The sequence below is a fragment of the Arachis hypogaea genome, chromosome 18, assembly GCF_003086295.3.
Source record: "Arachis hypogaea cultivar Tifrunner chromosome 18, arahy.Tifrunner.gnm2.J5K5, whole genome shotgun sequence".
Classification (NCBI taxonomy): Eukaryota; Viridiplantae; Streptophyta; class Magnoliopsida; order Fabales; family Fabaceae; genus Arachis; species Arachis hypogaea.
This window is the reverse complement of record NC_092053.1, coordinates 89229551-89301639: the sequence shown is the minus strand read 5'-3', so window position 1 is coordinate 89301639 and position 72089 is coordinate 89229551. Positions and strand designations below refer to the sequence as shown.

General features: G+C 38.2%; 1 protein-coding gene and 2 non-coding genes across 3 annotated transcripts; 2 read left to right on the top strand and 1 right to left on the bottom strand.

Moving 5' to 3' along the window:
• Window positions 1-16202: 16202 nt before the first annotated feature.
• On the top strand, window positions 16203-16310 carry LOC112773898 (small nucleolar RNA R71). The gene has a single exon (XR_003188422.1). It is a non-coding gene; the product is annotated as a small nucleolar RNA R71 (small nucleolar RNA).
• Window positions 16311-24337: 8027 nt separating this feature from the next.
• On the top strand, window positions 24338-25033 carry LOC140181394 (uncharacterized). Its single transcript, XM_072224948.1, has one exon. The coding sequence runs from the start codon at window positions 24338-24340 to the stop codon at window positions 25031-25033; it is 696 nt and encodes a 231-aa protein (XP_072081049.1).
• Window positions 25034-51149: 26116 nt separating this feature from the next.
• Window positions 51150-51257, bottom strand: LOC112773930 (small nucleolar RNA R71). Its single transcript, XR_003188450.1, has one exon. It is a non-coding gene; the product is annotated as a small nucleolar RNA R71 (small nucleolar RNA).
• Window positions 51258-72089: the final 20832 nt, after the last annotated feature.

Below are 72089 nucleotides of genomic sequence, written 5' to 3'. Positions count from 1 at the left end.
CAATTCATGAATGCCAGGGCAAGCTTTCTTATTCTTTTTTATTTCCCGGTTCATAATTTGCATTTTTGATGTTTGATTCTAATTTTTGCTATTTCTATATCTATTTGAATCATCATCCACCTATTTTCCTTATTTGGATATGAGTTACTTATAGCTTCTAACTGTGAATACTTGTTACTTGGAATATTTTCATTATGCCACTTACTTTAACCCACTTTTTGCTAACTCCCTAATGTTAACTTCCTAAACTCTTTTTCAATTCTAACCAACCTAACCTTTCAAAACTTCTCTTCTGATTTTCTTTCACTTTCTTTTAACATACTAACCATGGCATGATGTTAATTTTTCTATTTAACATGAATTCAATTACATTTTGGATTGTGATTTCTTCTTTTCGAACTTTTAACTCCTATCCAATCCTTAATGCACATTTACTTAGCTCATATTCATTACTCTCCTGCTCCTTTGCCACTATGTGCTTCTTTTGCTAATTGCCTCCTTGTTTTCCTGTTTTTATTATATCTTTGAATTCTGTTTTTCATGATGTTGGACTCCCACAGAAAAGGGAAAGGAAAGGCAACAACTGGCAAACGGAAAAGAGGAGAAGCCTCTATGTCTATCATAGATCTCATGCATGATGCCTCCTTGCAGGAGAAAAATTTTACCCCGCAGGAGAAGGCCGACCAGCTAATCCCTGCTACTGATCCAATAAAGTTTGCAAACCGATACTGTAAGCTGAGGTATCCAGTGTTTGCAGCCTCCAGGAACCTATACCTGGAGAGAACTTTGAAGATCCCAGAAGAACTCCAGCAATACACCTCTGACCAGATCAAACAAAGAGGCTGGTTCTTTTTGGAGAGAAACCTGACTGAGGTCAATGCATCTTGGGTTAAGGAATTCTACTGCAATTACTTCAAAACCTTCCTAGATGCAGTGAACCTTAGAGGAAAGTAGATTCTGATCACTGAAGAGGCCATTGAAGACGTTCTGAAGCTTTTGCCTAAAACTGATTAGCTGGATGGTTATCAGAAAAGTGAGGAAGATATGCGCTTCATGAAATTTGATTGGGATGCAGTCAAGGCCCGGATAGCCCTTGACCCGACCGTTCCTTGGATTATGGGTCAGAACACTACCATGCCAAAGGGAATCAAGCGGATTTACCTGAATGATGAGGCTCGGCTATGGCATCAGATACTTAGCAACTTTGTTATGCCGAGTACTCACGAGACTAAGATACCAGCCGCTATGATCACCCTCTTTTGGTGTGTGATGGAGGGTAAGGACCTGTACCTGCCACGCTTTATCCAGTACCACATGGCCAGGGTCCACGTCTGAGGCACTCTTCCCTTTCCCTATTTGGTTACACAGCTAGGTCGTCGAGCTGACGTGCCTTGGGAGGATGCTGATGAAAAGCCACCTGCTGCAGAATGCAAGAAGATTATCCCTCACAGCAGGAACTTTCTGGCTTTGGGCTACTGGTGAACGAAATTGTGATCCCGGGTAATGGCTCCAAAAATTTGGTGCTCTAATCTTAATTCAGAATTTGTCACAACTTCGACACAACTAACCAGCAAGTGCACTGGGTCGTCCAAGTAATAAAACCTTACGTGAGTAAGGGTCGATCCCACGGAGATTGTCGGTATGAAGCAAGCTATGGTCATCCTGTAAATCTCAGTCAGGCTAATATCAAATGGTTATGGAGTTTTTGAATAATAATAATAAATAAACAGAAAATAAAGATAGAAATACATGTAATTCATTGGTGAAAATTTCAGAATAGCGTATAGAGATGCTTTCGTTTCTCTGAACCTCTGCTTTCCTGCTGTCTTCATCCAATCATTCCTACTCCTTTCCATGGCAAGCTTTATATAGGGCATCACCGTTGTCAATGGCTACATCCCATCCTCTCTGTGAAAAAGGTCCAAATGCTCTGTCACGGCACGGCTAATCATCTAGAGGTTCTCGATCATACTGAAATAGGATTCACCCTCCTTTTGCGTCTGTCACTACGCCCAGCACTCGCGAGTTTGAAGTTCGTCACAGTCATCCCTTCCTAGATCCTACTCGGAATACCACAAACAAGGTTTAGACTTTCCGGATCTCAGGAATGGCCATCCATGGGTTCTAACTTATACCACGAAGATTCTAATATCTCGGACTCAGTCCCCTGTATTAGATATCTAAGAGATATTCATTCTAGCTTGTTTGCATGTAGAACGGAAGTGTTTGTCAGGCACGCGTTCATAAGTGAGAATGATGATGAGCGTCACATAATCATCACATTCATCATATTCTTGGGTGCGAATGGATATCTTAGAAGCGGAATAAGTTGAATTGAATAGAAAAACAGTAGTACTTTGCATTAAATCATGAGGAACAGCAGAGCTCCACACCTTAATCTATGGAGTGCAGAAACTCTACCGTTGAAAATACATAAGTGATAATGGAGTTCATTGGTCTCGGCCCTAGAGGGGAACCGGAGTCACCAAGATGATCCGAAGATGTAAATACAATAGTAAAAAGTCCTATTTATACTAAAACTAGTTACTAGGGTTTACAGAAGTAAGTAATTGATGCATAAATCCACTTTCGGGGCCCACTTGGTGTGTGCTTAGGCTGAGCTTGAAGTTTACACGTGTAGAGGCTTCTTTTGGAGTTGAACGCCAAGTTGTAACGTATTTTTGGCGTTCAACTCTGGTTCGTGATGTGCTTCTGGCGTTTAACTCCAGACTGCAGCGTAGAACTGGCGTTCAACGCCCTTTTGCGTCGTCTAAACGTGGGCAAAGTATGGACTATTATATATTGCTGGAAAGTCCTGGATGTCTACTTTCCAACGCCGTTAAGAGCGCGCCTTTTGGAGTTCTGTAGCTCTAGAAAATCCACTTTGAGTGCAGGGAGGTCAGAATCCAACAGCATCAGCAGTCCTTCTTCAACCTCTGAATCTGATTTTTGCTCAAGTCCCTCAATTTCAGCCAGAAAATACCTGAAATCACAGAAAAATATACAAACTCATAGTAAAGTCCAGAAATGTGAATTTAACCTAAAAACTAATAAAAATATCCCTAAAAGTAACTAGATCCTACTAAAAACATACTAAAAACAATGCCAAAAAGCGTATAAATTATCCGCTCATCACAACACTAAACTTAAATTGTTGCTTGTCCCCAAGCAACTGAAAATCAAATAGGATAAAAAGAATAGAATATACTATAAATTCCAAAATATCAATGAAACATAGCCCCAATCAGATGAGCGGGACTTGTAGCTTTTTGCCTCTTGAATAGTTTTGGCATCTCACTTTATCCATTGAGGTTTAGAATGATTGGCATCTATAGGAACTCAGAGTTCAGATAGTGTTATTGATTCTTGATAAACCCATATTTCATGAGTTCTTTTGTGCTTAATTAGAGTGATTTATTCAACTCTTCGCCTACTTATTCACATTAATTGCATGGTTTTACTTTCCCTTCCTTATTATGTCATGTTGTGAAAAACATGTTTTCTAAGCTTTAAAAATTAATTATTTTAATTACCTTTATTTCCATTTGATGCCGTGATTAGTGTGCTGAGTAGTTTCAGATTTTCTAAGGCAGAATGACTTAAAGGATGAAAAAGGAAACATACTAGAATGGAAGGAGGAAGCAAAACGGAGCTTTAAAGAAACTGGTATCCACGCGATCGCATGGATGACGCGATCACGTGCCAAGCACAAATCAGCAGCGACGCGGCCGCATGACTGACGCGACCGCGCGCCTTAAGCAGAATATACATGACGCGGTCGCATGACTGACGTGACCGCGTGGCAAGGAAAACTCCGTCCAAGATGCCACAGTTTATGCTAAGGAGGATACCGTACAATCTCCAAGGCAAGTCGTTTACGAAGAATCAGACGGAATAATCCAAGAAGAAAATTTCCTTGATGATGATAGTCACAAGTCTAGTTCTCCTAGTGATGAACTTGCGTCCGCAAGTGAATTCTCTGAGATCGAAGAATCTTCCCCAAGTAAATATGAAGATGATGCGGAGGTAGATTTCTCTCAACTTCCAATCTATGACTCAAGTGATGAGGAAGACATAGAAGACTTTGACCAGGATACAGATACAATTGAAGATCTTTGCAAAGAAGTGGAAGAATTCACAGAAGAGCACAAGGAAACGGAACTCGCAGAACCGCCAAAAACACCTATCCCAAGGCCATTACCACCCAATACAAGCTTCAAGTGGGTACAATCCTTAACTTATAATTTTACTTATTCACTTGAATATGGTTTGCTTGAAACAGATGGCCAGCTTAGAGCTCTCTGCGGCTTTAAGAGTAAGAGGGAAATGGCTCGTATTCAGAGCTGGTGCACCAGGTTCAATAAGGTTCCATGCTTTGCCTCGAAGTACACAGATTGGTATCGTGCTCAATTGCATGGATCACAGAGAACGTTTGGTTGCCACAGTGAGATTCTACTTTTTAACCCGTCCGAATGGAAACTTACAAATCAAAACAGAGGCGGATCTAAAAACACAGCTTGGGATCATGAATTATGTTCTGACATTCGTCATCTCGGGAGGCTGGATATCTGTTTAAAGCTGCGCAGGAGCTTTACATGCCTAGTTTGGGACCCCGGAGGCTATTGGCATTCCAAGCACTGGTGGAGATTTTTGGACGAATTTAAACACAAGCCACCATAACAGGATACTCTTCCAATGTCCAACTTAAGGACTTTAACTAAAAGTGCTAGGTGGGAGACAACCCACCATGGTATGGTCGCTTCTTTTTCAATTTATTTCTTGTTAATTGCTTTCATTTTTCCTTTTTTCTTTTTAATTTATTAAACCTGGAATCATGCATAAGCATCCATGATAGTCATTGCATTCTGCACTTTTCATGTATATAAAAAAAAGGGTTGCATGACGCGACCGCATGCCCCATGCGATCGCGTCATATCGCGAAAAACACCACCCATGCGACCGCATGTCCCACGCGGCCGCGTGATATATATATCGGCGTAAGGATCCAACGAACAGAAAGTTGGGCTGGAATCGTGCGGCCCTTGTGCGTTTCGCACAAATTGGCCCACACGATCGCATGCCCCATGCGATCGCGTCACTTGCACAATATCAATCCCACGCGACCGCGTGAGCGACGCGATCGCGTCGCTTGGATTGCACATCACCCCAAAAGGAGACAGAGAGTTGCGCTGAAACGGCGCTGGAGTCGTGCGTTTAGCACGAATTCCAGCGACGTGATCGCGCAACCCATGCGATCGTGTCACCCTTCTTCCCCCTATCATGCGATTGCGCACTCCACGCGATCGCGTCACTCCCATTCTCGTCCTAGCCACGCGACCGCGTGCCCCATGCGGCCGCGTGGATTCGAAATTATAACCCCCCCAGCCCGCGAACCCTATCAGACGCGCAGCCCTCACCCCCAACCCTTTTCCCCTTCTCTGCCTCCTCTCCCTCTAACCACCACCCACCACCTTCCAGCCGCCACCGCACCATCACCCAGACGCCGCCGCCGACCCGCCACTGCCGCCGTACCACCCCCTCCCCTTCTCTCTTCTTCCTTCTTCCTCTCCCTTCCCCTCTCCGCCACTGTCACCGCGAGCCCCGCCCACCACCGCGCCGCCCATCCACCGCGCCCTACCCCTTCAGCCAACAACCCCAACCACAACCTCCCACCCCTATCCTCTCCCTCCAACCACCACCCACCACCTAAACCCTTTTTCTGACACCAACCCCCTCCGCCGCCACCACCGCGTCACCGTACACCGCCGACCCACCACCGCCGCCGCAGCCACCTTCTTCCCTGTTCCACCCCTTCCGCTTACCATGTTCCGCAACACGTAACCATTTTTTTTATCTGTTCGTCGCTTTTCTGTATTTTTTATTCCGTTTATGTTCATAATTAGGATAGTTAGAGTTGCATGTTGTAGTGGATTTTTAGGTTGTTAGGTAGCTTAGGCTGTGGTTAGTGGATCTAGGTTTGTTTACTTACACTGTTCTTACTTCTGTTTTACCCTATGTGCAAATCTGTTGCTGCTATAATCATGATTCATATGCTGCTTTCTTGTATGTTGCTGATGTTTACATTGAGTTTTTATGTTTATTTTATATCTATGTACATGCGGCTTGATTTTTTTAATTTATATGAACTGATTAAATTGCTGTTTATTTTCCGGGACAATCCAATTTTAGCCGGAATGCTGCCCAAATTTTTTTAAATTATTTTCATTCATGTTTTGGTTTGGCATTTCTGAAATCTGTTTTACTTTGCTTTACCCAAACCTTTACATGCATGCTATGGCAGATTTTCTCATCCTTTTTGATTTCCTGGTTCATAAACTGCTTGTTCAATTATGAGTACTTCTATTCTTACCTGTGAATCCTTGTTACATGGAATTTTTCTATGCCACTTACCTTACTAACTCACTGTTTTTAATTTACTAATTTCTTTTTCAAATCCTAACCATACTAACTCTTTTGGTCTCTTTTCTAATTATTTTCACTTTCCTCTAACTTTCTAACCATGGCATATTGCTTATTTTCTTTCCATCTAACATTCATTCAATCACAATTCAATTACTCATTTTCCTTATTCTATTTCTCCCTTACCGCTTTGAGTTTCTTTTGTTTAAATTGCCTATTTGCTTTCTTGTTTTATCCATTTTCTGGTTTTCTGTTTTTCAGGATGTCTGCCTCACAAAGGAAAGGCAAAGGCAAGGCTACTAGCAAGCGCAAGAGAGGAGATTCCTCCCAGTCCATCATTGCTCTAATGCACGATTCATCATGCGGGAGAAGAACTTCACACCGCAGGAGAAAGCTAACCAGCTGCTTCCTGCAAATCATACTCTAAAATTTGCAAACCGGTACTGTGAACTGAAGTACCCGGCTTTTGCAAACTCCAGAAACCTATACCTGGAACGTACCTTGAAGATTGCAGAGGCCCTCCAGCAATACACTACTGAGCAAATCAAGCAAAGGGGCTGGTTCTTTCTGGAGAGACCACTGACAGAGGTCAATGCATCTTGGGTCAGGGAATTCTATTGCAACTACTACCTTACTACCCTTGATGCAGTGAACCTGAGGAGAAAGCAAATTCTGGTCACAGAGGAAGCCATAGAGACCATTCTCCAGCTCCCAGCCAAGTCCGATCAGCCAGATGGTTTTGCACAGGCTGAGGAGGACATGGGCCAGATGCAGTTTGACTGGGATGCCGTAAAGGCACGGATAGCTCTCGACCCTGCTGTTCCTTGGGAGATGGGTCAGAACACCACTATGCCTAGAGGGATCAAGCGAGTGTACTTGAACGATGAGGCTCGGCTATGGCATCAGATCTTGAGTAATTTTGTGATGCCGAGTACCCACGAGACGGAGATCCCGGCTACCATGATCACCCTCCTTTGGTGTGTGCTGGAGGGTAAGGACATATACTTACCTCGTTTTATCCGGCATTATATGGCCAGGGCCCACGTACGCGGCACCCTCCCCTTTCCTTACCTGGTTATACGGCTAGGCCGTCAGGCAGATGTGCCATGGGAGGATGCCGATGAGAGACCACCAACAGCGGACTACAGGAAGATCATCCTGCACAGCAGGAACTTCCTTGCTTTGGGCTACAGACCACCACCTGTCACTGCTACTGATGAGACAGCCCCTACGTCTGCTGGACCCTCTTCATCCACAGCTGCCCCAGCTACCCCTGCTGCTACCACTGCACCTCCACCCGCCTCTGAGCCGGTATATCGCCTCGTGCACCATCTATTCCGCCAGCTTGATCAGATGGAGCGCCGTAACAGGTGCCGGTATGAGAGATTAGAGCGCCGCCGCAGGCGACGCTATTCCCATCTGAAGCTGATGATCAGACAGGGCACTGACATCCCCTCCGAGCCCGACACCCCTTCAAAGCCATCAGAGGATGAGCACGAGGAGGAGGATGCGCACGAGGAGGAGCCTCATTCCCAGGTGGAGACTCATCAGCAGGCAGCCACAGAGCAGGCTGCCCCGCATCAGGAGGTTATGCCCCAGATAGAGGCTGCAGATCCGGAGATCCCGCTCCAGTCCGTCCCACCTCCACAGCAGCCAGACCCTCAGCCCACCACCACCACGGAGACCCCAGCTACCATCCCTACCATTGATGACACTCCTTCACACCAGGCTTGATTGAGCATCGAGGACGATGCTTCATTTTAAGTGTGGGCAGGTCGCCATCTCTGGCGTTTATTTTGGTGAACCACTACATACTTTTTCTTTTATTTTGGATATTTTTTCTGTATTTTCCTCTTTTTCTTTTACTGTTATTTTCTGAGTACTTATACATTGTTACTTGTGTATTTTACTCTATTTTCTGCATTTTGCATTTTTTGTTCATATTTTAGTTATTTAGTTTAGTTTAGTTATTTAGTTTAGTTTGCAACTCTGATTTATTAGTGGATTAATTAGTATAGTTTATCCTTTTTAGCATAAGATAGTATAGTTTAAATAGAAAAATATAAAAAAGAAGTAAACTAGAAACTTTAACAGAATCAAAATAACCCACACCTTGTATATATAGCATTACATGTTAGTTGACAACATTTCATCAAGGAGGAACATTAAAACTTTAAAAGCTACCCTAAATAATTTTTTTCAAGAGAATAATGGAAATTTTTAACTAAACCTGCATACAATATATGAATGATATATGATGCTTGAGTTAGAGAACACACAGCCTGTGAGTCTTGAGCTTAAATTGTATGGTTGCATTCAAACCATAATTTCATTTCTGTGTGTCACATTTCTTTTTATTCTGATGTTCTTTACTTTGCTTTAATTTATATGTCCAATTATAGAATATAGAATAGATACATACCAAGAGAATGATTGAGGCCATCACTTGATTTTAGCTCACTCACCCCAAATCAGCCTACCTTTTACATCACCCTTGTTAACCCCCTTGAGCCTTTTAAAACCCCTTTATTCTATTTAGCCAAATTACCAGCCTTAAGCAGAAAAACAAAGGAAAATCCCAAGTGAATCCTTAGTTAGCTTAAGATAGAAAATTATGAATAGAGTTAAATGTGTGAGACCTTTTGGGAACATGGGTAATAGAAAAAAAAGGGTAGAAAAAGTAAAAAGGAATAAAATAAAATTTGGGAAGCATGCTCATAAGAAAATCTAAGTGATTTAATTATCATGTGCAAAAAAAAAGTTATTTTTCAACATCTAAATAAAAGGGAATACAAAAAGGAAATTCCCCAATAAAAACAATGCACATGGAATAGAAAAAAAATAAAAAGTGAAACATGAGCATGTAACAATAAGTGGGAAATTATGGAAAATTAGGTAAAGAAATTTTGTTTTACTAAATGTGTATGTTAGGTGAGATCTTAGTCTAATTAGGGATTCGCTTATTAGCTCACTTAACCTATACATAAATCCTTACCTTTACCTTGGCCCCATTACAACCTTAATTAAGACCTCGTGACTTTTTGGTATGACTATATTCTATAATTGTTGATTGGTTAGATAAAAAACAAAGTTGTAGAAACTAAGAATAAAAAGAAAAATAGAGTGAATAAACCCAATAAACACTGAGTGACTAGAGAGTAAACACAAAATCCAGTGAGGGTTCAATAACTCATCAACATATATCTGTGCTTAAAAATTTACTAATTGTTTGCAAGTTTGTACAGTGTTTTCCTTCCCATCTCATTTGCTAAAGTGCTTTATTATTTAAGGGTTGGCTATATATATATATACACAACTCCTTGAGAATGTGAATTAACTTAGCTACATGTAAGCTTTATATATGAGTAGATGAATTAGAATTGCATGACTCATTAGGAAGATGCATTTAGCATAGGTTGTATTTCATAACATTCCATCACTTTAACCTTAATTATTTACCTTGGATTTAGCATGAGGACATGCTAGTGTTTAAGTGTGGGGAGGTTGATAAACCCATATTTCATGAGTTCTTTTGTGCTTAATTAGAGTGATTTATTCAACTCTTCGCCTACTTATTCACATTAATTGCATGGTTTTACTTTCCCTTCCTTATTATGTCATGTTGTGAAAAACATGTTTTCTAAGCTTTAAAAATTAATTATTTTAATTACCTTTATTTCCATTCGATGACGTGATTAGTGTGTTGAGTAGTTTCAGATTTTCTAAGGCAGAATGACTTAAAGGATGAAAAAGGAAACATACTAGAATGGAAGGAGGAAGCAAAACGGAGCTTTAAAGAAACTGGTATCCACGCGATCGCATGGATGACGCGATCGCGTGCCAAGCACAAATCAGCAGCGACGTGGCCGCATGACTGACGCGACCGCGCGCCTTAAGCAGATTATACATGACGCGGTCGCATGACTGACGCGACCGCGTGACAAGGAAAAGCTCTGAATGACACGACCGCGTGACCCACACGGACGCGTGACAGAGGCCACGCACCAGAAATTATAGAATACGCCCCCAGCGAATTCTGAAGCTCTTTTTGGCCCAGATCCAAGTACAAACAGCATAGACCAGAGGTTATAAAGTGTGGGAATGCTTCCATTCAAAGGGAGCTCGCATATTTTCACCTTTCAATGATTTAGATTTAGTTGAGAGGGAGATCTTCTCTCTCTCTCTTTTAGGATTTAGGATTTCTTCTTGTTTTGAGAGTAACTCTGGATCCAGGTTTAATGTTCTTTTAGTATTACTTCTATTTATTTATTCCAATTTTTGAATTAATTATTATTATAAATTGATCTAAGAATTATTCCATGTTACAGATTTCTAATTGAATTAATGATAATTTGAGGTATTTTCAGTTTATGATTATTCTCTTTGATTTAAGTTGCCATTGCTTCCCATCTAAGGACACTTTTATTATTTCAGCAATTTACTTTTTCCCCTTTTGGTTTTGGTTAAGAATTCAGTAACTCAACAGTTATTAAACTCAACATAATTGATAATCGTTACCTTGCTAATTGAGTTGAACTTAATTAATCCCAACCTTTTCTTAGGAAATAATTAGGATTCAAAGGTCAATTTAATTAGTCCCTTAACTTTCCTTTGCTCTGGTAAAGGTTGACCAAGTGGAATTAAGATACAACTTTTATTATAGTTGAGAAGGATAACTAAGTTGGACTTCTAATTTCCCTTATCTTGCCAAAAGTTATTTTACAGTTATTATTTATTTTTACTTGCCATTTAATTCACTCGTCATTTAAATTACTTGCTTCTCACCTTCTAAACCCCGATTACAACCTTTATAGCCAATAATGAGAACATACTTCCTCGCAGTTCCTTAAGAAGACAACCCGAGGTTTGAATACTCGGTTAACAATTTTTAAAGGGGTTTGTTACTTGTGACACCAAACACGTTTGTACTAAGGGATTTTTGCCGGTTTAGAAACTATATCTACAACGCAACCGTTTCTATGAATTTCTTTACTGGTAGAAATCCCGACGTCAATTCTCCTAGTTCAGTATGTTGATTCTTGAACACAGCTACTTTATGAGTCTTGGCCGTGGCCCTAAGCACTTTGTTTTCCAGTATTACCACCGGATACATAAATGTCACAGACACATAATTGGGTGAACCTTTTCAGATTGTGACTCAGCTTTGCTAAAGTCCCTAATTAGAGGTGTCCAGGGTTCTTAAGCACACTCTGTTTTTGCTTTGGACCTTGACTTTAACCGCTCAGTCTCAAGTTTTCACTTGACACCTTCACGTCACAAGCACATGGTTAGGGACAGCTTGGTTTAGCCGCTTAGGCCAGGATTTTATTCCTTTAGGCCCTCCTATCCACTGATGCTCAAAGCCTTGGATCCTTTTTATTACCCTTGCCTTTTGGTTTTAAGGGCTACTGGCTTTTTGCTCTTGCCTTTTGGTTTTAAGAGCTTTTGGCTTTTTCTGCTTGCTTTTTCTCTCTTTTTTTTTCTTTTTTTTTTGCTATTTTTTTTCTGCAAGCTTCGTATTCACTACTTTTTCTTGCTTCAAGAATCATTTTTATGATTTTTCAGATTATCAAATAACATGTCTCCTTGTCAACATTCTTTCAAGAGCCAACATATTTAACTTCTTAAACATCAAATTCAAAAGACATATGCACTGTTCAAGCATTCATTCAGAAAACAAAAAGTATTGTCACCACATCAAAATAATTAAACTAGTTTCAAGGATAAATTCGAAACCATGTACTTCTTGTTCTTTTGTTTTTAAAAACATTTTTCATTTAAGAGAGGTGATGGATTCATATTCACTACTTTAAGGCATAGACACTTAGACACTAATGATCATGTAATAAAGGCACAAACATAGATAAACAGTTAACATAAGAAAATGAAAAACAGAAAATTTAAGAACAAGGAATGAGTCCACCTTAGTGATGGTGGCGTTTTCTTCTTGAGGAACCAATGATGTCCTTGAGCTCTTCTATGTCTCTTCCTTGTCTTTGTTGCTCCTCCCTCATAGCTCTTTGATCTTCTCTAATTTCATGGAGGATGATTGAGTGCTCTTGATGTTCCACCCTTAGTTGTCCCATGTTGGAACTCAGTTCTCCTAGGGAGGTGTTGATTTGCTCCCAAAAGTTCTGTGGAGGAAAGTGTATCCCTTGAGGCATCTCAGGAATTTCTTGGTGATGAGCTTCTTCATGCGTCTCTTGAGATCCATGAATAGGCTCTCTTGTTTGCTCCATCCTTTTCTTAGTGATGGGCTTATCCTCATCAATGAGGATATTTCCCTCTATGTCAATCCCAGCCGAATTGCATAGATGGCAAATGAGGTGAGGAAAAGCTAACCTTACCATAGTAGAGGACTTGTCAACCACCTTGTAGAGTTCTTGAGGTATAATCTCATGAACCTCCACCTCTTCTCCAATCATGATGCTATGGATCATGATGGCCCGGTCTATAGTAACTTCAGACCGGTTGCTAGTGGGAATGATTGAGCGTTGAATGAACTCCAACCATCCTCTAGCTATAGGCTTAAGGTCCAGTCTTCTCAGTTGAACCGGTTTGCCTTTTGAGTCAATCTTCCATTGAGCTCCTTCCACACATATGTCCATGAGGACTTGGTCCAACCTTTGATCAAAGTTGACTCTCCTTGTGTAAGGGCGTGCGTTCTCTTCCATCATTGGCAAGTTGAACGCCAACCTCACATTTTCCGGACTAAAATCTAAGTATTTCCCCCGAACCATGGTGAGATAATTCTTTGGGTTCGGTTTCTTACTTTGATCATGGTTCCTAGTGATCCATGCATTAGCATAGAACTCTTGAACCATTAGAATTCCGACTTGTTGGATGGGGTTTGTTAGAACTTCCCAGCCTCTTCTTTGGATCTCATGTCGGATCTCTGGATACTCATTTTTCTTGAGTTTGAAAGGGACCTCGGGGATCACCTTCTTCTTGGCCACAACATCATAGAAGTGGTCTTGATGGGCTTTGGAGATGAATCTTTCCATCTCCCATGACTCGGAGGTGGAAGCTTTTGTCTTCCCTTTCCCTTTTCTAGAGGATTCTCCGGTCTTAGGTGCCATCAATGGTAATGGAAAAACAAAAAGCTTATGCTTTTACCACACCAAACTTAGAATATTGCTCGCCCTCGAGCAAGAGAAGAAAGAAAAGAAGAAGAAGAAGAAGATATAGAAGAGAGGGAGAGAGGTTTGTGTTTCAGCCAAGAAGGGGATGAGAGGGTTGTGTTGTGTGAAAATGAAGAAGAATGGAGAGGTTTATATAGTGGAGGGAGAGGGGTTAAGGTTCGGCCATATGGGGTGGGTTTGGGTGGGAAAGTGATTTTGAATTTTGAAGGTAGGTGGGGTTTATGAGGTTGGTTTATGGGGAAGAGTGGATGGATGTGAGTGGTGAAGGGGTAGTAGGGAAGTGAGCTTGAGGTGATTGGTGAAGGGGTAATGGGGAAGGGTGTTTATTGGGAAGAGAGGATGAATGAGAAGAGGGAAGAGTATGAGTGGAGGTAGGTGGGGATCCTGTGGGGTCCATAGATGCTGAGATGATCCTGTAGGGTCCACAGATCTTGAGGTGTCAAGGATTTGCATCCCTGCACCAATTAGGCATGTAAAACGCCTTTGCATGCAATTTTGGCGTTTAAACGCTGAATTGATGCTTGTTCTGAGCGTTCAACGCCCAGATGCAGCATGTTTCTGGCGTTGAATGCCAGTTCTATGCTTGTTTCTGGCGTTCAGCGCCAGCTTTCCTAAGTGTGCATTCCTGGCGTCTGAACACTAGGATGTTGCTTGTTTCTGGCATTCAACGCTAGATCCATGCTCTGTTCTGGCATTGAACGCCATCCAGATACTCCTTACTGGCGTTTAAACGCCAGTAAGTCCTTCCTCCAGGGTGTGATTTTTCTTCTGCTATTTTTGATTCTGTTTTTAATTATGGATTTATTTTGTGTCTCCACATGATCATGAACCTAATAAAACATGAAAGAATAATAAAAATAAAAATAAAATTAGATAAATAAAAATTGGGTTGCCTCCCAACAAGCGCTTTTTTAATGTCAATAGCTTGACAGTGGCTCTCATGGAGCCACACAGGTGATCAGGTCAATTTGATAGACTTCCAACACCAAACTTAGAGTTTGGATATGGGAGTTCAACACTAAACTTAGAGTTTGGCTGAGGCCTCCCAACACCAAACTTAGAGTTTGATTGTGGGGGCTTTGTTTGACTCTGTACTGAGAGAAGCTTTTCATGCTTCCTCTCCATGGTTACAGAAGGAGATTCTTGAGTTTTGAACACAAGGTTGTCCTCATTTAGTTGAAGGATCAATTCTCCTCTGTCTACATCAATCACAGCTTTTGTTGTGGCTAGGAAGGGTCTTCCAATGATGATGGATTCATCCTCATCCTTCCCAGTGTCTAGGATTATGAAATCAGCAGGGATGTAAAGGCCTTCAACCTTTACTAACACGTCCTCTACTTGTCCATAAGCCTCTTTTCTTGAGTTGTCTGCCATCTCTAATAAGATTCTGGCAGCCTGCACCTCAAAGATTCCCAGTTTCTCCATTACAGAGAGTGGCATGAGGTTTATCCCTGACCCAAGGTCACATAGAGCCTTCTCAAAGGTCATGGTGCCTATGGTGCAAGGTATTAGGAACTTTCCAGGATCCTATTTCTTCTGAGGCAATCTCAGTTGATCCAATGCATTTAGTTCATTGGTGAACAGGGGAGGTTCATCTCCCCAAGTCTCTTTACCAAATAAATTGGCATTCAGCTTCATGATTGCACCAAGGAACTTGGCAACTTGCTCTTCAGTAACATCTTCATTCTCTTCAGAAGAGGAATACTCATCAGAGCTCATGAATGGCATAAAGAGGTTTAATGGAATCTCTATGGTCTCTAGCTGAGCCTCAGAGTCCTTTGGTTCCTCAAAGGGAAACTCTTTGTTGATCACTGGACGTCCCAAGAGGTCTTCTTCCTTGGGATTCGTGTCCTCCTCTTCTCTTGTGGGTTCGGCCGTGATGGTCAATTCAATGGCCTTGCACTCTCCTTTTGGATTTTCTTCTGTATTGCTTGGGAGAGCACTAGGAGGGGTATCAGTGATCTTCTTACTCAGCTGGCCCACTTGTGCCTCCAAATTTCTAATGGAGGACCTTGTTTCATTCATGAAACTCAGAGTGGCCTTAGATAGATCAGAGACTAAGTTTGCTAAATTAGAGGTATTTTGTTCAGAGTTCTCTGTCTGTTGCTGAGTGGATGATGGAAAAGGCTTGCTATTACTAAACCTATTTCTTCTACCATTATTAAAGCCTTGTTGAGGCTTTTGTTGATCCTTCCATGAGAGATTTGGGTGATTTCTCCATGAGGGATTATAGGTGTTTCCATAGGGTTCACCCATGTAATTCACCTCTGCTATTGCAGGGTTCTCAGGATCATAAGCTTCTTCTTCAGAAGATGCCTCTTGAGTACTGTTGGATGCAGCTTGCATTCCATTCAGACTCTGAAAAATCATATTGACTTGCTGAGTCAATATTTTATTCTGAGCCAATATGGCATTCAGAGTATAAATTTCAAGAACTCCCTTCTTCTGAGGCATCCCATTACTCACAGGATTCCTCTCAGAAGTGTACATGAACTGGTTATTAGCAACCATGTCAATGAGTTCTTGAGCTTCTGCAGGCGTTTTCTTTAGGTGAATGGATCCACCTGCAGAAGTATCCAATAAAATCTTAGCTAATTCAGACAGACCATCATAGAATATATCCAGGATGGTCCATTCTGAAAGCATGTCAGAAGGACACTTTTTGGTCAGTTGCTTATATCTCTCCCAAGCTTCATAGAGGGATTCACCTTCTTTCTGTCTGAAGGTTTGAACATCCACTCTAAGCTTTCTCAGCTTTTTAGGAGGAAAGAACTTGGCTAAGAAAGCTGTGACCAGCTTATCCTAAGAGTTCAGGCTATCCTTGGGTTGAGAGTCCAACCACACTCTAGCTCTGTCTCTTACAGCAAATGGGAAAAGCATGAGCCTGTAGACTTTAGGATCTACTCCATTAGTCTTAACAGTATCACATATATGCAAGAATTCAGTTAAGAACTGAAAAGGATCTTCAGATGGAAGTCCATGAAACTTGCAGTTCTGCTGCATCAGAGAAAGTAATTGAGGTTTCAGCTCAAAATTGTTTGCTCCAATGGCAGGAATGGAGACGCTTCTTTCATGTAAATTGGAATTAGGTGCAGTAAAGTCACCAAGCATCCTCCTTGCATTATTATTATTTTCGGCTGCCATCTCCTCTTCCTGTTCAAAAATTCCTGTAAGGTTGTCTCTGGATTGTTGTATTTTAGCTTCTCTTAGTTTCCTTTTCAGAGTCCTTTCAGGTTCTAGATCTGCTTCAACAAGAATATTCTTGTCCTTGCTCCTGCTCATGTGAAAAAGAAGAGGACTAAAGATACCGGGGATCCTCTTTACCACAGTATAGAGGTTCCCTTGTGTGAGTAGAAGAAGAAAAGAATGTAATGTAAAGAAGAGAAGAGGAGAAACTCGAACACAGAGAGGGAGGTGGTGTTCGAATTTTTGGATGGGAGAGAAGTGTTAGTAAATGAATAAATAAATAGAAGGAGATGAGAGAGAGAATTTCGAATTTTAATTAAAATAAAAATTAAAATTGAAAGTTAGATTTCAAAAATCAAAGTTGAAATTAAATTAAAATTAAAACAATTAGTTAATTAAAAAGAATTTTTTGAAAAAGAGGGAGGTATTTTCGAAAATTAGAGATGGATAGTTAGTTAGGTAGTTTTGAAAGAGATAAGAAACAAACAAAAAGTTAATTAGTTAATTGAAACAAATTTTGAAAATCAATTTTGAAAAGATAAGAAGATAAGAAGTTAGAAAGGATATTTTAAAATCAAATTTTTGAAAAAGATATGATTTAAAAAGATATGATAGAAAGATATGATTAAAATTAGTTTTGAAAAAGATTTAAATTTTAAAATCAAAATTAATGACTTGACTCACAAGTAATCACAAGATATGATTCTAGAACTTAAAGTTTGAATCTTTCTTAACAAGTAAGTAACAAACTTGAAATTTTTGAATCAAAACATTAATTGTTGATGATATTTTCGAAAATATATTATAAACTTAAGAAAAAGATTTTTGAAAAATATTTTTAAAATTTTTGAAAATAAATAAGAAAAATGAAAAAGATATGATTTTTGAAAAAGATTTTGAAAAAGATAAGATTTTTAAATTGAAAATTTGATTTGACTCATAAGAAACAACTAGATTTTAAAAATTTTTGAAAAAGTCAATCCAAATTTTCGAAATTTATGAGTGAAAAAGGGAAAGATATTTTTTTGATTTTTGAATTTTTAATGTAGAAAGAGAAAAACATGAAAAAGACTCAATGCATGAGAATTTTTAGATCAAAACATGTGATGCATGCAAGAACACTATGAATGTCAAGATGAACACCAAGAACACTTTGAATGTCAAGATGAACATCAAGAACTTATTTTTTTGAAAAAGTTTCAAGAAAAGAAAACATGCAAGACATCAAACTTAGAGATTTTTCATGCATAGACACTATGAATGCAAGAATGCATATGAAAAACAAGAAAAGACACAAAACACGAAAATATGAAGATCAAACAAGAAGACTGGCCAAGAACAACTTGAAGATCATGAAGAACACTATGAATGCATGAATTTTCGAAAAATGCATAGAAAATTTTTTAGAAAAAAATGCAATTGACACCAAACTTAAGAATTGACTCAAGACTTAAACAAGAAACACAAAATATTTTTTATTTTTATGATTTTATAAATTTTTTTTTGTATTTTCTTTTAAAAGTTTTTTTTGAAAAACATATAGGAAAAAGAAAATAAGAAATTCAAAATTTTTAATAAGAATCCCAGGAATCTTTCAATGTTGGCCTAAAGCTCCAATCCAAGGGTTGGGCATGGCTTAATAGCCAGCCAGCTTTAGGATATAAATCAGGCATGCAACAGCTGATATTCCAATTAACTTGCCTCTATGCTGATGGTTGGAAGCCACAGTCCAAAAGAATTAGACATGGCTTTACAGCCAGCCAGGCTTCAACATGCTTCATGAAACACTAGAATTCATTCTTAAAAATTCTGAAGAAAAATATATGTTATTTTAAATTTTTTTTTCGGATATTAATTGGAAAAAACGAAAAAGAAGAAAATATTTTTGAAAAATTTTTGAAAACTTTTTGAAAAATAAAATAAGAAGAAAATTACCCAATCTGAGCAACACGATGAACCGTCAGTTGTCCAAACTCGAACAATCCTCGACAACGGCGCCAAAAACTTGGTGCACGAAATTGTGATCCTTGGTAATGGCTCCAAAAACTTGGTGCTCTAATCTTAATTCAGAATTTGTCACAACTTTGATACAACTAACCAGCAAGTGAACTGGGTCATCCAAGTAATAAAACCTTACGTGAGTAAGGGTCGATCCCACGGAGATTGTCGGTATGAAGCAAGCTATGGTCATCCTGTAAATCTCAATCAGGCTGATATCAAATGGTTATGGAGTTTTTGAATAATAATAATAAATAAATAGAAAATAAAGATAGAAATACTTATGTAATTCATTGGTGAGAATTTCAGAATAGCGTATAGAGATGCTTTCGTTCCTCTGAACCTCTGCTTTCCTGCTGTCTTCATCCAATCATTCCTACTCCTTTCCATGGCAAGATTTATATAGGGCATCATCGTTGTCAATGGCTACATCCCATTCTCTCTGTGAAAAAGGTCCAAATGCTCTGTCACGGCACGGCTAATCATCTGGAGGTTCTCGATCATACTAGAATAGGATTCACCCTCCTTTTACGTCTGTCACTACGCCCAGCACTCGCGAGTTTGAAGTTCGTCATAGCATCCCTTCCCAGATCCTACTCGGAATACCACAGACAAGGTTTAGACTTTCTGGATCTCAGGAATGGCCATCCATGGGTTCTAACTTATACCACGAAGATTCTAATATCTCGGACTCGGTCCCCTGTATTAGATATCTAAGAGATATTCATTCTAGCTTGTTTGCATGTAGAACAGAAGTGTTTGTAAGGCACGCGTTCATAAGTGAGAATGATGATGAGCGTTACATAATCATCACATTCATCATGTTCTTGGGTGCGAATGGATATCTTAGAAGCGGAATAAGTTGAATTGAATAGAAAAACAGTAGTACTTTGTATTAAATCATGAGGAACAGCAGAGCTCCACACCTTAATCTATGGAGTGCAGAAACTCTACCATTGAAAATACATAAGTGATAATGGAGTTCATTGGTCTCGGCCCCAGAGGGGAACCGGAGTCACCAAGATGATCCGAAGATGTAAATACAATAGTAAAAAGTCCTATTTATACTAAAACTAGTTACTAGGGTTTATAGAAGTAAGTAATTGATGCATAAATCCACTTCCGGGGCCCACTTGGTGTGTGCTTGGGCTGAGCTTGAAGTTTACACGTGCAGAGGCTTCTTTTGGAGTTGAACGCCAAGATGTAACGTGTTTTTGGCATTCAACTCTGGTTTGTGACGTGTTTCTGGCGTTTAACTCCAGACTGCAGCGTAGAACTGGCGTTCAACGCCCTTTTGTGTCGTCTAAACTTGGGCAAAGTATGGACTATTATATATTGCTGTAAAGCCCTGGATGTCTACTTTCCAACGCCGTTAAGAGTGCACCATTGGGAGTACTGTAGCTCCAAAAAATCCACTTTGAGTACAGGGAGGTCAGAATCCAACAGCATCAGCAATCCTTCTTCAACCTCTGAATCTGATTTTTGCTCAAATCCCTCAATTTCAGCCAGAAAATACCTGAAATCATAGAAAAACACACAAACTCATAGTAAAGTCTAGAAATGTGAATTTAACATAAAAACTAATAAAAACATCCCTAAAAGTAACTAGATCCTACTAAAAACATACTAAAAACAATGCCAAAAAGCGTATAAATTATCCGCTCATCAGCTACAGACCTCCTTTCCTCACTGCTACTGCTGACACAGCCACACCATCTGCTGGCCCCTCTTCTTCCACAGCTACCCCTGCCACTACCACTGCACCTCCACCTGCCCCAGAGCCCATCTATCATCTAGTGCACCGCCTGTTTCGACAGCTTGACCAGATGGAGCGTCGCAACAAGCGACGCTATGAGCACCTGAAGCTGATGATACGCTCCGGCGACATTCCCTCCAGGCCTGACACACCATCTTAGGCATCTGAGGAGGAGGCGAATGATCACGAGGCAGAGACCCATCCACAGAGCGAGGCAGAGCAGGCAAACACCCAGTAGGCAGCATCACACCAGGAGGCTTCGCCTCAGATTCAGGCTGTAGACCCCGAGATCCCTATCCAGTCAGCACCTCCTCTGCAGCAGGCTGATCCTCCGATCGCCACCACAGAGACCCCAGCTACCCGTCCTTCCAGTGATGACACCCCTTCACACCCTGCTTGAGTGAGCATCGGGGACGATGCTACATTTTAAGTGTAGGGAGGTCGCCATCTCTGGCGTTCTTTTTTTTTGGTGAACCACTACATATTCTTTTTATTTATTTTGCTACTTTTCTGTATTTTTCTTTTTCTTTTTATTTTTATTTTCTCAGTACTTATACATATTGCTATTTTTATGTATTTATTCTATGTTGCACTTTAGTTCATATTTTAGTCATTTAGTTTAGTAGCAATTCTAACTTATTAAGTTATAGAAATTGTGGATTAATTAGTATAGTTTACCCTTTTTAGCATAAGATAGCTTAGTTTAAATTGAAAAATATAAAAAAGAAGTAAACTAGGGACTTGAACATAATAGAAACAATCCACACAACTTGTATATATAGCATTACATGTTAGTTAGTTAACAACATTTCATCAAGGAGAAACACTAGAACTTTAAAGCCATTCAATATAAGTTTTACATTGAGAATAATGGGAATTTTTAACTAAACCTGCATGACATACATAAGTGATAAATGATTTTTGAGCTAGAGAACACAGCCTGTGAGTTTTGAGCTTAATTGTATGGTTACATTCAAACCATAATTTTTATTCCTGTGTGTTCCACCCTTCTTTTGTATTCTGGTGTTCTTTACTTTGTTTTAATCTATATATCCGATTATAGAATAGAAACACATACCAAGAGAGTGATTGAGGCCATTATTTGATTTTAGCTTACTTATCCCAAAATAGCCTACCTTTTACATCACCCTTGTTAGCCCCCTTGAGCCTTTAAATCCCTTTTATTCTATAAGCCACAATACTAGCCTTAAGCAGAAAAACAAAATAAAAATCTCAAGTTGAATCCTTGGTTAGCTTAAGATAGAAATTGTGTATGGTTTACATGTGGGAAACCTATTGGGAACATGGATGATAAAAACAAAAGGGTAGAAAAGTTGAAAAGAATAAAATAATTCAAAATAAAAGTTTTGGGAAGCATGCTCATATGAAATCAAAATAATTGAATTACCATGTGCATTAAAAAAAAGTGTTATGAATAAAGGGGACACAAAAAAAAAAGAATTCCCCAAATGTGAAATAAAGCAATGCACATGGGGTAAAAATAATAAATATTGAAACATGAGCATGTAACATCAAAAGTGGAAAAATATGGAAAAATTGGGTAAAGAAGTTTTGCTTTACAAAATATGTATGTTAGGTGAGATCTTAGACTAATCAAGGATTCGCTTAATTAGCTCACTTAGCTTTATACATATACCTTTACCTTTACCTTGGCCCCATTACAACCTTAATTAAAGACCTCATGATTTTTGGTATGTCTATATTCTATAATTGTTGATTGGTTGGATGAAGAACAAAGTTATAGAAAGTAAGGATAAAAAGAAGAATAGAGTGATTAACCCAATAAACACTGAGTGACTAGAGAGTAAACACAAAATCCAGTGAGGGTTCAATAGCTCATTAACATACATCTCTGCTTGAATTATTAATTGTCTTGTAAGTTTATAAAATGTTTTTCTCTCCCATCTCAACTGTATAAGTGCTTTATCATTATTTAAGGTTTGGCTATATATATATGACTCCTTGAGAATGTGAATTAATTCAACTACATGCAAGCTTTATATACAAGTGAATAAAAACTAGAATTGCATGATGCATCATTCATTTAGGTAGTTGCATTTAGATTAGATTGCATTGCATGACATTCAACCACTTCAACCTAACATTACTCTTGGTCTTAGCATGAGGACATGCTATTGTTTAAGTGTGGGGAGGTTGATAAACCCATATTTTATGATATATTTTGTGCTTAATCTGAGTGATTTATTCAATCCTTCACCCACTTATTCATATTATTTGCATGGTTTTACTTTCCCTTACTTATTATGTGATGTATGTGAAAAACATGTTTCCTATGCTTTAAAATTAATTATTTTAATTACCTTTATTTCCATTCGATGTTGTGATTAGTGTGTTGAGTAGTTTTAGATCTTCTAAGGCAGAAATGACTCAAAGGATGGAAAGGAAACATACAAAAATGGAAGGAAAGCATAAAACGGAGTTTGTGAAGAAACTGGCATCCATGCGATCGCATGGACGACGCGGCCACATGCCAGTGCGAAGAGAGCGCGACGCGAACGCGTGACTGACGCTACGGCGTGCCTTGAGCAGAACATATATGACGCGGTCGCATGACTGACACGACCGCGTGACAAGAAAAACTCCGAATGACGCGACCGCGTGACCCACGCGGACGCGTGACAGAGGCCACGCACCAGAAATTGCAGAAAATGCTCCCAGCAAATTCTGAAGCCCTTTTTGGCCCAATTCCAAGTCCAGAAGGCATAGACCAGAGGTTATGAAGTGGGAGAATGCATCCATTCAGAGAGTGGCCACTTTAGTTAGTTTTCATGATTTAGATTTAGTTTTGAGAGGGAGATTCTCTCCTCTCTCTTAGGATTAGGATTTAGGATTTCTCTTAGTTTTAGGAGTAACTCTCAATCCCAGGTTTCAATGTTCTTTTACTTTATATTTATCTCTTACTTTCAGATACTTTAATGCTTATATTAGTTATGTTGCCTATTTGACTTATGCTACATTCATGTTACAGATTACATCTTTGAATTAATGTTATTTGAGGTATTTCAGTTTAATATTGCTTTCTCTTATTTACATTATTGTTATTCCCATCTGAAGACATTTTTATTCCAGTAAATTTACTTTTCTCCTTTTGGTTTTGGTTAAGAAATTAGTAACTCAGGAGTTATCAAACTCAAACATGAATGATAATTGTTATCTTTGTTAATTGAATTGAACTTCAATAATCCCAATCTTTTCTTAGGAAATAAATAGGATTCGAAGATCAAATCAATTAATCCCTTTACCTTCCTTTATCTTAGTAAAGGTTAAAAAAGTAGAATTAAGATTCAATTCTCATCATCATTGATAAGGATAGCTAGGATAGGACCTCTAATTTCTCATACTTTGCCAAAAGTTTATTTACAGTCATTTGTTTATCTTACTTGCCATTTAAATTGCTTGTTCTTCATTTACTTTATTTGCTAATTAGACTATTCGCTCTTCATTCTCAAAACCCCAATTTATAATCTCCATAACCAATAATAAGAACATACTTCCCTGCAGTTCCTTGAGAAGATGACCCGAGGTTTGAATACTTCGGTTATCAATTTATTTAGGGGTTTGTTACTTGTGACAACCAAAACGTTTGCAAGAAAGGTTGATTGCTTGGTTTAGTAACTATACTTACAACGAGAGTTTACTATGACCTCTAAACCATCAATCTTCCGCTCTTTCACCCATCCGGACGGATGATGCTAATGTGGTCCTTTTCTTTGTGAAAAATAACATCATTTGTAGATTTGGGTCGCCACGAGCAATTGTGAGTGACCAAGATTCACATTTTTTCAATAAGAAAATGGAAGGGCTAATGAAGAAATACGACATCATGCATAAAGTAGCTATGGCCTACCACCTACAGACAAACGGCCAAGCCGAGGTTTCCAATCGGGAGATTAAACGCATATTGGAAAGGATTGTGAAGCCCAATAGGAAAGATTGGAGTGCTAAGCTCACCAATGCATTATGGGCCTACCGAACGGCATACAAAACGCCAATTGGCATGAGTCCCTTTCGGTTGGTGTATGGCAAAGCTTGCTACTTACCGGTGGAGATAGAGCACAAGGCATATTGGGCCATCAAGGAGTGCAATCCGAGTTTGGGTGGAGCCGGAGTTGGGAGGAAGCTACAACTAGCGGAGTTGGAATGTTTAAGGCTTAAAGCTTATGAGAATTCTAGACCTTACAAGGAGAAAATGAAAGCCGTGCATGATAAGAACATAAGAGGTAAAGAATTTAAAGCCGGTAATCTAGTCCTCCTTTACAATTCTAATTTGAGATTGTTGCCCGAAAAACTAAGGTCAAAATGGGAAGGCCCATATCAAGTGGAGAAAGCGGAACCCTATGGGGTTTACCATTTGCGCCATCCCTCAAGTCCGGATATCTTCAAGGTCAATGGGCACCGTCTCAAGTTGTATCATGGTGAGCAAATAAAAAGTAACAAGGAGATTGAGGTATTTCTTTTGGAAGATGCAGCTCTTGGCAAAGAGCAATGAGCTAGTGAAAGTCCAACTTAAGGACATTAAACAAAAGTGCTAGGTGGGAGACACCCCACCATGGTGAGATCTATCCTTTTTACCCTTTTGTATTTAATTCTTGAATTCTTCATTATTTTGTGATTGCTTAGCTATAGTTTTGTTTGATTAGATTTTATTGTGAGTACCTTATATAACTTGTTCATGAAGATTTGCATTGATTTTTCAATGGATGGATTGATTGTGTAGTAGAAGAACACCCCATCTTTGGGTTTTGCATTGAGTTTTGGGTGTTTTTGACCCCTTTGGCTTGTTTAACCACTAAATTCATGATAATTAGGCATCCTTCATGTCTCTAAAAAAAAGGGAGGGGGGCGCGTGTGCGCACTATGCGCGTACGTGCTTGTACGCATTCGCAGCTCCTGGGTCATTTTCCAGAGAGTTGTGCAAATTCTGAGCCATTTTTTCGAGAGTTATGCCCAAACTGGGCTAATATCATGCCAATGGCCTAACTCGACTCGTGCGTACGTGCACCTGGCGTGCACGCGCACCTCAGACAAAATGCATATCGGCGCGCCAGCACACCGTGCGCGTCCGCGTCGATCGTGAAAATTCATCTTCTGGTACTTTTTCCCGAGAGTTCAGCCAAAGTTGTGCCCAACTTATGCTGAGGGCACAACCCAACCACACACGCAAGCACACTTGGCGCTTGCGCGCACACCTGCACACCACCACTTCACGCGTCTGCACACTGTGCGCGTCCGCGCCCCTGCTAATTTTTGCCCATGCATGCGCACGCGTGCATGGCGCGCGCGCGCCGGTCTCGCGAACCAATTACACTAGAGCGCGCCCTTTTCTTTCAAGTTCTCTTCCCCCTTCTTACCATCACCCTTCTTCTTCACTTCTAACCCTCCTACCACTTCTACCACCTCTCTTCCGCCACCACCGGCGGCAACCACCACCTCCGGCGGTCCCACACCTCTCTTTCCCCTCTCTTCTCTCATACTCCTTACTACCTCCTCTCTCACCTACTACCCCATTTCTCCTTTTCTTCTCAAGGTACTTCTCATTTCTTTTCTTGTTTAGCTCTTTCTTTTCCTTCTTTCTTTCATTAGTTACATTCCCTTACTCTTCCTCTTAGTTAGTTTTCATTCATGTTTTCTTTGTTTATTAAACTTTCTTTCTTTTTATTTCTCTCTTATGGGTGTTAAAAGTAGGGATTACTCTTGCATTGATAAGTTGGATTGTCTTAATTGCTTTCCCTTGTAATATGTGGTATGCTATGATGATTGATGATGCTTTATGGGGTGTTACATTGTCACCCTTCTCTCATTTTTGTCATAAAAAGGGATGCACACCAAGTGTTTGATGGAAGACCCACATGACTTTTTGGAGTTCCTTTTGACTTAGTCCTTATATTTTAGTGTTCTTTCTCATTCACTTGCTCGTTCACATGTGCATTGAGCTTACTACTCTTCTTGCTTCATTTCCACATGCTCATCCCTTAACACTTAGTTCTTGTTATTGATGTTGAGGGTGTATGCTTCTCATGCTTATTGTTTGCATGCTTATACCACTCCTACATCTCATGCTAGTGATTAGCCACGATTTTCTTTGTTGCCTTAGTTACATGTTGCATCTGTCATGTATCTAAGTCACTTATTCTCTCATGCTTTATCACTTGCATGATTATTATTTCTTGGTGCTTCTTTAAGTTTAATTTTGTCACTTCTCCCTCTTTTCTAGGATGATTATCAAGAAAGACAAAGGAAAGACATCCAAGAAGGCACTTCTCCGGTCCACTAGCAAAGCACAACCAGCGCCTAGAGCCAAGCCCCTCCTCAATAAGACAAGGAGCGTTGCTAACATTGACGTTTTGGAAAAGGACAACCTGGCAAGGGACCCGACCAAGTTCCCCAGCCGCTATTGCAAACTTGCATACCCCTTGATCAAAGAAAGGAACTATCATGCGGAGCCTCTTCTAGCCCCTCCGGCCCATGTCATTCCACTTGTGATGCCCCGCATAGAGCGGCGGTAATGGGAGTTCCTATTGAGAAAGCCACGTGAAGCAAACTTGTCTTGGGTGATAGAATTTTACACCAATTACCACTCCTCTTCCCTTGCATCGATATTTGTGCGCCGAAGACAAGTTCCCGTCACAGAGGAGGCCATTCAAAGTGTGCTTAAGACCGGACCGTTAGCGGAAGGGATTGATGCATATCAAGAGATTTTGTCGGTACGATGCGAATATGAGTTTGATTGGGATGCCATCCTCAAGATCATTGGTATACCCGAATCATTCTGGATTTGAGGGAGGATGAGGCCCCGGCCCAAGGGCATCACCGCACGTTTTCTCACCAGAGAGGCTCAGGCATGGGCCCAAATTCTAGCCCATTATGTGCTCCCAAACACCCATGGCTCATCTATCACTGCCGAGTTAGCCTTGTTGGTTTGGTGTGTCCTCACAAAGAGACCGGTCCATATTTCCTGTCTCATTCGCCAAGCTATGGGCCGCATCCACGCTAAGGAAAACCTACTCTTTTCCGCTCTAGTGACCGACTTAGTTGCCGCAGCCGGTGTCCCCTGAGAGACTAAGGATCGGAGGGCCATGATTCCGATAGATGGCGATGTTGTTCCAAACGGGAGATACCTTTACCCTCCGGCAGATACCGATGATCCGAACTTAGCCATCCCATGAGCATTCCCACCACCTCAACCGCACCACCAAAATCATCCATGCAATGCATAGAGGACTTTCACAAGAAGCTTGATCGTTATGAGCGGCGCAACCAACGCCGATACACTTTTGTCAAGAAGCTTCTAAGTTGCTTAGCACCACCTATGGAAGAACCGGATATTTCTACATCCACCGACACCGAGAATGAAGATAGCGATAATGAAGAGGAGGATGGACACTCAGAAGCCGATCAACCACTGCGTCTCACTCAAGGCACGGAGAACCGTGCCAACTTCTAAGTGTGGGGAGGTCGGTCGGCCGACCGGTCTTCATAGGTAACACCCGAATAAATTTTGAATCTCTTTTGTTAATTAGGATAGATTGCATGATTAGGTTTTTTTTTTCACTTTTTAACATCCTTTGCATGTTAGTTTTTTTTAATAAGTCCACTTAGTTAGAGTAATGACTTATCTCCTAGGAAACAAGAATTTTAGGGCGACCCTGCCAATTTTGAAAAATTTTGAAAATTTTTTATGCTAAACTTGTTTGAAGAATGTAATTTGGAACATGGATTTTGAGCCAAAAACACAAGCAAGTGAGTTTTGAGCCTAATTGCATGGCTACATCTTCTAGCCACTTACTTTCCTTCTTGTGTGCATTGTTCTCTCTCTATGATTGTTATCCTTAATTTGTTTGACTCTATATGTCCATTGTTATATGTATGAATGTATGTACATGATTGAGACCATCAATTCACTTAGCTACTTACCCAAATGACCTTACCCTATAACCACCTTTGCAACCAATTTTGAGCCTACGCTTAAGCCACTTATTCTTAATTTTAGCACATCACAAGCCAAAAGCGGAAAACCATGAATGTCCGTATTTGAATCCTTGAATAGCTTAGGCTAGTGCGTGTGTGCCATTCAAGTATGGGAATACGGGGGGGGGGGGAGAGCATCGGTTGAGGTAAGAGCATGTTGTTGTTTTTGTTAAAAATATTGGAAAGCGGATACATGCTCATGTGTTGATTAAATACATAAACCTTATGCATTGATGTTCTTGTATATATTTTGAAAAAAAAATGAGGAAAACAAAAGAGAAAAAAATAATAATAGAAAAAAAAAGAGAAAAAAATATAGAAAGAAGAAAAAGAGAAGCAATAAAAGGGGACAAAAGGCCCCAAAGTAAGACCTAAAGGCAAATCAATGCATAGGTATAATGATCAAAAGTAAATGCATGAGTATGTGAAAGAGTGAGGAATGGGTAGTTAGGTTAGTACATAATTGTATAGGATGTTATATAGGTTAAGTGGAGAGCTTAAGTTAATCAAAGGATTCAATCTTTAGCCCACTTAGCCAAACATATAACCCTACCTTAACCCTAACCCCATTACAACCTAAGGAAAGACCTCATGATATATGTATGCATGCATAGAACAATTGTTGATTGTTAGAGGAAGAACAAATTTTGGAAGAGCATGAAATAGGAGAGAATTGAGTGATCAACCCTATACACCGAGCGAATAGAGTACAAACACTTCCGGTGAGGGATTCGAAGCTCGATTCCTTGTTCCCAGCTCTCGTGAGCGTTCTTCATGCAAGCTATACATGTTTCACGTTGGTAACTAAAATTGGTAGAGTTAATACATTGCCTACCATCTTGCCCTATGTGCATGTATATATGTGTTCTAGGAAGATTGAATTACCCTTGACCAAGTAGATAGTAGCATACACCCTAGTTGCATTCATGTAGGTAGATTGCATCCCATGAGTCCCACTCTCTTGTGATCCTTTGATCTTTTGCTTTCCTTTAGCATGAGGACATTCTATACTTTAAGTGTGTGAAGGTTGATAAACCCCATTTTTAGGGTTTATAATGTATAGATTTTAAGGGTTTTATCAATGATCTTCCACACCTATCCATATAAAACTGCATGATTTTGTGTTCCTTTCCCCACTTTGCCTCATAGATGAAAACATGCTTCTTTTGCATCAAAATTGATATATTGTAATCCTCCTCTATTACCATTCGATGCCGTGATCCATTTGTTAAGTGGTTTCAGAAGTTATAGGGCAAAAATGGCTGAGAGGAGTGAAGGAAGCATGCATGAATGGAAGGAGCATGGAATAAATCAAAGTGTTGAAACTTGGGCATGTGCGCGCACGCGCACTGTACGCGTACGCGTGGATGTGCACCCCCAGAGCCGGCTAGATGGAGCCGAGACGAGAAGCCGGCGCGCTTAAATGGCTGAGCCAAAATTCCTTGGACGCGCACGCGCACTGCACGCCTACGCGCAGGTCGCAAAAAACCCCAGGTGTACGTACGCGCCAATGGACGCACGTGATTTTTTAAGAAGAAAATGTGACCAGCGATTTCAAGGAGTCCCATGCCCTATTGTGGGACAGAATTTTGGAGGAAAAAGCTTAAGAAGACCAAGGATTAGGGGGGTTAGGACAATTAGTCATAATTCTAGATATTTTGGGTAGTTAGTTACATTTTGCTTTTAGAGAGAGAAACTCCAACTTCTCTCTAGGATTTCATTTCCTCTATTGCAATTCTCATTTGATTTCTTGGTGAGAACCATTGCTAATTCACTTTTACTATGATGCAAATTGTAGATCTACTCTTCTTCTACTCTCAATTAGTGTTCTTTTGATTCTATCTCTTGGATCTAGATTTGTGACTTTGTTATTTTGAATTTTGATTAATGAATTGAGAAATTTCACTCAATTGCTTGATTGTTGATGATTGCTTGGATTAGATAGCTTTAATTCAATCATTCTCTCTCAATTACATCATGTCTTCTATAATTGTCTTCCAATTATTTGTGATAATGACAACCTAGCTATGGAGTAGATTTCTCTTACTTGGCTTAGGGATTGAGTTATTGGAGACACTTGAGTAGTGGATATCAATTGTTGATTAGGAATTGAGAATTGCTAATTGACTTGGAGTTCACTAAAGCTAGACTTCCCTAGGGTGAGACTAGGACTTGTGACTCAAGTTAGTTACTCTCACTTGACTTTCCTCAATTATTAGGGGGTTAACTAAGTGAAGCAATAATCAAATCTTATCACAATTGAAGGAAACTATAATGATGGAACTTCCAATACTTACCCCTAGCCAAAGCTTTTCTCTCAATTAATTGTTGTTTACTTTTGATAGCTTGAAGTCTTGCACAAACTCTCAAAACCACAAAAGACTTCCTAATCAATGATGCGCATTCTAAGGCAAATCATAGGGAGAACAACCCGGTATCAATACTCTCGGTCATAGATTTTAGAATTGTTTGATGTGATATTTGCGTGTTGGTTAGACTATACTCACGATTGGATTCATTGCTAATTTCTAATCAGCATACGAATATTACGTCCATCAGATGCGTCTATCAGGACCATAAAATATCTAAAAGATCCACATGGTGGATGAATAGGTCCATATATATCACCTTGAATCCTTTCTAGGAATTCAGGGGATTCAAATCCAATCTTTCCTGGTGATGGCCTTAAAATTAACTTCCCTTGAGAACATGCAGCACAACAAAATTCACTAGATTTAAGAATCTTCTGGTTCTTTAGTGAATGACCATGGGAGTTTTCAATAATTCTCCGCATCGTGATTGTTCCCGGATGACCCAATCGATCGTGCCAAGTTATGAATTCATTTGGGCTAGTAAACTTCTGGTTTACAATGGCATGTAATTCAATTGCACTAATCTTGATATAATACAACCCAGATGAAAGTGAGGTTAATTTTTCTAATATAACTTTTTTATTTGAATCATGAGTTGTGATATATAAATACTCATGATTTCCCTCATTCATAGTCTCAATATGATATCCATTTCAGCGAATATCTTTGAAACTCAACAAGTTCCTCAGAGACTTGGTAGATAATAGTGCATTATTTATTAAAATTTTATTCCTTCAGGAAATAAAATTATAGCTCTTCCGGAGCCTTCTATCACATTGCCCGAGCCAATAATAGTATTAACATACTCTTCTTTTGGCACAAGATGGGTAAAATATATATCACTTTTAAGAATAGTGTGCGAACTTGCACTATCCGCAAGGCAAATATCTTCAGAATATGTCCGCCATTTTTCTTCAAAGATAAATAATAATAATAATAAAATGAGTAGAAGTACATACACAGTAAAATTATTAACATGAATACTTAACAAACACACATATTAAACTATTCCATCATTGATCAAATGGCCAATATTTTCTTCAAAATCCTTAAAGAAATTAGATACATCATAATGAGTGGTGGAATTTTCATTATTTGAAACAAAATTTGTTTCCTTTCCTTTGTCATCCCTTTTCAAGGATGCTTGATAAAGATCAACTAGGTGCCTTGGGGTACGACAGGTACGTGACCAATGGCCCTTTCCACCACAACGGAAGCATTTATCCTCAATTGATTTACTTTGCCCATTGTTTCTTTCTTATGAACATAATTTCTTTTCCTTCCATAATTTTTCTTCTTATCAAAATCTTGCCATTTACCTCTTCTGTGGTTATAATTTGCCGCATTTGCTTCAGAAAATGGGGCGGCGCCAGCTGGGCGCGCTTCATGATTTCTCAAAAGTAGCTCATTGTTGGGTTCAGCAACAAGAAGGCAAGAAATTAGCTCAAAATATTTTTAAATCCTTTTTCTCGATTGCTACTGCAGGAGCACATTCGAGGCATGGAAGGTCGAGAAAGTTTTCTCTAACATATCGGGCTTGAGGAGGTATCACCGTCTTTTGATGATTGTACCTTTCTTCAAGGTCTTTTCACATATCTGCAGGATCTTTTAATGTGGGATATTCATTTTTCAATCATACGTCAAGATGACGATGAAGAAAAATCATTGCCTTGGCTTTATCCTTCTGGGATGCATTATTTTTAGCCTTAATGGTATCTCCAAGATCCATTGAATCAAGATGGATTTTAACATCTAGTATCCATGATAAATAATTATTTTCAGATATATCAAGAGCATTATATTCAAGATGAAAGAGTTTCGACATAATAAAAATTTGTTACCTGAAGTCTTCCTAAAACTTCGTTAGAGTTTCGTGCTGATAACGTGTTATAAAATAACTAAATAAATAAGCAAGATGTAACAAGAATAAAAATATAAAGAGAGAGAAAGAAGTATTGCAACATAAAAGAGAGAAAAAGTTGTTTATTCCTTGGTATATAGCTTCAGATTATGTCCTATTTATACATGTATGAAGAGTTTATTTTTCAACCTTCATTATTTAATGAGATTCTCTTTGTAACATAATCATTTTATCATAAAAAAGGTTGAACCGTTCATTGAACATCCACTTTTGTTCTTATCATAACAGATACAAATATATTTTAGATATTTGTAAGTTAATAAGACATTAATTATTAATCATATATTTAAGAATGAATGTGTATTCGTCATGGATAAAAAATATTTTAAAAAAATAAAAAATACAAAGATAGAAAAATAGAAATTTTGTACCTTTTCAAACTCAAATTTAAAAAATTATAGAAATAAAGTACATTAATTTACTTTTTAAAATACAATATTTATTTCTATATCCAGTCAAATTCATTTTTTCTGTACATTCTTATTTTTTGTGTATTACGTTTAAAACTAAATTTAGTCAATTGTATACAAACATTATATGGGCACCAAAAAAAATATGCAAACATCATATTGGCTCAAATCATATTTACTATTGACCATACACGACTATATTATTATTTCCATAACTAAAGATGAAAAAAGGCTAGGCCAAATAATATAAAAGACTTGACAAATTTTTTAATAAAAATAAAAATTTAAAAATATTATTTATAAAATTATTTTTAATAAAATTTACTCATATGTAATATGCCAAATTTAACGTTTAATTTATAAATTTTTAAAATATTTAAAATATATAAAAATATTTATAATAAAATATAATAAATTTAAAATATTTAATAATTATATTAATTATAAAATAATTATTTATATATTTATTTATATTTTAACAGACTTAAACAGATCTGATATATTAATAAGACTAATTAATAAATTTAACATGACCTATTAAAATATTTAGATTTTTATAATATCCTGAATTTAAATCTATTTTATGATAGGTCATATCGAGGTCAAACCAAACTAAATACAGATCAAACTATAGGTTCTGACAGACCGGCTAGATTTCCAGTCCTATCGACAACCATTACGATATCATGTCGTGGGAGGCAAGTTATCGATAGCAGATCACATTAAAATGTTAAGACATTGAAAAATATTAAATTTTCTTTTAGAAATAATTTTTACTGACGACCAGACCATCGTAAAGTTTGGAGTGAACACCCAACCCGGTCCCTGTCCTTTTCCTCGATGGACATCACGGCCCTTGTCCAAAAAAAAGAGACATATCGATCCCTGTCCCATACTTTTGTGAGACTTCCCGGTCCTTCCGTCATCTCCCCTGACCAAAACAGACGAAACTGGCCTACGTGTCAGTTAACGTTGCTGAGTTGGAGGTTAATAGTCTGTTAAGTTCCACGTGGCCATTGAGAAATGGACAGGGGTCGATTTGTCCCCCTTTGGTGACCTAAAACTACGTCGTTTTAGTGGTCATTAACGTTGCGTTTTGATTGAATAAGGGAACGTGATGTTGGGGTTTCCATATAAGCCCATTGTGTTGCTCTGATAATTACCAGAAAACCCTAGTAGAGCAAGAGTCATCCCCTTGTAGTGATCATTGACCTGTTGAAGTTGGAGCGACGTGCTGACAGTGTTGCTGACAAAGTTGCTGACTGACCTCCACATATTGGTGTTGACGGCGCTGGGTTGAAGCTTGGACGGAGATTGCACGGCGTTTGCGACGTGCCAGGTTAGTGTGGTCCTTCCATTGCCTTTTCAAATGTGTGTTGTCATTTTCAGTAAGTCCCCCATACTTTGGCATGTACATTGTTTCTGTGGTCCAGGAAGAATAGAAATAGTAAACAATGTCAGTGAAGTTAGAAAATGAATTAGAGTTTCTAATTTAAAAGTGAAATTGAAATGGAGTCAAATTTAATTTGTATGCTAGTTTCTGCTTTAATGTATGCATTATGTTATACTACAGATGTCTGAATATTTTGCTGTTCCCGTGTTTCATCACGGGGGAAGTTTGTGAGAGACAGTGGGGGATATATGAGTTATGTGGATGGTAAAGTGAAGAGGTTCCCACCAATGGATTTGGATTATGTGAATTTTTTTGATTTGGTTGTTTTATTTAAAGAGTTGGGTTATGTTGAGTATAAGGAGATGTATTGGTATGACATATTGGCCTCTGATATGGAAGCTGGGCTTCATTCCATTAAGGGTGATCATGAGATTAATGAGATGAGGGAGAACAAACTCAAGAACAGGAACTGTGAGGAGTTTTACATTTATTTTGACCATCCTGTAGATATGCCAGAGGTGGTAGGTGATGGCTTGGCAGGTGAAAATGTTGGTTTGAGTGATTCTTCATCAAGTTCTGATGACGGATATGAAAGTGCCGAGGATGAGGCATGGAAACCACCTCCAGCTGGTTATGAGGAGGACTCTGACACTAGTTCTGATGAGAGAGTGCTTAAGAAGAAGACAGATAAGAAGTCTACTCCAAAAAAAGTAGTAACACAAAACAAGAAGAAAGGTAATGACAAAGACATATCCCCTAGTAGTGCTAAGAGGGTGGCCTCAAGGAAGTATTCTGGTGTGAGGAGAAAGCATATCTTGAAGGATGGAAAGTCTAATGGTGGGAGCAAGGATAAAAGTGGGCCTCATGCAGCTGATGCAGGCCCAAGTAAGGATCAAAGTAGTGACCCTGTAGATGGTGGGCTACATTATGGATCCAACATTGACCCAAATAATTTAGAAAATGATAGTGACTATGAAAGGCCCTATGAATACGAAAGTGAAGCCTTCAACAGTCCAATTTCTAGTGATGATGAGGGGAGGACAGCATTTGACTCATATAATGAAGACACTGAGTATGGTGAAGTGGAGTTTAAGGTTGGACAGATGTTTCCTACAATGGATGTATTCAAACAAGCTCTGAAAGACTATTTTGTTTATGAAGGTAAGGATGTTATATACATTAAGAATGAGAAGCAAAGAGTAAGGGCTACATGTGCTGGAGAATCTTGTCCGTGGTTGATATTGACTTCTTGGAATAGTGCCAATAGGTGCTATCAAGTGAAAACTCTATTTAATGAGCATAACTGTGGAAGGGACTTTGGAAGCAACTTAGCTGACAGGGCCTGGGTTACATCCAAATTGGTTAAGAGGCTTCTAACACAGTCTGATATGAAGCCGAAACAGGCTATGGAACACATGGTTGAGGAATACAATGTCCATGTTAGTACAAAGATGATTAGCAGAGCATTGAAAGCTGCACGGGAGGTTGTATTAGGCAATGAGAGAGCTCAGTATGGGAAAATTCGGGATTACCTGATGGAGTTACATAGAAGTAACCCTGGTTCAACAGCACTGATGGAGGTTATTCCTCAGCCTGAATCTCTCCCTCTATTTGATCGGTTGTACATATGCATGGAAGCCTGTAAGAAGGGGTTCAAAGAGGGGTGTAGGCCTTTAATTGGATTAGACGGATGCTTTTTAAAAGGGTATTATGGTGGACAACTGTTAAGTGCAGTGGGTCAAGATGCCAACAACCACTTTTATGTGGTGGCTTTTGCAGTGGTACCGAATGAGTGCAAGGACACTTGGAAGTGGTTCCTGACTCTGTTGGCTGAAGACTTGGGAGCTGTTGGGCAACATGGGTGGAACTTTATCTCAGATCAACAAAAGGTAATATGTATTGACTTAATTTTCATTTATATGTACTTTTATTGACTTAGATTCATTGTTAGAACTTCCAGTTTTTGAGTATGAATTGGATTGGACTGTATTGAGAACAGGGGCTGGAGTTGGCAATGAAGGAGGTCATGCCTAACGCACATCATAGGAATTGTGTACTTCACATTTGGAAGAACTTCATCAAACACTTCAAGGATCAGCAGACAAAGCAGCTTGTATGGGAATGTGCTAGGCAGACAACTATCCAGGAATTTAAAGCCTCAATGGAGAAAATGAAAAATATCAATCAGGGAGCATGGGAATACCTACAAAGGTTTGATCCAGCTGTGTGGGCAAAAGCTTATTTCAGCCATGGACCGAAAGTAGACAACATCACAAACAATATGTGCGAGGTGTGGAACGCGAAAATAGTTGAGTATAGAGGAAGACCCATACTAACAATGATAGATGATCTGAGGTGTTATGTCATGAGGAAGATGGCCCTACACAAGAAGAAATTAGAAAATCATACTGGAAAACTAGCCCCAGTTCAGCACAAAAGGTTGGAAGAATTCATCAAGCCTAAAGCAAGTAAGTGGAGAGCTATTTGGGCAGGTGATAGTGATAGAGTCCTCTTTGAGGTTCATAGGCAAGGACACAAGGTTGGGGTTAACCTTGCACAAAGGACCTGTACCTGCAACGTTTGGCAGTTAACTGGTATGGTCATGGTTAGTGTTAAAATATATTTGTGACTTTATCTTAATATGCATCTAACTGAGTACTATTTTCAGGTATGCCTTGTAGACATGCAGTAGCAGCGATGTACAAAATTGGTGTGAACCCTGAAGACTTTGTGCACACGTGGCTAACAATGGACTCAATCAGAGCTACTTACGCCCACACAATGAAGCCTGTAAATAGTGAGGAGTATTGGGAGCCCACTGATGCCCCAAGGCCATTGCCTCCACCAATTAAACGACCAGCACATCGACCAAAGGTAAAGAGAAGAATCGATCCAGTGGAAACTGAGATAAATCCCAACAAGGCAAAGAAAACATTTGAAGTCACTTGTAACAAATGTGGCCAGAAAGGACACTACTATAAAACATGCACCAATCCTGCAATGGATCCTAACTGGAAACCAATGACCAAAAAGGAAAGGAGGGCAAATGGAGCGAAGAAGAAGTCTAACTCAGTTGGAGCTGATGTCTCTAAGAACACAACCAATCTGCAGGTATGGAACTAAGTAGGGATCGATTTGTCTTTAAAGTTAAGTGGTTAGGGGTTTAAATGTCTCAATTTATTTTAGTCGGGGGTTTAGTTGGCTAAAAAAAATTTTGGTAATGTTCATTTGTTGTATATGATAGCAGGAAGGAGGACATGGAAACTGCAATGAGGCCACTAATGTGGCTGGAGTTGGTGTGAACCATAAGGTTGTTTTGTTAGTCTTGTCCTAGTTGAATAGCCTTTGTTATATGTATTTAACTCTTGTTCGTGTTGTTGTTATCATTGTTAGGAAAAAGCTAAGAAAGATAAGAAGAAACTACCAAAAGGAGAGAAAAAAACAACTGCTGTAGCTCCAGAAGGTACACCTCAAGAGATTCCTTTGTCACAAAATGCACCACAATCAGAGGAGGTAAAGTTATCTTGTTAATACTTTAAAGCTAATTACCTTTGCTTTCATAAATTATCTGGGACTATAACAAAAATTCTTTGTAGGTCCAGCATGCTACAAATCCAACCAACATTCAACAAGGGTCATCTGATGTAGTCTTCACAACTCAATCCAATCCAACCCTAAGGTTAAAGAACCCTGTTATCAGGCCCGCACCTCCACCAACACCCAACATGTCAAGTTTCATGCCCACACCCCCACCAGCACCAAGGCCTACACTCTGGTTCAAATCTCAACTAGGACAAGGTCCAGCACTTACGTCCCATGCTTCGGCAAATCCTACTCATGGTCCAATAACTCCTTCGACAACTCCAACAAGTGGAGGTGGTGCAATATCAGCAGAAACAATGGCTGCTGCAAGCTTGGGAACTGCTTCAAGGATTTTCAAATTTGTACCCACTCCCGGGCTCAGGCGTCCAGGACTTAGGCCACCTAAGAAGATGTGAACTTGGAGTACTTTTTGTTGCTGTTTTGTATCTTGGCTACAAGCCTTTAGGACACATGTTTTGCTTCAAAAAAATTTCTATATTTTTCTACTTACTACTACTGGTTTTAGGCATAGGGCTTTTGGTTGAGATCCCTATATTTTGGTTATCTAACTCAGGGCCATGTTGCTGCCCATATTTTGTATAGCATCTTATGTGTTAAGTTGTTTCAACAACTATACTGTTCCTTAATTATCAATATATTAACATGGATCTTTCTTTGACTGTAGATACTTAGTTCTACTTAGCTAGGATGCATATTTGTTAAATTTATGTCATGACATATATGCCATTATCTATCAATATAGGGATGAGATTTAACATTCATCACAGGCCATGGTTCAAATTTTACAAATTCAACACAATAATCCCTGCTTCATTCATCATCAAAAGTGTTGTTCACAACTCAACTTAGTGAAATAACAAAATTCAGCTATGAAATTCTTACACACTTGTTCTAAACAAGCTTGCAATTACAACCCCACCCAGAAATGCTAACAAATTAAACCCATACCTAATACATCTACTTTCACCCATTTTCAGTTTGCAGTAATCTAACTGATCCTCCAAACTAATTAATCTTTCCTCCAACTCATTAACTTTGTTATCCACCACATAACCATGGCCTTCCAATCGATTCTGCTTCTGCTTTGATGCACCAAATGACACAGCCTTGTTACCATCCTCACTACATGAAGATACATAATCATCTAGCCATGCAAAGAAGTTGCAATGCCATTTTCCAGTCTACAAAAAAGTTTAACATTTGTTATCATCTATGGAATAGAAATTAAAAACAAAAAATTAGCTAAACCCTCAAAAACTACCTTGAATTTTGGGCAGCGAAAGAATAATCTGTCTGGATTCTTCACCGTCCCTGACATAAACAATATTGCATGAGAACCACAATAACAAATTGGGGCAACCCATTTCTTCTTCCTCGGAGCTCCAGCACTCCCACCAGAATTTAGGCCCCAGCCTACATCGTCTCTGCTTCGTGGGTTTGATGATGAACAACGCTCTCCATTACCAATCATGGTCTCCTAGGGTTCGTATTTGGGTTGGGAGAAGAGTGAGAGATTAGCAATGTCGAATCAATTTCAAACCATTGTGTTTCAGTGGAGACTAAAAACGACCTCGTTTTTTATTTCTAGAGTGGGACAAAACGACCCCTTACCATTCCCTAATAGCAACGTTAATGACCACTAAAACGACGTAGTTTTAGGTCACCAAAGGGGGACAAATCGACCCCTGTCCATTTCTCAATGGCCACGTGGAACTTAACAGACTATTAACCTCCAACTCAGCAAAGTTAACTGACACGTAGGCAAGTTTCGTCTGTTTTGGTCAGGGGAGATGACGGAAGGACCGGGAAGTCCCACAAAAATATGGGACAGGGACCGATATGTCTCTTTTTTTTGGACAAGGGCCGTGATGTCCATCGAAGAAAAGGACAGGGACCGGGTTGGGTGTTCACTCTAAAGTTTGCCACATATTAGCGCCAATGATATTACCAACAGTTAACGATGAGGCCACTGGAAATAACTACAAATATTTTTCAGTCAATTTGGATTAGTTTTTATAAAATATTTATTTTTTTTAAATATTAAAAATGTCTTCTTGTTCTGCTCCTTTTTTTTTTTTTAAATAAGATACTTTTGACTTCTAATAAAAACAATTTTTTTTAAAAAATTTTTTTTAGAATGTACCTAAATAAATTTAAAATTAAATAAAAATATTTTTTATTAAAAAAAACTTTTTTTCTCAAATAAGTCCATCTAAATTCTAAATTCTAAATAAGTTTATTATTTTAAATTATGTTACCGATGGCCACGACGTTGGAAAGGCTTTGATAAATTTTTTTAATTGAAATTCCATTTACTGACGGCTGGGACATTCATATATAACGCATTTCGGTTATTTAATTTTAATTTTATTTATTAAAATTATCAATGCTCATGGCATCTATAACACGTAGCAGTATTTTATATTAATTTTAATTTATTTTTTAATATTTCAGAAGGCCTCAGTGTAGGTAATTTTAATTAATAAAAAATTATATTAAATTTTTTGTGTGGTTAATTTGATCGGCGACTAAATCGTTGGTAAGGGACCTTTAATGAAATAGAGGTTTTTTTGGCTAAAAAATTTTAATATGAAAAAGGACATAAATTTTTGTTGGAAATAGAATTTTTTGGTGTATATATAGGTGAGTGAATGTTGCAGATATAGCAGGTGCAACACACAAGTCACGTCCTAACTAAACATGCATGCAGCGCGATAGACACGTAGCCTAATCAGCAGCAACAGGCATCTATCCACGTGGCGAACATCAAGCCATACACACCCTGTGTGTTGGACAGATGTCAAGCATGCAAGCAACACGCATCCTGCGTGTTGGACATGTGTCGTGCAACACGGAACCTGCGAGGTGAGTCTTCTGCCTATAAAGTTGGAGTTTGTTATTATTTTACTACATTGAGAGAGAGGTGTTTTTCTGTACTGATGGTGTGATGGAGGACACTACAAATTTACTTGATCAAAAGATGAAGTAAACTCCATTCTTACTTGAAGATACTTTGTATTAAACACAATCCCTAAGAGAAATTGAAGTTCCTTATGTCACAAATAAGGAATCCTTAGTGAGGCAATAACACAAACACCTTCCTAGCAAGAGAAAATAGAAAATTAAAAGAGATTAACTGACTTAAACAAAAAGAAAAAAAATGTCTAATCTAGGTAATCAACCACCGATAGTTTGTTAATCACAATTAATCCCCGGCAACAGCGCCAAAAACCTGATACGAAAAAATTATAATTCCGTACAACTACCGGCAAGTATACCGGATCGTATCAAGTAATAAAACTCACTTGGAGTGAGGTCGATCCCACGAGGATTAAAGGATTAAGCAATCAATAGTTAGTTGATCATTCTAGTTAGACAGTTTATATTGGAATGATGAGCAACAAAAATTGTAAATGGCTAGAAATTAAAAGAAAGCAATAAAATGCAAGAAAAGTAAATGACGTAAAAGTAAAGTGCAAGAAAATAAAGTGTCGAAAAGTAAAATGCAAGGAATAGAAAGTACAAGAATGTAAAGTGCAAGAAAGTAAATGACAGAAAGGTAAATTACTAGAAGTAAAATAAAAAGAAAGCATTGTGATTAAGAGATATTGCACTCTCAGGATCAACAATTCTCATCTCTTCTTTAATCATGCAATCATTGATCTCTTGGCAAATCATAAGTAACTAAACTCCAATCTCTTGGTGATTTGATTTCTCTCAACTTAATCAATTGTCAATCTCTTGATCTAATTGGTCATGAGAAGAGATGAAGTTCAATTTCTAATTTAAAGGCCACACAACCCTCAAGACCTCAATTCAAAGTGGTTACATGTCACATACCCGACTAAGAATGTATGATCAAGAGGATTATGAGAGAAGAGCCTCAAACTAAATTTTATAACTCCTTTCTCAAGTTCATCATGAAATACAAGTAGATCAAATCCCTCTCTCGATACTAATTGGATCTATGAAGCACAAAGACTCTTTCTAAAGGAACAATAAAAGAAGAATTGAAGATGAAGAATGAAAAAAAATCAACCCATTTGAATTGCAATAGAGCTCTCTTTCTCAATAAAAAGAGTTAGTGACCCATAACTAAACATTTACAATGTAAGAAAGAAAGTGTAGGAGAAGAGAAGTGTGGAGAGAAGAGAGGGGCCCGAAGACTCCCCCTTGGAATATCTCCCTTCGGAATAGCTTCCTATCATGAAACTAAGGCCTATATATAGGTTCTCCTAAATTACAAACTCAAATTAAATTGAAAGCAAATAACAATCAAATGAAAATGAACTATTCTATATTATTCTTGTGGCCTTGATTGAGTGGTAATTGGTGGGCTTGCTTGCTTGAAGTTGAGTGCATTTTAAGTGACTAAACTGATGCTCCAGGGTTCTCTTGCATGTATTAGCGCTTGTGTGGGCGCTGGGTTGGGCGAGCATGCTTCATATTTGACGCTGGCTGCACCTGTCACGCGTATGCGTTGCCCACATGTATGCGTGACCCTTGATTCTGGCGCTTAGCCACAAGCATGCATATGAGCGCTGACACGAGCGTGAGTTGGTCCAGGAGAGCACTGCGCTGCCTTGCAAGCATGGCGCTGGTTTACTCTGTCATGCGTACGAGTCGCCCAAGCGTACATGTGACCTTGTCAAAGGTGCTCTTGGTGGTGAGCGCTACAACGAGCGTGGAGACGAGCGCTAGGTCACTGGGCGCTTGTGTGCGAGCTTGGAGGCAAGCGTTGGGTCCTCTTGTCACACGTACGCATCACCCACTGAAAAAGTGTTATCGTCGGTTAGGAATTTCACACAAAGTAGTTCCGTTGATAGTATAGTTCCCAACCAATAAATAACACTCAATCAAAGTTTTAAAATTGATTGTCACAAGTACAAACCCCAATAAAAACCGAGAGTATTTAAACCTTGGATCGTCTCACAAAGAATTACAATGAAGTGCTCAATTATTAGCTACGAAGGAACAAGGGTGGATTGATTTGACATTTGACAAGAAAAGTAAATGTCAAGAAAGTAAATGATAATTAACTAATAAAGGAAAGGAAAAGAACTCTTGGCTAAGGCATGGAAATTGAGATCACCATCCTTGTCTACAATCCATGTGTTGAGAATTATGAGGGACCAACCCATCAAGTCTACTTCTATGCTTGAAGTACGTCAAATAGGCTTGATCAAATTCAACCCATAAGTCCCAACCTAGCTACTAATTGACTTAGTAGTAGGCTAGCGTTAATGGGTATCAAATTGACCACTAAGAGTTCTCGAATCACCAATTCAATGAAACCCAGTGACTCAAGGTCACCCAATTCCCTTAGCCTAGGCCAAGAGTAAAGAAAACTACTCTATAACTAGTGAAGATATTTTATCAAACACCTAGAGTGCAATAAAAGTAAACATCACAAATTTTAAGAATTAATGAAACCCATAACTAACACAAACAAGAAATCAATAAAAGCAACTAAGATAAACATAAAAAGACATGGGAACATAAAATTGCATTAGAAGAAATCGAAGTCCAACAAGGGTTCATAAACATAAAAGGGAGCAAAAAAGAAATTAACAAGAAAAACTAAGAAGATTAAGAAAATAGAACACTAAAATATAAAGAAAATTGAAATAAAAACAAGAATTAAAAGTTGGATCTAAGGAAATTTAACCTAAACTACCCTAAATTCTAGAGAGAAGAGAGAGCTTCTCTCTCTAAAATTTTAACCTAAAACATGATAAAAACTCTCCTATGACTACTTGGTTCATTCCCCCCCCCCTTCAATCCCTAGTTCAATAGCATCAGAAATGGATTGGATTGGGCCCAAAATGCTTCAGAAATCGCTGGTCACGTGTTGCCTTTAAGTGAGTCACGCTGATACTGCAACGCGCACGCGTCCCCTAACTGCAAGGAAACTATGACAAATTGCATATTATTTTGAAGCCTCAGATGTTAGATTTCCAATGAAACTAGAAAAGCCTAAATTTGGATCTCTGTAGCTCAAGTTATGATCGATTTAGTACGAAGAGGTCAGGATTGACAACTTAGCAATTCCTTCATTTCTTCATGAGTTCTCCTACTTTGCATGCTTTTCTTCCATTTCTTTCAAGCCATTCTTGCCTTCAAAACCTTAAATCACTCAAACAAACATATCAAGGCATCGAATAGAATTAAAGTAAATTAAATTTAACAATTTTAAGGCCTAAAAAGTATGTTTTCACTCTTAAGCACAAATTAGGGAGAGTTTACAAAACCATGCTATTTTAGTGAATAAGTGTGAGATAAGTTGATAAAATCCCCTAAATTCAACACAAGATAAACCACAAAATTGGAGTTTATCAAACCTCTCCACACTTAAACCAAGCATGTCATCATGCTAAGAATAAAGAAGGACAAGAAAAGCGGGTATGAACATTTATTTAATGCAATCTATCTACATGAATGCAACTAAATGCAAAATACTTCTACCTACTTGGTTAAAAATGAATCAATCTCCAAGAACATATATAAGCAAGTAGGGCTCACATAGCATGATGATTCATGAATTCCACCAATTCAAATCTCAAAATAAAGTATAAGTAGACTTGCAAGAAGAAAGCTCGTGAAAGCAGGGAACAAGGAATTGAGCATCGAACCCTCACCGGAAGTGTATCCGCTCTAGTCCCTCAAGTGTATAGGGTTGATTCACTCAATTCTCTTCTAATAATGATTTCTATGATTTATTTTTCATCTAACAATCAACAATTATTCAATGCATGCATACATTTATCAGAGGACTTATTCATAGGTTGTAATGGGGCTAGGGTAAAGGTAAGGATATATATATGACTAAGTGATCTTGAAATTCGAATCTTTGATTAACCTAAGCTCTCACCAAACACATATAACAACCTATACAATTCTAATACACCACCTAGCTACCCATGATTCCCACTTTTTCACATACTCATGTATTCTCTTCAATTCACATTCCATATGCATTGTTATTATTGCCTTGCTTTGGGGTATTTTTGTCCCCTTTTTATTGGTTCCTTTTTCTTTTTCTATTTTATTTTTTCTTTTTATATTTTTTTCTTTGTCTTTATCATTTTTTTTTCACACTAAAGTATATACAAAGGTACCAATGCATATGGTTTAAACATTCAATACATGAGTGTGTACCCAATTCCCAATATCTTCAATAACAAATACAAAAACACACTTTTACCTCAACCAATGTTTCCAAGTTTCCCACACTTAAATGACACACACTCTCACTAGCCTAAGCTAATCAAAGATCCAAATTAGAGGACATTTATTGTTTTTCACTTAGGGGTAGTGATGTGCTAAAATTAAGAACAAAAGGTGTTGAATAGGCTCAAAATTGGCTAACAATGGTTGATGAAAGGTAGGCTGTTTGGGTGAGTGATCTAAATGAAATGATGGTCTCAATCATATAAATGCATTCATACACGAAATAATGGACATAAAGAATCAAACAAATCAAAGATTGCAATCATAGAAAGAGAATAGTGCACACAAGAATGGAAAATAGTGGTTATAAGATGTAACCACACAATCGGGCTAAAAAATCACATGCTTATGTGTTCTTATCTCAAAAATCATGTTCTAAAATTAATTCCTTCAAGCAAGTTCAACACAAAAAATATTTTCAAATTGGTAGGGTGCCCTAAAACAGTTTTCTTGGAAAAGAAATCATCACTCTAACCAAGTAGTCCTAACATAAAAATGGTTAAAATATATACAAACTCTAACTATCATGCAACATAACATGCAATGCAACAACTAACTAACAAAGGAAATTAAGAATTGGTGTTGGAAAAAGAAATTGTTACCCATGGTAGTCGGTCGGACGACCTCCCCACACTTGAAGATTGCACCGTGCTCGGTTCATGCAAAGAAGAGCAAGGTGGATGGGTTGCTACAACTGATGAGCTTTTTCAAAAGGTCACGTGGAGGAACTTGTTTGTCACCCCATTTGAAAGCTTTTCCTTTCCCTTCTTGGAGGCCAGCCTAAAAGGAAAGAAAAAGAAAGAAAATTAAGCCTACAACAAAGATATCAACGCAAATAGAACATAGGCGGGGGCTAATGCCAAATAAGAGTAAGGTTCTCAATTACATGGTAGCTACAACACGTAAGTGAGGAAGCAATGTAAGCGAATGGCATATCAACTAATACTTGATGCAAGAGTAAAATCAAAGCACAAGCAAATGGCATGAAGAGAACACTCAGAAGCATCAAGTTCAAATAGGAAAGTGTGGGTCGTGAAAGACAATATGAGTTTATATCAATGCACAAAGGATGCAAGGGTCATCAAAGATTAAGCATTGACCCAAAAATTTCATCACCCAACAATATCAAACAAGTCAAGAAGGATCAAAATAATCCAAGAAATTCTCAACAATTGAGTAGGAAAATTCAACACCAATATTAAAATAAGAAACTTAGAAAAGAAAATAAGAACAAGTTATAAAAACAAAATTAAAATGCGATGAATGAAATTAAGCAAATGTGATGGACAAAAGAAAATGAAAGATGAGAAAAATGAGAAGTGAAATTTTGAAGAGAGGGAGAAGAAGAAAATGAGAAGTGGAATTTTGAAGAGAGGGAGAAGAAGAAAGTAAGAGAGGAAAAAGAGAGAAGAAGAAAGGTAGATAGAAAGAAGAATGAAAGAAGAAGGAGAGAAGAAGAAAGAAGAAGAAAGGAGAAGAAATAGGGGAGAAACAGGGCGCGAAGGCGACGCGCGCACATGGGCGACGCGTGCACGTGAAAAGCAGAAAGGGAAAGTGACGCGTAAGCGTCGACCACGCGTACGCGTAGAACACAGAAAAGAGAGGTGATGCGTACGCGTCATCCATGCGTACGCTTGGAGCTAAATTATGCTCTTTGCACAAAAGCAGCACCACTGATGAGCGGATAATTTATACGCTTTTTGGCATTCTTTTTAGGTAGTTTTTAGTATGTTTTAGTTACTTTTTATTATATTTTTATTAGTTTTTATGCAAAAATCATATTTCTGGACTTTACTATGAGTTTTTGTGTTTTTCGGTAATTTCAGGTATTTTCTGGCTGAAATTGAGGGACCTGAGCAAAAGTCTGATTTAGAGGCTGAGAAAGGACTGCAGATGCTGTTGGATTCTGACCCTCCTGCACTCGAGTTGGATTTTCTTGAGCTACAGAAGCCCAATTGGTGCGCTCTCAATTGCGTTGGAAAGTAGACATCTTGGGCTTTCCATCAATGGATAATAGTCCAAAATTTGCCCAGGATTTGATAGCCCAAACTGGCGTCTAAACGCCAGCCAGAGACCCTTTTCTGGCGTAAAACGCCAAAACTGGTACTGATGAGCGGATAATTTATACGCTTTTTGGCATTGTTTTTAGTATGTTTTTAGTAGGATCTAGTTACTTTTAGGGATGTTTTTATTAGTTTTTATGTTAAATTCACATTTCTGGACTTTACTATGAGTCTGTGTGTTTTTCTATGATTTCAGGTATTTTCTGGCTGAAATTGAGGGACTTGAGTAAGAATCAGATTCAGAGGTTGAAGAAAGACTGCTGATGTTGTTGGATTCTGACCTCCCTGCACTCAAAGTGGATTTTCTGGAGCTACAGAACTCAAAATGGCGCGCTTCCAATTGTGTTGGAAAGTAGACATCCAGGGCTTTCCATCAATATATAATAGTCCATACTTTGGCCGAGTTTTGACGATGCAAAAGGGCGTTGAACACCAGTTCTACGCTGCAGTCTGGAGTTAAACGCCAGAAACACGTCACGAACCAGAGTTGAACGCCAAAAACACGTTACAACTTGGCGTTCAACTCCAGAAAGAGCCTCTACACGTGTAACATTCATGCTCATCCCAAGCACACACCAAGTGGGCCCCGAAAGTGGATTTATGCATCAATTACTTACTTCTATAAACCCTAGTAACTAGTTTTGTATAAATAGAACTTTTTACTATTGTATTAGACATCTTTGGAAGATCCTGGATTGTATTTTTGATCCTGTGCTCATGTTTTGGGGGCTGGCCTCTCGGCCATGCCTGAACCTTTCACTTATGTATTTTCAACGGTAGAGTTTCTACACTCCATAGATTAAGGTGTGGAGCTCTGCTGTTCCTTATGAATTAATGCAAAGTACTACTGTTTTCTATTCAATTCAACTTATTCCGCTTCTAAGATATCCATTCGCACCCAAGAACATGATAAATGTGATGATTATGTGACGCTCATCATCATTCTCTCTTATGAACGCGTGCCTGACAAACACTTCCGTTCTACATGCAACCAAGCTAGAATGAGTATCTCTTAGATATCTAATACAGGGGACCGAGTCCGAGTTATTAGTATCTTCGTGGTATAAGTTAGAACCCATGGATGGCCATTCCTGAGATCTGAAAAGTCTAAACCTTGTCTGTGGTATTCCGAGTAGGATCTGGGAAGGGATGGCTGTGACGAACTTCAAACTCGCGAGTGCTGGGCGTAGTGACAGACGCAAAAGGATAGTAAATCCTATTCCAGCATGATCGAGAACCTCCAGATGATTAGCCATGCCGTGACAGAGCATTTGGACCATTTTCACAGAGAGGATGGGATGTAGCCATTGACAACGGTGATGCCCTTACAGAAAGCTTGCCATGGAAAGGAGTAGGACTGATTGGATGAAGACAGTAGGAAAGCAGAAGTTCAGAAGAACGAAAGCATCTCTATACGCTTATCTGAAATTCTCACCAATGAATTACATAAGTGTTTCTATCTTTATTTTCTGTCTATTTATTATTTAAATTCGAAAACTCCATAACCATTTGATATCCGCCTGACTGAGATTTACAAGGTGACCATAGCTTGCTTCATACCAACAATCTCCGTGGGATCGACCCTTACTCACGTAAGGTTTTATTACTTGGACGACCCAGTGCACTTGCTGGTTAGTTGTGCGAAGTTGTGAAGTTATGCTTGGACCATCGTATTGTGCACCAGTTATTGGCGCCATTGCCAGGGAGAGAACGAACAACAAATTTTACAACCTCAGAGTAACAATTTCGCATACCAAGTTTTTGGCGCCGTTGCCGTGGATTGTTCGAGTTTGGACAACTGACGGTTCATCATGTTGCTCAGATTAGGTAATTTTCTTCTTATTTTGTTTTCAAAAAAAAAAAACAAAAATTTCAAAAAAAAAAATTTCAAAAATTTCTCATCTGTTTTCGAAAATTATTCTAAATTTTTAAGAATGAATTCTAGAGTTTCATGAAGCATGTTGAAGCCTGACTGGCTGTAAAGCCATGTCTAATTCTTTTGGATAGGGGCTTCCAACCATCAGCATAGAGGCAAGCTAATTTGAATATCAGCTGTTGCATGCCTGATTTATATCCTAAAGCTGACTAGCTATTAAGCTATGTCCAACCCTTTCATTGGAGCTTTGGGCTAATATTGAAAGATTCCTGGAATTCTTCTTAAAAATTTTGGAATCCTTATTTTTCTTTTTCACATTAATTTTCGAAAAATCCAAAAAAAAAATTAGAAAATCATAAAAAATTCAAAAATATTTTGTGTTTCTTGTTTGAGTCTTGAGTCAATTTTTAAGTTTGGTGTCAATTGCATACTCATCTTGCATTTTTCGAAAATTGCATTCATGCATTGCATTCATCATGATCTTCAAGTTGTTCTTGATAAACCTTCTTGATTGATCTTCATATTATATTGTTTTGTGTTGTATGGTGTTTTTCATACGCATTCTTGAATTCTTAGTGTCTAAGCATTAAAGATTTCTAAGTTTGGTGTCTTGCATGTTTTCTTTGCATAAAAAATTTTTCAAAAATAAGTTCTTGGTGTTCATCTTAATCTTCAAAGTGTTCTTGGTGTTCATCTTGACATTCATAGCATTCTTGCATGCATTCATTGTTTTGATCTAAAAATTTTCATGCATTGTATCATTTTCATGTTTTTCTCTCTCATCATAAAAATTCAAAAATAAAAAAAATATCTTTCCCTCTTTTCTCAACTAACTAATTGATTTTTTGTTTGTTTCTCATCTTATTCAAAACTACCTAACTAACTCTCTCTCTAATTTTCGAAAATCTCTTCCCTCTTTTTCAAAAATTCTTTTTAATTAATTAATTGTTTAATTGTTTAATTTTAATTTTATTTCATTTTAAAAAATCACTAACTCTTTTTCAAAAATTTTTTTCGAAAACTTCCCCCTCTATCTTCTTCTATTTATTTATTTATTTACTAACATCTCTTCCTCACTCACCAAAAATCCGAACCCCCTCTCTCTCTCTGAGTTCAGATTTTCTCTTCTTCTTTTCTTCTACTCTTCTTTTCTTCTTCTACTTACATAAGGGAACCTCTATACCTGGGCAAAAAGGATCCCTATTATTATTATTTTTCTGTTCCCTCTTTTTTATATGAGCAGGAGCAAGGACAAGAACATTCTTGTTGAAGCAGATCCAGAACCTGAAAGGACTCTGAAGAGGAAACTAAGAGAAGCTAAATTACAAAAATCCAGCAAGCACCTTTCAAAAATTTTCGAACAGGAAGAGGAGATGGCAGCCGAAAATAATAATAATGCAAGGAAGATGCTTGGTGACTTTACTGCACCAAAATCCAATTTACATGGAAGAAGCATCTCCATTCCTGCCATTGGAGCAAACAATTTTGAGCTGAAACCTCAATTAGTTTCTCTGATGCAGCAGAACTACAAGTTTCATGGACTTCCATCTGAAGATCCTTTTCAGTTCTTAACTGAATTCTTGCAGATATGTGATACTGTTAAGACTAATGGAGTAAATCCTGAAGTCTACAGGCTCATGCTTTTCCCTTTTGCTGTAAGAGACAGAGCTAGAATCTGGTTGGACTCTCAACCTATAGATAGCCTGAACTCTTGGGATAAGCTGGTCACGGCTTTCTTAGCCAAGTTCTTTCCTCCTCAAAAGCTTAGCAAGCTTAGAGTGGATGTTCAAACCATTAGACAGAAGGAAGGTGAATCCTTCTATGAAGCTTGGGAGAGATACAAGCAACTGACCAAAAAGTGTCCTTCTGACATGCTTTCAGAATAGACCATCCTGGATATATTCTATGATGGTTTATCTGAGCTATCAAAGATGTCATTGGATACTTCTGCAGGTGGATCCATTCACCTAAAGAAAACGCCTGCAGAAGCTCAAGAACTCATTAACATGGTTGCTAATAACCAGTTCATGTACACTTCTGAGAGGAATCCTGTGAGTAATGGGACGCCTCAGAAGAAGGGAGTTCTTGAAATTGATACTCTGAATGCCATATTGGCTTAGAATAAAATATTGACTCAGCAAGTCAATATGATTTCTCAGAGTCTGAATGGAATGCAAGCTGCATCCAACAGTACTCAAGAGGCATCTTCTGAAGAAGAAGCTTATGATCCTGAAAACCCTGCAATAGTAGAGGTGAATTATATGGGTGAACCTTATGGAAACACCTATAACCCCTCATGGAGAAATCATCCAAATCTCTCATGGAAGGATCAAAAGCCTCAACAAGGCTTTAATAATGGTGGAAGAAACAGGTTTAACAATAGCAAGCCTTTTCCATCATCCACTCAGCAACAGACAGAGAACTCTGAACAAAATACCTCTAATTTAGAAAACTTAGTTTCTGATCTATCTAAGGCCACTGTAAGTTTCATGAATGAAACAAGGTCATCCATTAGGAATTTGGAGGCACAAGTGGGCCAGCTGAGTAAAAGGATCAGTGAAATCCCTCCTAGTACTCTCCCAAGCAATACAGAAGAAAATCTAAAAGGAGAGTGCATGGCCATTGATATAACCATCATGGCCGAATCCAAGGAAGAAGGGGAGGACGTGAATCCCAAGGAGGAAGACCTCATGGGATGTCTAGTGATCAATAAGGAGTTTCCCTCTGAGGAACCAAAGGACTCTGGGGCTCATCTAGAGACCATAGAGATTCCATTGAACCTCCTTACGCCCTTCATGAGCTCTGATGAGTATTCTTCTTCTGAAGAGAATGAGGATGTTACTGAAGAGCAAGTTGCCAAGTTCCTTGGTGCAATCATGAAGCTGAATGCCAATTTGTTTGGTAATGAGACTTGGGGAGATGAACCTCCCCTGTTCACCAATGAACTAAATGCATTGGATCAACTGAGATTGCCTCAAAAGAAACAGGATCCTGGAAAGTTCCTAATACCTTGTACCATAGGCACCATAACCTTTGAGAAGGCTCTATGTGACCTTGGGTCAGGAATAAACCTCATGCCACTCTCTATAATGGAGAAACTGGGAATCTTTGAGGTACAAGCTGCTAAAATCTCATTAGAGATGGCAGAAAACTCAAGAAAATAGGCTTATGGACAAGTAGAGGACGTGTTAGTAAAGGTTGAAGGCCTTTACATCCCTGCTGATTTCATAATCCTGGATACTGGGAAGGATGAGGATGAATCCATCATCCTTGGAAGGCCCTTCCTAGCCACAACAAGAGCTGTGATTGATGTTAACAGAGGTGAACTAGTCCTTCAATTGAATGAGGACTCCCTTGAGTTTAAAACTCAAGGTCATCCTTCTGTAAACATGGAAAAGAGGCACAGTAAGCTTCTCTTAAAACAGAGTCAACTAGAGCCCCCACAGTCAAACTCTAAGTTTGGTGTTGGGAGGCCACAACCAAACTCTAAGTTTGGTGTTGAACTCCCATATCCAAACTCTAAGTTTGGTGTTGGGGAGTCTCAACAATGCTCTGAACATCTGTGAGGCTCCATGAGAGCCCACTGTAAAGCTATTGACATTAAAGAAGCGCTTATCGGGAGGCAACCCAATTTTTATTTATCTAATTCTATTTTTATTTTTATTGTTCTTTCATGTTTTATTAGATTCATGATCATGTGGAGTCACAAAATAAATAGAAAAATCAAAAACAGAATCAAAAACAGCAGAAGAAAAATCACACCCTGGAGGAAGGGCTTTCTGGTGTTTAAACGCCAGTAAGGAGCATGTTTCTGGCGTTCAACGCCAGAACAGAGCATGTTTCTGGCGTTGAACGCCAGAAATAAGCAGCATCCTGGCGTTCAGATGCCAGAAATGCACAGTGAAGAAAGCTGGCGCTGAACGCCAGAAACAAGCATCTGGCTGGCGTTCAACACCAGAAATATGCTGCATCTGGGCACTGAACGCCCAGAACAAGCATCAATTCGGCGTTTAAATGCCAAAATTGTATGCAAAGGCGTTTTACATGCCTAATGGGTGCATGGATGTAAATCCTTGACACCTCAGGATCTGTGGACACCACAGGATCATCTCAGGATCTGTGAATCTCACAGGATCCCCACCCACCTCACCCTGTCTCTCTCCATTCATGGTCATCCCTTTCTGTTTTCCTTTCACCACTCACATCCATATACACATCCCTCCATCTCCTCCATATCTTCTTCTTCTTCTTCTATTCTTTCTTCTTTTGCTCGAGGGCGAGCAACATTCTAAGTTTGGTGTGGTAAAAGCATAAGCTTTTTGTTTTTCCATTACCATTAATGGCACCTAAGACCGGAGAAACCTCTAGAAAAGGGAAAGGGAAGACAAAGGCTTCCACCTCCGAGTCATGGGAGATGGAAAGATTCATCTCAAAGGGTCTATAGCTCAGTGGTAGAACATGTGGCTGCAAATCAAGAGATCCCTGAGATACCTCAGGGGATACACTTTCCTCCACATAATTATTGGAAGCAACTGAGGATAGAAATATCAAAACTCACTAGGGATCAAGCCACAAAGGCAAGGAAGAGACATAGAAGAGCTCAAGGACATCATTGGTTCCTCAAGAAGAAAATGCCACCATCACTAAGGTGGACTCATTCCTTGTTCTTACATTCTCTGTTTTTCGTTTTCTATGTTAAATGTTATCCATGTTTGTGTCTTCATTACATGATCATTAGTATTTAAGTGTTTATGCCTTAAAGTAGTGAATATGAATCCATCACCTCTCTTAAATGAAAAATGTTTTAATTCAAAAGAACAAGAAGTACATGAGTTTCGAATTTATCCTTGAACTTAGTTTAATTATATTGATGTGGTGACAATGCTTCTTGTTTTCTGAATGAATGCTTGAACAGTGCATATCTATTTTGAAGTTGTTGTTTAAGAATGTTAAATATGTTGGCTCTTGAAAGAATGATGACAAGGCGACATGTTATTTGATAATCTAAAAAATCATAAAAATGATTCTTGAAGCAAGAAAAAGCAGTGAATACAAAAGCTTGCAGAAAAAAAAAGAGAGAGAAAAATAAAAAAAAAAAAAGAGAAAAAGCAAGCAGAAAAAGCCAAAAGCTCTTAAAACCAAGAGGCAAGAGCAAAAAGCCAATAACCCTTAAAACCAAAAGGTAAGGGTAATAAAAAGGATCCCAAGGCTTTGAGCATCAGTGGATAGGAGGGCCTAAAGGAATAAAATCCTGGCCTAAGCGGCTAAACCAAGCTGTCCCTAACCATGTGCTTGTGGCGTGAAGGTGTCAAGTGAAAACTTGAGACTGAGCGGTTAAAGTCAAGGTCCAAAGCAAAAGAAGAGTGTGCTTAAGAACCCTGGACACCTCTAATTGGGGACTTTAGCAAAGCTGAGTCACAATCTAAAAAGGTTCACCCAGTTATGTGACTGTGGCATTTATGTATCCGGTGGTAATACTGGAAAACAAAGTGCTTAGGGCCACGGCCAAGACTCATAAAGTAGCTGTGTTCAAGAATCAACATACTGAACTAGGAGAATCAATAACACTATCTGAACTCTGAATTCCTATAGATGCCAATCATTCTGAACCTCAATGGATAAAGTGAGATGCCAAAACTATTCAAGAGGCAAAAAGCTACAAGTCCCGCTCATCTGATTGGAGCTATGTTTCATTGATAGTTTGGAATTTTTAGTATATTCTCTTCTTTTTATCCTATCTGATTTTTAGTTGCTTGGGGACAAGCAACAATTTAAGTTTGGTGTTGTGATGAGCAGATAATTTATACGCTTTTTGGCATTGTTTTTAGTATGTTTTTAGTATGATCTAGTTACTTTTAGGGATGTTTTTATTAGTTTTTATGTTAAATTCATATTTTTGGACTTTACTATGAGTTTGTGTGTTTTTCTGTGATTTCAAATATTTTCTGGCTGAAATTGAGAGACTTTAGCAAAAATCAGATTCAGAGGTTGAAGAAGGACTGCTGATGCTGTTGGATTCTGACCTCCCTGCACTCAAAGTGTATTTTCTGGAGCTACAGAACTTAAAATGGCGCGTTTCCAATTGCGTTGGAAAGTAGACATCCAGGGATTTCCAGAAATATATAATAGTCCATACTTTGGCTGAGTTTAGATGACGCAAAAGGGCGTTGAACGCCAGTTCTACGCTGCAGTCTGGAGTTAAACGCTAGAAACACGTGACGAACCAGAGTTGAACGCCAAAAACACATTACAACTTGGCGTTCAACTCCAGAAAGAGCCTCTGCACGTGTAACATTCAAGCTCAGCCCAAGCACACACCAAGTGGACCCCGGAAGTGGATTTATGCATCAATTACTTACTTTTGTAAACCCTAGTAACTAGTTTAGTATAAATAGGACTTTTTACTATTGTATTAGACATCTTTGGAAGATCCTGGATTGTATTTTTGATCCTGTGATCACGTTTTGGGGGTTGGCCTCTCGGCCATGCCTGAACCTTTCACTTATGTATTTTCAACGGTAGAGTTCCTACACTCCATAGATTAAGGTGTGGAGCTCTGCTGTTCCTCATGAATTAATGCAAAGTACTACTGTTTTCCATTCAATTCAACTTATTCCGCTTCTAAGATATCCATTCGCACCCAAGAACATGATGAATGTGATGATTATGTGACGCTCATCATCATTCTCACTTATGAACGCGTGCCTGACAAACACTTCCGTTCTACATGCAACCAAGCTAGAATGAGTATCTCTTAGATATCTAATACAGGGGACCGAGTCCGAGTTATTAGTATCTTCGTGGTATAAGTTAGAACCCATGGATGGTCATTCCTGAGATTCGGAAAGTCTAAACCTTGTCTCTGGTATTTCGAGTAGGATCTGGGAAGGGATGGCTGTGACGAACTTCAAACTCGCGAGTGCTGGGCGTAGTGACAGACGCAAAAGGATAGTAAATCCTATTCCAGCATGATCGAAAACCTCCAGATGATTAGCCATGTCGTGACAGAGCATTTGGACCATTTTCACAGAGAGGATGGGATGTAGCCATTGACAACGGTGATGCCCTTACAGAAAGCTTGCCATGGAAAGGAGTAGGACTGATTGGATGAAGACAGTAGGAAAGCAGAAGTTCAGAAGAACGAAAGCATCTCTATACGCTTATCTGAAATTCTCACCAATGAATTACATAAGTGTTTCTATCTTTATTTTCTGTCTATTTATTATTTAAATTCGAAAACTCCATAACCATTTGATATTTTCCTGACTGAGATTTACAAGGTGACCATAGCTTGCTTCATACCAACAATCTCCGTGGGATCGACCCTTACTCATGTAAGGTTTTATTACTTGGACGACCCAGTGCACTTACTGGTTAGTTGTGCGAAGTTGTGAAGCTATGCTTGGACCATGGTATTGTGCACCAGTTATTGGTGCCATTGCCAGGGAGAGAACGAACAACAAATTTTACAACCTCAGAGTAACAATTTCGCATACCAGGTACCAAAACTGGAGTTAAACGCCCAAATTGGCATCCAAGCTGGCGTTTAACTCTAGAAAAGGCCTATGTACGTGCAAAGCTCATTGCTCAGCCCAAGCACACACCAAGTGGGCCCCGATAGTGGATTTCTGCACTATCTGCACATAGTTACTTATTTTCTATAATCCTTAGTAACTAGTTTAGTATAAATAGAACGTTTTAATATTGTATTCGAATATAGACCTATCATCTTGGAATTATTATCTTATGTTACATTTGGGAGGATGGTGGTGCATGAAATCGTGATCGTTCATTCCTTGGTAACGACGCCAAAAACTTTATACGCACATTCATAATCTTAATTCTTTGTCACAACTTCGCACAACTAACCAGCAAGTGCACTGGGTCGTCCAAGTAATAAACCTTACGTGAGTAAGGGTCGATCCCACGGAGATTGTCGGCTTGAAGCAAGCTATGGTCACCTTGTAAATCTCAGTCAGGCGGATTCAAATGGTTATAGAGTTTTAATAATTAAAAGATAAATAAAACGTAAAATAAAGATAGAGATACTTTTGTAATTCATTGGTGAGAATTTCAGATAAGCGTATAGAGATGCTTAGTTCCTTCTGAATCTCCGCTTTCCTACTGCTTTCGTCCAATCCTTCATACTCCTTTCCATGGTAAGCTGTATGTTGGGCATCACCGTTGTCAATGGCTACATCCCGTCCTCTCAGTGAAAATGGTCCAAATGCACTGTCACCGCACGGCTAATCATCTGTCGGTTCTCGATCATACTGGAATAGGATTCAGTAATCCTTTTGCGTCTGTCACTACGCCCAGCACTCGCGAGTTTGAAGCTCGTCACAGCCATCCCTTCCCAGATCTTACTCGGAATACCACAGACAAGGTTTACACTTTCCGGATCTCAAGAATGGCCGCCAATAATTCTAACCTATACCACAAAGACTCTTATCGTAGATCAGGAGGCTAGGAGATATACATTCAAGCTTGTTTGCATGTGGAACGAAAGTGTGTGTCAGGTACGCATTCATAAGTGAGAATGATGATGAGCATCACATAATCATCACATTCATCATGTTCTTGTGTGCGAATGAATATCTTAGAGAAGAAATAGGCTTGAGTTGAATAGAAAAACAATAGTACTTTGCATTAATTCATGAGGAACAGCAGAGCTCCACACCTTAATCTATGGTGTGTAGAAACTCTACCGTTGAAAATACATAAGTGAAAATAGGGTAGACATGGCCGAGTGGCCAGCCTTCCAAACGCATACAATGATCTAAAGATGGTCAAAAGATCGAAATGATCCAAAGATGTAAATACAATAGTAAAAAGTCCTAATTATACTAAACTAGTTACTAGGGTTTACAGAGATAAGTAAATGATGCAGAAATCCACTTTCGGGGCCCACTTGGTGTGTGCTTGGGCTGAGCATTGAAGCTTTCACGTGTAGAGGTCTTCCTTGGAGTTGAACACCAGTTTGTAACTTGTTTCTGGCGTTTAACTCTGCTTTGCAACCTGTTTCTGGCGTTTAACGCCAGAATAGGGCAGAAAGCTAGCGTTGAACGCCAGTTTGCGTCATCTAAACTCGGGCAAAGTATGGACTATTATATATTTTTGGAAAGCCCTGGATGTCTACTTTCCAACACAATTGAGAGCCATTTGGACTTCTGTAGCTCTAGAAAATCCACTTTGAGTGCAGAGAGGTCAGAATCCAACAGAATCTGCAGTCCTTCTTCAACCTCTGAATCAGATTTTTGCTCAAGTCCCTCAATTTCAGCCAGAAAATACTTGAAATCACAGAAAAATACACAAACTGATAGTAAAGTCCAGAAATGTGATTTTTATTTAAAAACTAATAAAAATATATTAAAAACTAACTAAATCATACTAAAATTTATGTAAAAATAATGCCAAAAAGCGTATAAATTATCCGCTCATCAGATGGCCATTCAGCCATGCCTAGACCTTTTTCTCTTATGTATTTTCTATAGTGGAGTTTCTACACCTCATAGATTAAGGTGCGAAGCTCTACTGTTCTTCATGAATTAATGCAATTACTATTGTTTCTCTTTCAATTCACGCTTACTTCTTCTTCAAGATATACTCTTGTACTTAATTCAGTTAAGTCAGAATGAAGGGGTGACCTGTGACAATCACGTACTCTCTTCGTTACTCGCTTAGCCAATATCCGCGTGCCAGACAACCACAAGCAGTCTACATGATGTTCAACGTAGTCATTGGACGACAGCCGGAGTATAATCTCTTGGGTCTCTAATCCACGGACCGAGTCCGTGAGATTAGAACCTTCGTGGTAGAGGCTAGAACCAATTGGCAGCATTCCTGAGATCCAGAAAGTCTAAACCTTGTCTGTGGTATTCCGAGTAGGATCTGGGAAAGGATGACTGTGACAAGCTTCAAACTCGCGAATGTTGGGCGCAGTAACAGTGTGCAAAAGGATAGAGAGATTCTATTCCGGCACAAGTGAGAACCGGCAAATAATTAGCCATGCGGTAGCTGTACCTGGTATTTTTCATCCGAGACGAGAAATCCGACAGTTGATTAGCCGTGCAGAATCGTATTTGGACTATTTTCACTGAGAGGATCATACAGCTTGCCATAGAAGGGAGCACGCATGATTGGATGAAGACAATAGGAAAGCAGAGGTTCAGAAGCAACAAAGCATCTCCAAACGCTTATATGAAATTCCCACCAATGAATTACATAAGTATCTTATTTTATTTTATGCTTTATTTATCTTTCAATTATCAAAACTCATGACCAATTGAATCCGCCTGACTAAGATTTACAAGATGACCATAGCTTGCTTCAAGCCGACAAACTCTATGGGATCGACCCTTACTCGCGTAAGGTTTTATTACTTGGACGACCCAGTGCACTTGCTAGTTAGTTGTACCGAAGTTGTGAAAAGTGTGATCACAATTCCGTGCACCAAGTTTTTGGCGCCGTTGCCGGGGATTGTTCGAGTTCGGACAACTGACGGTTCATCTTGTTACTTAGATTGGGTAATTTTATTTCATGTTTAAGCTTTTTATTTTTATTTTCGAAAAAAAAAGTTTTTGAAAAAAAATTGTTCTTTAGAGTTTTTAAGAATGAATTCTAGAGCTTCATGAGATATGTTGAAGCCTGGCTGACTGTTAAGCCATGTCTAATATTTTGGACTGAGGTTTTCACTTTTCATTGTAGAAAGGACATGTCTGTATTTGTTATGCTAAAGCTTGGCTGGCCATTTGGCCATGTCTAATTCTTTTGGACCGAAGCTTTACACTAACATTGCATGAATCCTGGAATTCTTATTAAAAATTTTGAATTTCTTTATTTTCTTTTTCCAAAATAATTTCAAAAAATATACAAAAAATTAATAAAATCATAAAAACCAAAAAAAAAACTTTGTGTTTCTTGTTTGAGTCTTATGTCAAATTTTAAGTTTGGTGTCTTCTGCATGTTTTTAATTTTTCTTAGATTTTCGAAAATTCTTGCATTGTGTTCTTCTTTGATCTTCAAGTTGTTCTTGATGATTTTCCTTGTTTGATCTTTAACTTTTCTTGTTTTGTATTTTTTGTTATTTTTCATATGCCTTTTCGAATTCATAGTGTCTAAACATTAAAAATTTCTAAGTTTGGTGTCTTGCATGTCTTTCTTTTCTTAAAAATTTTCAAAAATATGTTCTTGATGTTCATCATGATCTTCAAAGTGTTCTTGGTGTTCATCTTGACATTCAAAGTGTTCTTGCATGCATTATTTGTTTTAATCTTAAATTCTTATGTCTTGTGTCATTTTGTTGTTTTACTCTTTCTTTATTAATTCAAAAATAAAAAATATCTTTTCCTGATTCTTCTCATAATTTTTGAAATTTTGAGTTGACTTAGTCAAAAATTTTTAAAATATAGTTGTTTCTTGTTAGTCAAGTAAAAAATTTCAATTTAAAAATTTTATCTTTTCAAATCTTTTTTTAAAAATCAAATCTTTTTCATTTTTCTTCTTAATATTTTCGAATTTCTTAAATAAATTTTCAAAATATTTTTCTTTTTTTTATTTCACATTTTCGAAAACTTTACTAACAATTAATGTTTTGATTCAAAAATTTCAATCTTTAAGAAAGTTTCAATCTTTAAATTCTAGAATCATATCTTTTAGTTTCTTGTTAGTCAAGTTATCAACTTTAATTTTCAAAATCAAATCTTTTTAAATTTCTTTTTCAAATTTTTCAAAATAAATTTCAATCATATCTTTTTCACTCCTTAATTTCAAAATCTTTTTCTAACTTCTTATCTTTTCAAAATTTATTTTCAAATCTTTTTCAATTAACCACTTGACTTGTTTGTTTTAATTTTAAAAAGTTTACTAATTCTTATCTTTTTCAAAACCACCTAATTACTTTTCCACTTCTAATTTTCGAAAATCACTAAGCACTTTTTCAAAATTCTTTTTAATTAACTAATTGTTTTAAATTCTAATTTTATTTTATTTTTTTTAAATTTCGAATTCTAACTTAATTAATTAAATAAAAATAAAAATATTTTTCTTCTCCTTCTTTTTAAAATTCGAATACTCTCTCTCACATTTCTTTCTATTTATTTAATTATTTACTAACACTTCACTTCTACTCATAATTCGAACCCTCTCCCTCTCTTAGTGTTCGAATTCCTCTTATTCTCTTTCTACCTCATTCTTCTATTCTTCTACTCACATAAAGGAATCTCTATACTGTGACATAGAGGATTCTTCTTCTTTTTTATTCTCTTCTTTTTCATATGAGCAGGAACAGGAATAAAGACATTCTTGTTGAAGCTGATCCTGAACCTGAAAGGTCTCTGAAGAGGAAGCTAAGAGAAGCTAAAGCACAACACTCCGGAGAGGACCTTACAGAAATTTTTGAAAAAGAAGTAGACATGGCAGCCGAACCCAACAACAATGGTAGAGATGCAAGGAAGGTGCTTAGTGACTTTACTGCACCAACTTCTGACTTCTATGGAAGAAACATCTCAATTCCTGCAATTGGAGCAAAAAACTTTGAGCTTAAGCCTCAATTAGTTTCTCTAATGCAGCAGAATTGCAAGTTTCATGGACTTTCATTGGAAGATCCTCATCAATTCTTACGAAATTCTTGCAGATCTGTGATATTGTTAAGACCAATGGGGTTAATCCCGAGGTCTACAGACTTATGCTTTTCTCCTTTACTATAAGAGACAGAGCTAGGATATGGTTGGACTCACAACCTAAAGAAAGCCTGAACTATTGGGAAGAGTTGGTCAATGCTTTCTTGGCCAAATTCTTTCCACCTGAAAAGATGAGCAAGCTTCGAGTGGAAGTCCAAACCTTCAGATAGAAGGAAGGTGAATCCCTCTATGAAGCTTGGGAAAGATACAAGCAATTGATCAGAAGGTGTCCTTCTGACATGCTTTCAGAATGGAGCATCTTATGTATATTCTATGATGGTCTGTCTGAATTGTCCAAGATGTCATTGGACCACTCTGCTGGTGGATCTCTTCATCTGAAAAAAACTCCTGCAGAAGCCTAGGAACTCATTGAGATGGTAGCAAATAACCAGTTCATGTATACTTCTGAAACAAATCCTGTGAATAATGGTATGACTCAGAAGAAAGGAGTTCTTGAGATTGATACTCTGAATGCCATATTAGCTCAAAACAAAATATTGACTCAGCAAGTCAATATGGTTTCTCAGAATCTGACTGGAATGCAAGCTGCATCCGGCAGTACTAAAGAAGCCTCTTCTGAAGGAGAAGCTTATGACCCTGAGAATCCTGGAATGGAAGAAGTGAATTACATGAGAGAATCCTATGGAAACACTTACAATCCTTCATGGAGGAATCATCCTAATTTTTCATGGAAGGATCAGCAGAAGTCTAATCAAGGCATCAATAATAATGATGGTGGGAGAAATAGGTTTGGCAACAGCAAGCCTTTTCCATCATCTTCTAAGCAACAGACAGAGAATTCTAAGCAGAGCCTCTCTGACGTAGCAACCATAATCTCTGATCTATCTAAGACCACTCTCAGTTTCATGATAGAAACAAGGTCCTCCATCAGAAATTTGGAGGCACAAGTGGGTCAGCTGAGTAAAAGAGTTACTAAAATCCCTCCTAGTACTCTCCCAAGTAATATAGAAGAGAATCCAAAGAGAGAGTGCAAGGCCATCAATATAACCAAAGTGGCCGAACCTATAGAGGAGGAAAAGGTAGTGATTTCTAGTTAGGAAGACCTCAATGGACGTCCAGTAACCAATAAGGAGTTCCCTATTGAGGAACCAAAGGAATCTCAGGCTCATACAGAGACCATAGAAATTCCATGGAACTTAATGCTGCAGTTCATGAGCTCTGATGAAGATTCTTCCTCTGAAGAGGATGAAGATATTGTTGAAGAGCAAGTTGCTCAGTATCTCGGAAAAAATCATGAAGCTGAATGCCAGGTTATTTGGTAATGAGACTTGGGAGGATGAACCTCCATTGCTCATCAATGAGCTGAATGCCTTGGTTCAACAGAAATTACCTCAGAAGAAACCAGATCCCGAAAAGTTCTTAATACCTTGTACCATAGGCACCATGACCTTTGAGAAGGCTCTGTGTGACCTGGGGTCAGGAATAAACCTCATGCCACTCTCTGTAATGGAGAAACTAGGGATCTTTGAGGTACATGCTGTAAGAATCTCACTGGAGATGGCAAATAATTCAATAAAACAGGCTCATGGACTTGTAGAGGATGTCTTAGTGAAGGTTGAAGGCCTGTACATCCCTGCTGACTTCATAATCCTAGACACTGGGAAGGATGAGGATGAATCCATTATCCTTGGAGGACCCTTCCTAGCCACAGCAAGGGCTGTGATTGATGTGGACAGAGGAGAGTTAGTCCTTTAATTGAATAATGGAGAAGAAGCATGAAAAGCTTCATCCAATTCTCTCCATACAGAGTCAAGCGGAGCCCCCACACTCAAACTCCAAGTTTGGTGTTGGGAGGCCATAATCATGCTCTGAGTATCTGTGAAGCTCTGTAAGAGCTCACTGTCAAGCTATTGACATTAAAAAAGCTCTTATTGGGAGGCAACCCAATCTTATTTATCTATGTTAATTACTTTTTTATTTCATTTTCCACTGTTATTTTATGTTTTCTTTAGGTTGATGATCATGTGAAGTCATAAAAACAGCTGCAGAATTAAAACGAAATAAAAAATAGCATAAAAAATAGCACACTCTGGAGGACAGGCTTACTGGCGTTTAAACGCTAGTAAGGATAGCAGAATGGGTGTTTAACGCCCATGCAGGCAGCATTCTGGGCGTTAAACGCCAGAATGGGCAGCATTCTGAGTGTTTAACGCCAGAAATGGTAGCATTTCGGACGTTCAGAAAAATGCCCAGTAAAGAAGGATTCCTGGTGTTTAACGATAGCCAGGGTATCTGGCTGGGCGTTAAACGCCTAAAGAGGCAGTCGAGTGGGCGTTAAACGCCAGAATGGATAGCATTCTGGGCGTTTAACGCCAGGATGACACAAGGGAGGTAATTTTGTTTCCAATTCGATTTTTTTCAATTTTTCATGTTTTAATTCATAATTTTTTGCATCAAACATATTTTAAATGTTCATCTTTCAATTTCTATTTTCAAATATTAATAAACTTTTCAATTCTTTTTAATTCTTCTTTTTAATTCTTTTCAATTCCTTTCAAAACATTTTCAAAACTTACATATCTTTTCAAATTCTTTTCAACTCTTTTTAATTTTTCTTGCATACAGTAATAAGTTTTCAAAATTAATTGCATCATTCTTTTTCTACTCCCTTCTATCTTATTTTGCTCGAGGACGAGCAAACCTTTTATGTTTGGTATGGAAAAAGCTCTGCTTTTTCTTTTTCCATAACCATTAATGGCACCTAAGGCCGGAGAAACCTCTAGGAAGAGGAAAGGGAAGGCAGTTGCTTCCAACTCCGAGTCATGGGAGATGGAGAAAGTAATCTCAAAAGCCCATCACTAGAAAGAGGATGGAGCAAACAAGAGAGCCCATTCATTGACCTCAACAAGAGCACTCTATTATCCTCCATGAAATCAGAGAGGACCAAAGAGCCATGGGAGATGAGCAACAAAGGCAAGGAAGAGATATTGAGGAGCTCAAGCACTCCATAGGATCTTCAAGAGGAAGAACTAGCCGCTCTCACTAAGGTGTACCCGTTCTTTAATCTCCTTGTGTCTTCATTACATGATCATTAGTGTTTAGTGTCTATGTCTTAAAGCTATGAATGTTGCATGAATCTTTCACCTTTCTTAAATGAAAAATATTTTCTGAAAAAGAAAAAGAAGTACATGAATTTCGAATTCTATCTTGAAAATAGTTTAATTATTTTGATGTGGTGGCAATACTTTTTGTTTTCTGAATAAAGGCTTGAACAGTGCATATTTTTGATAGTGAAGTTTATGATTGTTAAAATTGTTGGCTCTTGAAAGAATAATGAAAAAAGAAAAATGTTATTGATACTCTGAAAAATCATAAAATTGATTCTTGAAGCAAGAAAAAGCAGTGAAAAACACAAAGCCTGCGAATAAAAAAAATTTTGCAAAAAATAAAGAAAAAAAAGAAAGAAAAAGAAAAAGCAAGCAGAAAAAGCCAATAAACTTTTAAACTAAAAGGCAAGGGTAAAAGGATCAAGGCTTTGAGCATTAATGGATAGGAGGGCCCAAACGAATAAAATCCTGGCCTAAGCGGCTAAATCAAGCTGTCCCTAACCATGTGCTTGTGTCATGAAGGTCCAAGTGAAAAGCTTGAGACTGAGTGGTTAAAGTCGTGATCCAAAGCAAAAAGAGTGTGCTTAAGAACTCTGGGCACCTCTAACTGGGACTCTAGCAAAGCTGAGTCACAATCTGAAAAGGTTCATCCAGTTATGTGTCCGTGGCATTTATGTATCTGGTGGTAATACTGGAAAACAAAATGCTTAGGGTCACGGCCAAGACTCATAAAGTAGCTGTGTTCAAGAATCAACATACTAAAATAGGATAATTAATAACACTTTCTGAATTCTGAGTTCCTATGGATGCCAATCATTCTGAACTTCAAAGGATAAAGTGAGATGCCAAAACTGTTCAGAGGCAAAAAGCTACTAGTTTCGCTCATCTAATTGGAACTAAGCTTCATTGATATTTTGAAATTTATTGTATTCTCTCTTCTTTTTATCCTATTTTGTTTTTAGTTTCTTGGGGACAAGCAATAATTTAAGTTTGGTGTTATGATGAACGGATAATTTATACGTTTTTTGGCATTGTTTTTAGGTAGTTTTTAGTATGTTTTAGTTACTTTTTATTATATTTTTATTAGTTTTTATGAAAAAATCACATCTCTGGACTTTACTATGAGTTTGTGTGTTTTTCTGTAATTTCAGGTATTTTCTGGCTGAAATTGAAGGACCTGAGCAAAAATCTGATTCAGAGGCTGAGAAAGGACTGCAGATGCTGCTGGATTCTGACCCTCCTAAACTCGAAGTGGATTTTCTAGAGCTACAGAAGCCCAATTGGCGCGCCCTCTATTGTGTTGGAAAGTAGACATCTTGGTCTTTCCAGCAATGTATAATAGTCCATACTTTGCCCGGGATTTGATGGCCCAAACTGGCGTCTAAACGCCAGTCAGAGACTCTTTTCTGGCGTAAAACGCCAGAACTTGCACCAGAACTGGAGTTAAACACCCAAACTGGAATCCAAGCTGGCATTTAACTCTAGAAAAGGCCTATGCACGTGTCAGCTCAATGCTCAGCCCAAGCACACACCAAGTCGGCCCCGGAAGTGGATTTCAGCACTATCTGTATTTAGTTACTTATTTTCTGTAATCCTTAGTAACTAGTTTAGTATAAATAGCACATTTTACTATTATATTAGAATATAGACCTATCATCTTGGAATTATTATCTTATGGTACATTTGGTGTAACAACCCCGTTTTTCGAGTACACGAGATCTTTTCAGAAGGTACGGATTTCTCCAGAAGATCACTAAAGGGAACACCTCTGATATACCATCAAGCATCTCAATCCTCATTGTCATTGTCTCACCCTTAAGCTAGAACCTCTTTTGGGGCAAGCTCGATAACGAATCACGAAGAACCTAGTTTTTGAACCGTATCGGTTAGGAGTTTTGATTCTAGTTTTCGTAAATAGTCTCAGTTTGATGAACCGGACTCGATTTATGAGAGAAGAGAGATAATAGTATAACATTATCATTATATTAGTATTAGAAGATGGTTGAATGATATTATAAAGTTACCTGATCAGTTTTAGATAAAAATAGGAAATCAGTTTAACCGGGTTCACAGTTTCTGTTGCAGCTTAGCACCAGCAATCTTTGATGACTTTAGCAATGCTAATGCCTCATCATACATGTTTTATTATCATATTAAATATGTTACTAGTGTCATTTATGCTAGTAGCTCAAAAAAGAATTTTTAGAGATATTTTTACAAGTGTTCCGATACATCTAGTTTTAGTAGTTATACACCTGAGATATTTTAATATTATTTTAATCCACCTCCAAGCCAACCAATCACAATCAACCTATACCCCCAAGACCCCCAAGGCTGTCTCATTTGCTCATTGTGGCCGAAAATCATCAAGAGAAAAAGGAGAGAAAAGTTCTTAGTTCCAAATCTTCAAAGCTTGATTTCTTCTGAACTAAAACTAAAATCAAAACTCTGATTTCACCAAAATGATCCTCTCTTCTTCCTCTACATAACCATGTAACATATCAAGGCTAAAAATAAGGTGAGATGGCTGTCTCCCTCCCTCTTCAATTCGGTTTTCAAGGAAACATGCTTAAACATGTGTTTTCTTGATGTTCTTCCTTAGGAATCATGCTTAACTTGACTTGAGGGCCAAGAAACGTTAATTTCCAGCAACTCTAAGATGGGAAATCCCTTCCTAACATGCTGAGTGAGATTTGGTCAGTTGAAGGTTTTTGGATTTAAAGTTGTTCTTGATGTGATTTAGGAGGAAAAAGTGCTTAAGGACCACCTAAGGACATAACCGAATTAGGAGCAGCAAAACCAGGTAGGGATTGACGAATTTAATCTTGATTGATTCTGTTTGAGTTGTGTGATTATGATATGGTTTGGCTGTGCTTGAAATTGATTGTTTATATGAGTAATTCTTGTTGAAATTTTGGTGAAAATTTGATGAAATTTAATAAAATTTAGGCTATGAACTTGTGTTCTTGTGGCTGCTGGAAAACAAAACCCTAACCCTTAAATTGGGATTCAATTTGTGTTGAAATCAAGCAGAAAAGATGGGGTTTTAGTGGCTGCTAATTTATTATGAATTATGGTAAAAATCAGTTGCTGAAAAGATTTAAAAACGGGTTAAAACAGAGAAAGAATCTGAAGAATTTATAAAGAACACGAAGAACAATTTGAGTCTGATGAAGAACATTGAAGAACACCTTTTAGATATTAAAAAGGGCAAGTTTGTAATTATTTTGGTGTTTGAGGGGTTATTTGGTAATTTCTCAAAGTTAGGATGGTTAAAGTAGAAATATTAAAAGTTACGGGTGGTAAAAAGTGAATTTTAAAGGTTAAAGGTTAAAGTAAAGTTAATTTTAGAAAATTTAATAATAAAATAATAAATAATAATAAATTTTAGATAATAATATTTAATTAAAAATAATATTTTAATAAAAATAATAAAATAATGCAGAAAAGGCAGTTTTCTGTAAAAGCTTTAGAAAGACAACTTTAAGCGTAGAATGTCATAATTACCTTCATAAAACACTTAGGGAGTGGTAATAACATATTAGTGAGGCAAAGATAAAGGAAAGATAAAAAGTTAAAGAAGAGATGAAAATTAGAGAAAAAGTCTGTAAAGTTTTAATGACAGAAAACAAACAGAGATTAGTGAACGAACTAGGGCAACATAGTTAGTTCTTGAGTTGCGCCTAGGGTCAGGTATTATATGAAAAGTTAAACTGTTTCAGTATAGACTTAATGAACCTATACTTGGAACAGGCTAACTATTCATACTAAAATTTACAAAAGCTTTAAATACATACGTTGAGCAGAGAAATAAGAGCAGAGTAAAGAAATACAGAGAATAGAGTAAGCAGAGTAAAGTAAAGAGAAAAAGAGTAATAAAGAGACTAATAGAAAAGAGTAATCAGAGCAGAGTGAAGAGACAAAGAGAAAAGAGTAATTAGAGCAGTGTAAAGAGACAAAGAGGGAAGAGTAGTAAAACCCACAGATTGATAATTGGTTAAATTCGGGAAGTATCCACGAACTGAATGATCATTGATCTCGGGGAACCTATAAATTGTTATTTGTTTTAAATGTGGGAAAACCCATGAATTGATAATCATTGATTACGGGAATAACCCACGAACTGAGGATCACAGTTTTGTGTATTGATCTCGGGGAAACCCACAAACTTATGATCTCTGTGTTGTTGTGTATTGATCTCGGGGAAACCCACGAACTGAGAATCTCTGTTTTGTTGTATGTTGATCTCGAGGAAACCCACGAACTGAGGATATTTGTTTCGTTTGTGTGTTGATCTCGGGGACGCCCACGAACTGAGGATCACTGTTTCCCCTTGTGCGTATATTATGGGGTCGAGCTTTGTGCCGACTGCCGGTAGTCACGAAGGAGTGGTATTCTTACCACCGACATGTATGCACTAAGGACACAAAGGGAAACAATATCTGGGACTTGTTCTTAGGTAATGTCGGGCTGCAAGGTGTAAACCGACACATGAGCTCATGGCCTACATAGGAACAGACATGCATCATACTTGGTTGTGTATTTTCTCTGTTATGATTGTGGTATGAATGTATGCTTTCCTTTTTTGTATTCTATTCTCTGTGTCTGTGTTGTATTTTCTTGTATTCTTCTGTTTGTGTTCTGTTTTCTATTTTCTCTATTTCTTCTATTTATCTTCATCTTCTATTTACTACTTTCTGTGTTTTGCTATTCGTTTGCAAAACAACATATAATTAATGAACTTAACTAATAACCCCGACCCTACTAAGAACTTCCAAGTTCTTACCCCTTCTCTCTCCCTTCCCCCTTCAGATGGAATCATGAGTACACTTCCGTAGTTCGCTGACGACCGTTCGCAAAAAGGATTCCGCTCTAGGTAGTCATCTGAGTCTAGGGTGAATCTCATTTTCTATTTATATGTATATACTGTGAGACCAACCAATGTCTGCACCCCGTTTGTACGTGAACTTTAACCTAAATCCTGTGTACGAGACTCCTATTGTGTGGCTACTTGATGAGGTACCAGAGAGACGTCATATGGCAATGTCTGGTCGTGTAGAGGAGAAACAAATGATGTTCTACCTTTTGCTGATGTTCCACCTGACTTGAGTTTTGAAGACTTAGAACGTACTTTCCGTCGGTTTAGTAGTTTAGAGGGACTAGGTGAGTATATAGTCTAGGTTAGCCTGGGTGCCAGCTTAGGGACTTCTTGAACAGGTCAAGGCCTGGGATGTTGTATGTATATATATGTATATAGTTATTATCTAGCTATATCTAGGGGTGTTCTAACTAACAATCTATACTCTAATAAAGACCGAATCACCAGATCTTGTCAACTACTTGTGATGTATTTATGTGTGGTTGTTTATAACTGTTTTATCTGTTATTATTTGTGAGTTGATTATAAATAATTCTATTTGTTATTCCAAACGTTTTAAAAAAAAAGTACCTCGCAAACTAACTATGCTTTTAACAATGAATCAGGCTCATATAATAAATAATAGATAATAATTAGGATGACAAATTGGTAGCACTTAGTTTCCGGTATGTCCTAGGCGTACTGAAAATTGGGTTGTTACAATTTGGTATCAGAGCAGTTCATTCCCAGTAGAGCCTGGGGAGTGCACTGACTATGCTTCATTGCATACTCTGCTTGTGTGTCTCATGCCGTTAGGGTATCTTTAAGATACATTTGGCATGAATGTCTATGACCACTCATTTTGGGAATGTTCGTGCCTAGCTTGAGATATTAAGACTGATCACCTTAATGTTGATTGTTTGGTGCAGATAGGACCTAAATGACTGTGAATAGACATGGCTTAATCGAGCTCCGAACGATAAATCGACGTGAGCCACATCTATCTTCATAGCTGTTATGATCTCCACGGCTATGACTATGTGAGATTTGGGTGCCGTAAGGAACGGACCGATCTCTTTGTCAGGATGGTTTGAAGGAAATAGACTGCTTGAAGATGGATTCTGCACGTTGCTGAAATTTTGAGGGCAAAATTTTCTTTTAGGAGGGTAAAATGTAACAACCCCATTTTTCGAGTACAAGAGATCTTTTCAGAAGGTACGGATTTCTCCGGAAGATTACTAAAGGGAACACCTCTGATATACCATCAAACATCTAAATCCTCATTGTCATTGTGTCATCCTTAAGCTAGAACCTCTTTTGGGGCAAGCTCGATAACGAATCACGAAGAACCTAGTTTTTGAACCGTATCAGTTAGGAGTTTTGATTCTAGTTTTTGTAAATAGTCTCAGTTTGATGAACCGGACTCGATTTATGAGAGAAGAGAGATAATAGTATAATATTATCATTATATTAGTGTTAGAAGATGGTTGAATGATATTATAAAGTTACCTGGTCAGTTTTAGATAAAAACAGGAAATCGGTTTAACTGGGTTCACAGTTTACTGGTGCAGCTTAGCACCAGAAATATTTGATGACTTTAGCAATGCTAATTCCTCATCATACATGTTCTATTATCATATTAAATATGTTACTAGTGTCATTTATGATAGTAGCTCAGAAAAGAATTTTTAGAGATGTTTTTACAAGTGTTCCGATACATACAGTTTTAGTAGTTATACACCTGAGATATTTTAATATTATTTTAATCCACGTCCAAGCCAACCAATCACAACTCACCCTATACCCCCAAGACCCCCAAGGCTGTCTTATTTGCTCATTGTGGCCGAAAATCATCAAGAGAAAAAGGAGAGAAAAGTTCTTAGTTCCAAATCTTCAAAGCTTGATTTCTTCTGAACTAAAACTAAAATCAAGACTTTGATTTCACCAAAATGATCCTCTCTTCTTCCTCTACATAATCATATAATATATCAAGTCTGAAAATAAGGTGAGATGGCTGTCTCCTTCCATCTTCATTTCGGTTTTCAAGGAAACATGCTTAAACATGTGTTTTCTTGATGTTCTTCCTTAGGAATCATGCTTAAC

What these genes read in the sequence shown, in the direction of transcription:
- LOC140181394 (XM_072224948.1), top strand. Translation starts at nt 24,338, where the DNA reads ATGGAAGGGCTAATGAAGAAATACGACATCATGCATAAAGTAGCTATG.